The sequence below is a fragment of the Perna viridis genome, chromosome 4 (genome assembly GCF_037379345.1).
Source record: "Perna viridis isolate PV_CMFRI_1.1 ecotype Kerala chromosome 4, ASM3737934v1, whole genome shotgun sequence".
Taxonomy (NCBI): domain Eukaryota; kingdom Metazoa; phylum Mollusca; class Bivalvia; order Mytilida; family Mytilidae; genus Perna; species Perna viridis.
This window is the reverse complement of record NC_142448.1, coordinates 52,209,474-52,281,300: the sequence shown is the minus strand read 5'-3', so window position 1 is coordinate 52,281,300 and position 71,827 is coordinate 52,209,474. Positions and strand designations below refer to the sequence as shown.

The 71,827-nt window shown below is 32.7% G+C and overlaps 5 protein-coding genes across 8 annotated transcripts; 2 read left to right on the top strand and 3 right to left on the bottom strand.

Moving 5' to 3' along the window:
* Positions 1–2,270: 2,270 nt before the first annotated feature.
* LOC148620496 (uncharacterized) lies at positions 2,271–14,175 on the bottom strand. Its single transcript, XM_088581407.1, has 6 exons — positions 14,027–14,175; positions 13,279–13,455; positions 8,680–8,821; positions 5,171–5,319; positions 4,193–4,301; positions 2,271–3,516 (listed from the first exon to the last, which is right to left on the bottom strand). Exons 2-6 carry the CDS (start codon positions 13,337–13,339, stop codon positions 3,459–3,461), a joined length of 519 nt encoding a protein of 172 aa, XP_088437533.1. The 5' UTR covers positions 13,340–13,455; positions 14,027–14,175; the 3' UTR covers positions 2,271–3,458.
* Positions 14,176–18,762: 4,587 nt separating this feature from the next.
* Positions 18,763–22,887, bottom strand: LOC148620495 (uncharacterized). Its single transcript, XM_088581405.1, has 4 exons — positions 22,724–22,887; positions 22,072–22,210; positions 20,825–20,997; positions 18,763–19,980 (listed from the first exon to the last, which is right to left on the bottom strand). The coding sequence occupies exons 1-4, from the start codon at positions 22,761–22,763 to the stop codon at positions 19,841–19,843; spliced, it is 492 nt and encodes a 163-aa protein (XP_088437531.1). The 5' UTR covers positions 22,764–22,887; the 3' UTR covers positions 18,763–19,840.
* A 1,257-nt stretch (positions 22,888–24,144) lies between these two features.
* On the bottom strand, positions 24,145–26,816 carry LOC148620494 (uncharacterized). Its single transcript, XM_088581406.1, has 4 exons — positions 26,681–26,816; positions 25,840–25,984; positions 25,156–25,328; positions 24,145–24,445 (listed from the first exon to the last, which is right to left on the bottom strand). The coding sequence occupies exons 1-4, from the start codon at positions 26,718–26,720 to the stop codon at positions 24,393–24,395; spliced, it is 411 nt and encodes a 136-aa protein (XP_088437532.1). The 5' UTR covers positions 26,721–26,816; the 3' UTR covers positions 24,145–24,392.
* A 2,062-nt stretch (positions 26,817–28,878) lies between these two features.
* Positions 28,879–33,169, top strand: LOC148620493 (caspase-3-like; the record flags this gene model as incomplete). The annotated part of the gene is made up of 6 exons (XM_088577110.1): positions 28,879–28,913; positions 30,204–30,394; positions 30,747–30,900; positions 31,119–31,156; positions 32,275–32,510; positions 33,074–33,169. Coding segments are annotated over 6 exons (750 nt in total), but the record flags the coding sequence as incomplete, so codon positions are not given.
* Positions 33,170–54,192: 21,023 nt separating this feature from the next.
* LOC148620492 (protein PERCC1-like) lies at positions 54,193–69,314 on the top strand. 4 transcript variants are annotated; one of them, XM_088581400.1, is made up of 2 exons: positions 54,193–54,350; positions 68,197–69,314. In XM_088581400.1, exon 2 carries the CDS (start codon positions 68,230–68,232, stop codon positions 69,124–69,126), a length of 897 nt encoding a protein of 298 aa, XP_088437526.1. In that variant the 5' UTR covers positions 54,193–54,350; positions 68,197–68,229; the 3' UTR covers positions 69,127–69,314. The 4 variants fall into 4 exon arrangements, with proteins under 4 accessions (XP_088437526.1, XP_088437528.1, XP_088437529.1 ...); XM_088581402.1 differs by having other exon boundaries at positions 54,211–54,350; positions 68,201–69,314; XM_088581403.1 differs by lacking the exon at positions 54,193–54,350 and adding an exon at positions 61,037–61,231 and having other exon boundaries at positions 68,201–69,314.
* The last annotated feature ends 2,513 nt before the right edge of the window (positions 69,315–71,827 follow it).

Below are 71,827 nucleotides of genomic sequence, written 5' to 3'. Positions count from 1 at the left end.
TATTTTAAGTACGCTATAATAGTGGAATAAAGGGATGATGAATTGGGGGAGGGGGAGTCCAGGCTATTAACTGCTCATTTTTTTAGTAAATTTTGCACGTAATTAGTAAACTTTCTCATAAGGGCGGAACCATCTGATCTACATTTACATGTATATATTACAGACTATTTATACCGCATGCACTTCATCTGCCATTTTCGATTCTTCAATCTTGTCCAACCGATAACTCAATAAAAACTTAAGCATCTGTGAGTCCCCCGGTTTTTACGGTTAAAGGACAAGTAGCTTATAGTTCATTACATTAAAACTATTACAGTAATATTAGTCAATATGGTTCATCAACACGATGGTAAGGGAAAATGTGTTGAACATTTTTGGGATTTTTGAAAGATATTTTCCATTCATCGCATAATTCAATGCAAAACTGTTGAAGGGGTCTTTTTTCAACTTTGAACTACGTAAAAGTTAAGTGACAAGGCCTATATTGGATTTCTCTGGCTATGCATATTATTGAAGGGGAAAATAAGACGATCGGGTAGTGTATACTGAAGTCTCTGGTGAATTCTGAATGGATATACATATTCGTTATGCATAGTAGACAATGTTTTTGCTACATCGGTGTCTTTGAAAATTGATGTGGCTTTGGCACTCATTGACCTACTTAAAACTTTCAGCCTCATATCTTGACCTACACTTAGAAGTCGATGGTAAAGGAAAACTATTGACCAAACTTTAAGATTGAAGTCATCACTACAGAAGTTTTATGGTCATCATCATGACTTGTGGATCGTTATGGTGTATCCATCTGCACCATGAAAACTGATTTATTCAACGGATCATAGTTTTCCTTTCCTCGTTTCTCTACCCCAGACTTGACTTTTTATGAGCAACTCGGCCGGTGTTTCTAGGAAACCAGAGGACGCTTACCCTACCGGTGCACCTGGTGCATGCTCCCAGTTTTTAGTGGAGTCCGAATTGCTCATTTACTTTTGTTACTTTGTATGTATGATTTTATTTACTTTATGTTCTTTGTTGTGTATGTCTGTTTTCCATGTCGGGTATGTGGCCCTGGATTACATTCTTTTGATTACCCTGTGGCCTTGGTTCCCTTGATTACTCTTTCATTCCTTTCAAAGTTAAAGACCTCACGGCCTTTAGCCACTCTGACAGAGAACCAATGTCTTCTTGTTCTCGTTTTATCCATTTTCTTGCATAGTCCTCGACGGCATCCATAAGAACTTTAAAGTTATAATTCCATTTTATGGAGCGTGGTTCAGGGTACTTGGGTTGGATTTTTAGACCCTTTTAATATGAATTTAACAAATCATGATGTGCTTAATTAATCGATAACGAGTTCTTCGGTCGGGTATCCCAAAGGCTAGGCTCTGCTACCTCCAACTACTAACAGAATCCCCGTAAGGGTCGGCCGTGCGAGATCCGTAAGGATAATCAAGACCGTAAAAAAACCCAATCATCAACAATCGTTGTGGCTATATTCGATACAAAGTGATGCCTTGTAGTTATGATACAGGGGACAGTGAATTATAGAATTTTCGTCTTAAAAAAAATATTCTGACATTTCAGATGACTGTGAAATAAAACCTGTCATTTTTCTCTCGGACTTTCTCCTGTTAAAAATTTAAAATTCATTTGAAAGTTGCTACATTGTATGAAATGTAGAAAATTTGTATAATAAAAAAAGGATAATCAATTGGTCATTAACTTATGAACTAAAATATACTGATCTACTATATAGTTTCAAAAAGTTTCAAAACTAAATGAAAACTTAAGTAACAGCTGCCTAATTTGCAATATTGAGTAAATTTTCAAGGGGTTTTGGGTTTTTTTACATTTTGCTCGGCTCCAAAGTTTAATTTCATATAATGATAACAAAGAAAAATCAAACGCAGAACAATGTTTAATGAATTAAAACCTGAATGCATCATCGACTGTTATTAACAACCTGTTGAAACCAACGAGTCATAGTCACGGTCAGGTACTAACGTGATTGCCGACACGTGCCGGGAAGTCCTTGCACGAAAGACTTAATAACTGACCGTTTTATGTCATTTTTGAAAATTATTTTAGTGCATTAGAAGCATTTTTAAAAGCATTTTCTACTAGGATTGGACGTAGGAGTGTTTCAAAATTAACTAAAATCATTCGAATGCTAAATCTAGAATTGAAATTGTGGAAAATTGTGTGTAACTTATTAGACGGGTCAAGGAGTAAAATATAGATTACTATAAAAATGAATAGAAGAAAAATCAGTCAGTACAATTATATATATTACAAATAAGCCTTGCACAGTATAAAAATTTGGTGGTGTGTTCATGAGTATTCTAGATGCCTTGATATACAAACGTTCATGTGATAATGGAACACAGCGCCTATCAATTTGAGAAAATTTCTCAAATTTGATGAATATGAATATATCAAATAAAAACAAATATTTATTCTACTCCATCGCCTACATCTCTCTGTAAATTTGATGGTACTCCGACGAATTCGTAATGTTTATTTTAAACTGATGACGTGTATTTTTTCCCTTTTTCACGATTTGGTTTTACATATGGATCTATTGTTAGTTCCGAATGCATACAGACTTGACGTGCGTGGTGAAAGTATTATCAAACTGTAAATACACAGCAATTTATGCAGCTTTACAAGATATTCCGACAACTAGTGTTTAATTACGTAATATTCACATCCAAATATCATTTAATATATTTTACTATAATTATTTTACTTATTTCAAAAAGGAAAGGTTTAAGTAGTGAACTTTGACCTGCTAACTTAAGGGAGATAGCTCTTTTTATTTTGAAAAGTAAAAAATCTTTTTAAAAAATAACATAGTAATTTGACCATAGTAGAGACTAAAACAATCTTACCACAGCCTGACACCGTATAAACAACATTTTCGGCGCAAGTCTGAAATAGTCTGAACGTGAATGAACAGATACTGAATACGAAAGACTGAACCGGCTAAAATAGACTGAGCAAGACTTAAATTGTTACGGCCGATAACAGTCTTAACAGCTACTGAACGACTGAATTAGTCATAACAAATTTTTATGTTTTATCACACGAATACTGTGATAGTACTTTAATTCTTGGATCTGAATTTTGGTGGATTAGGGATGAAATAGTTCATGGATTCTAGAATTCGGGGTTCGGAGGTTTTCAGTATACATATGAATAAAAATCTCCTTTTCGATGGGAACCAAAATTTGTTGATTGGCCTTCCAAGAAAAAACACGAAAAATTGGTGCCCCACGAAAAATAGTACTTTCACACTAGTAATTCAACCAATTTTTATTACATATGAGATATACACCATTTTATTTGTTCAATTTTAAACTTCTGAAAGTAATTAAAACGTGTTAAACACAAAATGTTAGCACACCCTTTACATCACTGCATTTAAAGTTATCAATAACATAAACGGCTGTTCAACTCTAACAGATAAGAAGTAAACCTCCAGTTAATGCAGAAACAGCTAGTTTTGTACCAACCCTACAAAAAGTAAGAAAAAGGTATTTCTTATAATTACAAAAGGACTTTATCTTATTATTACATGCTTAACTCACTATTGTTTCCTTAAAAAAGAAGTTAAAAGTTCCCGCAATAAAAAAAAGTAAACAAGACGATCGCAATCTATGCTCTGTGCACTCTGTGTACTCTTTTTCTTAGTTGGTGAAAAATGAAAGAATAAAAAACGGATATAGTGAAATGCAATACAAGCACAACCGCATGAACTAAATCAAAATAGTTACTTCCTCCAGAGATCTAAAACAAAAAAAGTCGTCAACAAGCGCAAACAAGCCTTTAAGCAAGCAATAAAATGATCCAAAAACAAAAGGTTACAAATGTCAGTGTCCATCTTAGAATCATGCGTTTATTGTTGCATTTCCTGACGTTCTTTGCAACATTGACAAATGAAAACAGGTTATCCGATTCTAGACAAATATATCCAGTTCGTTGCAAAGTATTTGATGAAGAAAAGGAAAAAATATATGTATATAAATTCAAGATAAAGAGATACAAAAAAATCAATGGTATTGTATATTAAGTTAACAAAAGCACTTTAATGAAAAACAAATGATTAAAAACCAAAATAGTTGCTTTCATTATCAAACCAAAATATTTAAAATACTTTATAAAACTTAGTAAATTGTTAAAAGCTACATACTTTTTAGCTATGTCTTTTGACGTCGAATCTTTCTTTTTCTGTTGTGCGGCGACTACCGGTGCAGCCATAGGATTGTTATATGCATATGGATTTGCACCCCATGGCGCACCTAAGGCATAAAAACATCGTACATATGAAGGTAGTATAAATAATGAAAGTAACTTTTATATCAACAATGGAAACGATAATTTTCTTTTTTTTTTTTTTTTGGATTTACTTCAAAATCAGTCTGGTATGACTCATGTGGACTACTGAGTGAATGTGCTCGAGTTATAAAACATGATTTTCCAAACGATATCAACTTAACTTAGGTGCTAACAGTGTCCTATGAAACAACACAATTCTTTGTTCCCTTAATGAGTCTTTCAATAATTAGGTTAAAAGGTCCATTAACTAAATATTTAAGTTTAAATTGTCAGAGACAATTTAAAACTAATCAACGAACGGCCAATTGTATATGTTGTATTCTGATGTTAAATAAGTTTTTTTCTTTTATCATTTACTACATATTTTATATGTACCTACTCGCGCTGGTCTTACTATTAACATTTCATTGCAAATACAAGTACATGACCTTCATCGATGTTTTGGTTTATTGCCACTTACAGATTTAAATAGGTAGACTTATGGTAAGGGACACAACTCTTGAAATATGTGATATGTTTGTATCATATTCAAATCACCAAAGCCTATCAAGCTTTCAATTGAATCAGAATGAAATCAATCCATGTTTCTTTGATGCTTACATGAGATTAATGTAAATTGCTGAATACAAACGTTCTAATTATTTTTAAGAGTTGTATCTTTTATCCTACGTCTACCTCCTTTAGCAAATATATATCAATTTAACTTTGTAGAAGCTAACTAAATCGGTTTAGAAGAATCGTAAATTTAAAGATGCACCAAAGTAGATTGGACATCACAGAAAAAGTACAAACTAGATAGCGCACCTTCTTTTTACGGTGTTGTAATACTCACCTATCGCTGGATTTTGGGGGACAGGACTAATTACTTGACCTGCAGTCTCTGAACCTTTGTTACATCGTTTAACACAATAATACACAGCCACAATACTACCAATTAAAAGAAGACCACTCACTCCAATCCCAACATATCCACCTGTAGATCTGGAAAAAAAACTCCTGTGTATGTTCAAACGAACACCAACTACTTTCTGGTATTTTACCATACAATAAATTATTTCACTCGTCTTTGCATTTGTTATAGTGTCTTTGTTTTTTAAATCAATGCAACTGACTGACAGCACTTTCGGAAAAAATAGCACATGCTTACTTAACTTTTCAGTCACACGTCTGTTCGATTACATTCTTTTGTTCATTTCCTGAATTTTTATGATTGCGTACCAATCTCGTGAATTTACGGCAAAATATCAAAGAATCAAAGCAGAAGAGATCGCAAATACAAATACAATATGTGAAAACTGAATACAAAATGATCTACATACATATTGACGAAAACAGGCATAGTAAAGGCAAGTACATGTATAACTAAAACAATAAAATAACAATGACAAGCACAATAAAACCTAAAATATAATACATATATTCTCTGACAAAAAATCGCGAAAAAATCAGGTGCAAGCGGCAACAGTCCAATTTCATATCAGTAAAATGCAGCAAGCGTCAACTTTGTTTGAAAACAATTATCTTTCTACGGACCTTTATTTCTTTTTGCGTCTGCTTACAGCTACACATGTGTGATTGAATGACCATGCACAGTCAAATGTACAAGTAATTGATAGCAATAAATTATGTCTATTTACGGGCCCGTTTTGTTCACTTCAGTCAAATTTGACCATATCCACGCTTAAAGTGCTCATTTAAAAGGACATTTCTTTTTTCTTACTAAACACTAAAAATAGCGCTGTTGTAGTTTGAAAATATCAAAGCAAACCCAGTGTTAAATGTCTAATCCATCATTTTCTGCACTGATGTGAAATAGAATATGTCTACTAAAATGTTTTGAATACACATTCTTTGTCAATTTTATGGTATCACCCGTGTTTTTTAAGAAGATTTATTTAGTCTTCACTGAAAATTAATAATTTTATCAACAAGAATGTTTAATAGGAAAGAAAAATGCAAATTTAACTTATTATTTTAGTAAAATGTTGATATGATCAGTAAATATTTTAATTTAAAATGTATTTGATTTTTATTCCGCAATCTTTGGATGTATGTGACTTCAATTTAGTTTAATTACAATATTCGTAGGTATTCGTTCCAATATAAAAAAAACAATCAAAAATATGTGATTTTGCCAGACAAATCACAACCTATATAGCATAATAACAGCAAGAACGATTTCCTTTAAGATGTACAGGTAATTAAAAACAATCGATTATGTCTATTCCAGCCAGCGCCCATTTTGTTTAATTCATTCAGAATTTGACCACCTCAAAGACTAAGATTGCTCGTTAAAAAGATCATTTGTTTCTAACTAAACACAAAAAATCACTGCTGTAGACAGTATTAAAACAACAAAGCAAATCTAATGTTAACTGTGTTTTGAATGTACATGTGTAATCAAACATTTTCTGTTTATGAGTGGAAAAAATATGCTTACAAAAGTGTGTTAAGTTTGCATTTGTTGTTAATCTTAAAGATAGATGTGTTGACGAACTCAATTTTTGCCCGATATAATACAAAAATCGATGATATAGTTGAAATTTAACTAACGCAACCAAACAAAGTGTTGACAAAATAATGTTTTATCAGATTGACAAAACGTAGACTGACATGAAATGTTCGCTATCTGTTTCAGTCACAAAGCGACAGTGAATGGTCTTATTTCTAGGCGCGTTTGTTAATCACAGGCGAAAGGAGTCGAACCATGTTTCTATCGAAAATGTAATCATTTCACATAATCAAGGGAACCAAGGCCACAGCGGTAATCAAAAGAATGCAGTCCAGGGACAAAGACCCGACATGGAAAACAGACATACACAACAAAGAACATACAGTAACTAAAATCATACATACAAAGTAACAAAAGCAAATCAGCAACTCGGACTCCACTAAAAACTGGGAGCATGGACCAGGTGCACCGGTAGGGTAAGCATCCTCTGCTTTTCTAGAAACACCCGCCGAGTGGCTCATAAAAAGTCAAGCCCGGGGTAGACAAACGAGGAAAGGAAAATTATGACCCTTTGAATAAATCAGTTTTCATGGTGCAGATGGATACACCATAACGATCCTCGAGTTCATGATTACGACCGTGGAACTTCTGTAGTGATGACTTCAATCTTGTAGCAACATAACCCTGTTCCAGAAGTCTATTTGATAGAGTTCAAGTGCGATATAAAAAGTCTGCGTATTTTCGGAAAGCTCTAGCATAACGTATGAGTTGTGATATGAACACTCCATACGCAGGTGCTGAAAGGATGTTGCCACAGATGAAAGGAAAGTTGAGAATTCTGAAGAAAAGTCATCACGTTTGTCATAAAGTTTGGTCAATAGTTTTCCTTTACCATCGTGACCAAGTGTAGGTCAAGATATGAGGCTGACTTCACAGTGTCTGTAGTATCCTTAATCTCAAGTTCTTTTGGGTAGATGCGATGTATCGAATCCCCGAAGTTAGGATTGTTTAAAGATAATACGTCATCTATATAGCGGAAACTGTGATTGAAGGATCTAGCCAAACGATATTCTTTCTTTCTGATCAGATCAGCTATAAAGTCAGCCTCATAAGAGTGAAGGAATAGGTCAGCAAGTAAAGGAGCACAATTTGTTCCCATTGGAATGCCGACCGTTTGTTAATTTCTATTCCTAATCGCTACACTACTACACTGATCAAATTGATCAAATTGATACAGGAAAGATAATGTAAGCATAGCAGGGACGAAAAATTCCAAACAATGTTAGAACTGTCAAATTTGCGAAGCAAAATTTTGTCGTTTTCTCCGCGGACCTCGAAGTGACATCTATGGCAACACTACCTGCACTAAGTTTCGGGCCCTAGACCACTTGGCCAGCGGGGCTATACAAAAGTAAAGCTTTCGCTGTCCGGGTCATTTCTTCTCGTAGGATTAATCTAGAGATGTAACTTAGTACACAATGTATGGTAGCATACGACAGCTCATCTAGGTGTTGAGATGATCTGTCCCGTACATGATAATTACCTTACACCTAACCGAACTGTTCCGTACTTCATGTACCGCACATCGTGTACAAAGTTGAAGCCCTAGACTAACCCTAGGAAGAGGCATGATCCGGCTAGCGGATATAACATACATGGCCGAGTGGTCTAGGGTGCTGGACGTTGTGTAGGCGATGTTGCCATAGATGTCACAGCGGTACGAGTTCGAGTCCCGCGGAGGGAACTACAAAAATTTGCTCCGTATATTTGATAATTCTAACATTGTTGAGAATTTTTCATACACTGCTACATATATATAAGTCCATTTCCATTCCACCAAGCATCAAATTGTATTGCTTAAATCTTTGATCAAATTCTCCACTACTTACACAGATGCCTTGTAAGTGTTATAATAAATAGAGCAGCAGGGGCTGTAAGAATCGATCCTACAACAACCATTTGAACAATATTTTTTCTTATATGTGAGATATCCCACCTTCTGTTCACAAATATAGGCGGCTGATACGAAGTCTGAAAGAAAAAAAACAAATACAAATAAGAGTAAAATAAAGTAATAGAAAAATTAAGGGAACAATATTGTATTATTTAAAACAGCATAAAGAATACAAACGCATTTAGGAGTAAAATGGTGGTAATCAAAATAATATATCCCAAGGATAAGACTCTCATTAAAAACAGTTTGTTTGTTTGTCTGTCTGTTGGGGTTTAACACCCGAGCAGCGATGTTTCAGCTATATTCAGGCAATAAACATGAAGTGGATGATAAAATGAACATGAAATGATGATGAAATGAAAAATGGGATGGGACACAAGGATAATGGGGTAGAAAAAATTTGATTGCCACTGGAAATAGGGAGAGGTGGGTAGGGTCGAGCAATTTAGCTTCCTGTGGCGGAGCCCTATGGTTCCTACTTCGGGAGAATACCACAGTAGGGTTCTTTAACGTGCGAGGAACGTGGCATCTTTCCCAACACGGTGCATCACTATGGTTTGTGGTCAGGTTTTCTGTACTATAGCCTAACAACCCCAGCATGTAACACGCCAGGGGTACCCCATACCACCTCCTGGGGTACACAACCCAGTTGCTCTGTGGGCAGAGCGTCCTAGTCCCCGGCTAGGGTTCTGAGCACTATTTAGTCGCCTTTTACGACAAGCTTAGCGCTGCTACAGGCCTATTCTTTTGACACCAGGACCTGCACGGGGTCATTGAAAACCGAAATACATTACAAAAAACATGAAATAACCACACATGAAAGGTACAAAGAAACATAAGTCAATGAACAAACCGGACTGCGTTAAAACACCGGAGCATGGACCAGGTACATAATGCAGTATAGTAAACGCCATCTGTTTTACGCTCGGAGTAGACAAAAGAGGAAAGGAAAATTACGACATGGTGAACAAAGCGGTTCGCATTGTGCAGATTTGTAAAAAAAAAAGATACATATACCATGGAAAAGTAAAAGCTTGGGGATATGTAAACATAATAACTACCCAAACAATAACATAGAAATAAAAGGCAACAGGATTGCAGTATGTAGACTTCATCAATTATTATAACATTAAATAACAGTATGTTTTATCGACCCATATTGTGAAAAAAAATGACAATACACAAGCAACATAAATAAAGTAAAAATGAATTCACCGAACATATAATATGAGGGAAACGACAGTTCTGTATATGTAGAATGTAAGACCGGAACCATGAATGACTAAAAAATATTCTGTTTGGAGTGAAGAACTTTATCGACACGAAATAGACGATTGTGCATTTGCAGAGACGCTGATTTGACTTTAAATACGTCGATGGATAATATTTCACATTAATTTATTTTTTAAATAATATTTTGGAAACGATTTGCTGTGCAGTTTATCAAGCTTTCCTAGAAGAAAGTTCCACAAATTTTCTTTTCCGAATGAGACTTTGCCAATAGCAACATTACGAAGCACTATAAACAAAATGTAGCAGGCTGTCCACGACAGGAAAGTTACGTGTTAACAAAATAATTTGAGGGAACTCATTATGCTCCGTCCATTATAGTGAAAATATTATATTAAGAAATTGGAAAGAAATATGATACAATGCATAAATTGACAAAAAAGTCAAGGACAAATCGGTTAAATTGAATTGACCACTATATTCTTGATTTGTTACTTTCATTTCAATTAAAATGTTGGGTAAAACTAGGTGTTATATCTAACCTTCCACTTCCAAAGTGGCCACAATTGTTTCAGTGCAGTGTACAATTAAGTCAAAAATTATAAAAGAGTAAATTCAATCCAGTGTAAGACTAAACTGCTGCTGTGGTAGACTACATATCTATTATTATTTCAGTCATCACGAAAAAAGGGGAAATCTAAAGAACATCTAAAGATATCTCTTTGATAACAAAATGCATGCTTCGATGCAATCTCAGATGTGATTTATGATCAAAGGAAGTAATTGTATATCTCATTAAACTTATAAGATGGTTAGAGTTATATTATTTTTTGAAAAGTTAAAAGATTGCATGTCTATTGTAAATTATGGGAGTTGTTTCAGTGTGTATTCTCTGAAGGATGTAATGTGCGCATATCATTCGATGAAGATAAATGTTCTCGGCGGTGGTGTACAGCCCGTGGAAGAGTTAAGAGTAATCAAGCAAACCAAGATTCTTGTGGAATTCAAAAGAACGTAATGTAAGAACAAAGATCAGATATGGAAAACAGATATACACAATAAAAAAAAGAAATAAAATAACCAAAATAATACGTGCAAAGCAACAAAAGTAAATGAGCAACTCGGGATCCACCAAACTTATCAGTTCATAAAGTCAAGTAGTGATGACTTCAATCTTGTAGCAACATAACCCTGTTTCAGAAGCCTAATTGTAAAAAGTCCCATTCTTTGATATGGTAGGAAAGATTGTACGTTGGTATTAGGATGATGATTTAGAATGAAGGAATAGAGACGTCGGTTAATAAGCATTTAGTTATTTATCCATGAAAAGCAATGGGTATTTTGAATGGCGGAATGCGTAATCATAATGTGAATGGGGGTTGTGAATTGAGAAATACATGAATCGATTAAAAAAGCTTTATTTGGTTTAAAATTGTATCTAACTTATATAACAATAGATGTTGACACGCTGAAGCATTCAATGACATAAATTACAGTTGATAATAATAATTCTATGATAAATATGAAGTAAGCATTCTAAATCCGAAATTAAAAAATCGCTGTAACAAATGAGTAATATAAGAGATTGTTTATGATGTAAAGTGTCTGCCTTTTTATGCTTTTGATTGAAACCATCGATGTGTTTTTTTCGGCGGGGGGAGGGGTGGGGGGGCTTTGCCATGATAAAAAAAACTAAACACTAATTACAGCAAATTATAGCAGGATCATCTTTGTGGCGGGACGTTTGTGATTGTGTTTGTCCATTGCAGATAGCTGGAGTGTTTTTTCTTCTAAATTTGATGAGTCAACTTTTGTCATTTAGTGAAAGTTAGGACAGTCTCAGTATCTCATTATTAAAAAAAATTACCAAACATCCTAATTCATTTTTTATATAAAATAGCAGTACATTAGAATCAAAGCGAAAAGTTATACATGTATTCCTACGTTTTAAGGATAAATGTTAATACATTGTATCAAACACGACGCGCATCACCGCGTACAAGGGCCGTAGCTAACCATTGTCACTGATGATAAAGCGGAAATACGATACAAAACATCTAATATTAGTTAACTATTTTTTAGAACAAAAAGTTAAAAGGTGCAAAGCTTCTTTCAAATATCAAATTGTATAAAATTGCAAGATGTTTGTCATTGCTGCACACACATTATCTGTTTATGGTTGACCAATTATATTACTCTGCTTATAGCTAGTTATTACACAGAATTGTGTATTGAGAAGATTTCAATGAACTTAAAATGGGTAAACGTAAATTTCATTGTTCAGCATTATGTTAATGTACAAGTGCAACTAATTTTATTTGAGCATAGCAATAAGGACTTTCTCCCGTTCCAGAAGACTAATTGTAAGAAGTCTAGCACAATACAAAAAGTTTGCGTAGTTACGGCAAGCTCTGGCATAACGCATGAGTTGTGATATGAAAACTCCATACGCAGTTGCCACATATGAAAGGAAAGTTGATAATTCTAAATGAAAAGTCATCACGGTTGTCATAAAGTTTTGTTAATAAGTTTCCTTAACACTGATCGCTATGTGTAGGTCTAGATATGACCCTGACATATGGACATGTAATCAGGGGAACCAGTATTCCAGCGGAAATCAAAAGAATGTAATCCAAGCCCAAAAACGAGACATGGAAAACAGACAATTACGACAAAGAACATAAAGTAACTAAAATAATACATACAAAGTAACAAAGGTAACTTAGCAACTCGGACCCCAGTAAAATCGGGGAGCATGGACCAGGTGCACCGGTAGTGTAAGCGCCTCTGCTTCTTTAACACCACCGAGTTACTCATAAAAATTCATGCCCGGGGTAAACATGGAAGCATGTTAGTAGCTGCGCAGGTTTATACACGTGTTAACGCATGCTAATTATTTCTATAAATCATAAACATCATTACGTATACATTGTGTTAAAGGTCTTGCCTACAATTCCTGTAGACAAAACTCATGAATAAGGACTGCAATTACTGATTATCTTCAAAATATGGGCGTGTAATTTTTACCAAATTGCATATAAAAAAATTTAAATATTAGTCTTAGATCAGAAATTCAAACGAAGGGTATGCTGTACACATATTTCAAGGAGTAACATTTCATATGACGCCTTAGAACTAAGCATAAAGTGAGTTTGAGGGAAAAAAACAACAAATTGCGTATACATGTATCTTCGCTTCGATGATTATTCCAAATTTTGTCATAGCTTCCTCATATCAAATACAGATCAGACATGTTACTGTATTCCGTCAATGAAAAAGTAAAGAAGAATTGAAAAGCACTTACCAATTAATAACAAACACAAAGATGTAACAAAGAAGCAAAAATTGATGCTCATGTTGAACATTTCTCTGTCCTATGTAATGTAAAGCATTCAAGGTTGAATTGCAGAGATAAACGCGGTTTTACTTCAGTTCCCATGCATTATGACGATAAGAGTAACCTATAGGTTTGTTCGTTCATCTGAAATAATAAAATGTCATGAAAACTATACCTAATATTTTATGTCGAATTCTTTATATAGTTAAACTTAAGTAAAGAGGTAGGTTCGGCTTAAGTCAAGGTCGGCCCCCGAAATTCAACTTTGTCAAATGCATATAGGTATAGCTTAACATAAGTAAAATGTGAGCAATTTAATTTGACAACAAAACCGTTTTCTTTTCTGATGTATGTTAATGTAACATAAAAACCTAACTGCAAATATGTGAGTTCTGTCCAAATTTTAGAAAAGATATGATTTAATTACATTTCTCTCTGAATGAAATATAAGCCAAGTGCAAATGACTTTGTCAAAAACCTTATATGTCTTCCATTCCATTGAAACATTTCTGAACGAATCCAGTGATGCAGAAATCAAAGAAGGGTCTTTTCAAATAAGGTAAGCATCCTTGCATGAAATCATATTGTCAGATCGGTGGAGGTTTGACGCATGTTTCTGATGTTTCAAAGTTTGCCTGATTCTTACAAACACTTACAGTTATATCATATACAGAATGTAACTTATCCAGAAGTAAATAAATAAGTATAAATTCACCTTTTATCCAACCGTTTAAACGCAAGTATTTCACTGCTGTATCCCAAATCTCTAATTATTACGTCAATGTACTATGCTTTAACAGAACCTTATTATGAATGACCATTTATTACGCCGCATATCCTAAATGGAATAAAAATTAGATCATTTAAAAGGAAATTTAAACAAAAAACACAACTCATACTCATACATATGCGTCTATATACTAATGTAGTGGAAAAAACAAATATACACCTCATGTTTTCAACGTTTTGCTTGGGTCACCTTAAGGTATAACATGCCTTATAATTTCTAGAATATAAATTTTCAAAACAAACTTTTTTCTGGCGATATTAATAAAACTAAAATTACCTATAACTTTCAATGAAACTAATTTCCCCAACATAGGCTCCTTTAAAAAGCAATTAAGACCAATTAACTCCCCTTTAAAGATATTTTAATGATGTTGTCTAATTTCCATGCCAAAAAAAAATTGATAAATAATTTTAACAAATATTTTTACATCATTTCAAACAAAGTTGATTTATAAAAAATATAATTGTCTTTGTTTTGCAAGATGACTGAAAAGAAATGCATGGTTTTTTAACTATTTTTACGTAATTTGCCGAAATGGTAAAAATCAAACATGCATGTCAAAACTCCACCGATCTGACAGTATAATTTCACCCAAGGATGCTTTCATTATATGAAAAAAAACTATTATTTGATCTCTGCATCACTATATTTGTTCAGAAATTTTTTGATAGAATGTTAGAAAAATAAAGTTTTTTTTACAGTTATCTACCATAAAATGTTAATTTTCGTTGTATTATAATGCAGTTTACCAACATCAAATGAAACACATTATATTTGGTCCTTGATTCTGATTGTATAAATAGTAAATAAAACAAACTTTCAAAATGGTGTTGTTTTAGTTACCATGTTTTAGCTACTGTCTGATTCTTACAGCCATTGACACTTAACTACTTAACAATACAATGATACGTTGAAACAAAGAAAAAAACGACGAGATGAGTTGGCATCTGAACATTATGTTAAAGGCGTTGTAAGCATATCATACAGAAACTTTCACTGATAAAACAATTATGGAAGAGAATTATGTGTGAGTGCATATAAGTATTTCCAAATAACAAAGTGAATATTAATCTTTACAAAAATTAAACGTTCTGTATAGTAAACATGTGTTAGCAATCTATCATGAATACTATACAGAAGACGATTTAGATTCTTATCAAATATTTACATTATCAAATTAAATCTAATATTTCTAAATTCTTCAGCATTTAAGCTGTTCTTTTTATTTAAATCATATACTTCATTTTAATAAATATATTAAAACTAATATCCCCATTCAATTTTCCTATACTTCCATACACCATCCTAATCATCGATCCCCATTCCCCATCCCCATTCGAATATGCACCAAGAACTACATATTTGTATTCATGTGTACCGTCTTTTTTAAGTCATCGATGTATGGTATTTTTGAGTCGGAATTTATACTGAGTATGGGGAATCGAGGTATAAAGAGTTGAAAAATCTTACGTTTTTAAGCTATTGTATTCTAATAATTACATTGAATTGAGAGTTTCCAGAAGATCTTCCGAATTTGCAGGATCCACATTGAATTAATACCACTACTGGAGTTACAAGTGGCGTGATAGGACTTGAGACCCTCTTCTACAGCTGTTAGTATAGAAGTTAATAGTTTTAAAAGGTGTTTGGTGGTACAGTGTTCAAATGCACCTATGTAGCGTAGTTTGCATGAATCAATGAAAAGCATAATCATTCAATCAAATCTGACGGTTTTTAAAAGATAATTCACATAAAAAATTAAATAGTTTGTATGTTTTTCAGTGTCATTCATGCATTTATCTAACTTAATTTTGAATTCTGTTATAAATTCTATATAATTCAATTTTTTACAGAAGGGTAACATAAAGAGCCACACGTTAATTTTTGTTTACTATATCGTTTTAAATAAAACATCAAAAATTAAAATATGTGGTCTTTTCAAACATGTTTCTCATATTTTGCACGATTTTTAGCTGAAGAGCAAACTTAACATTTCTCGGTTAAATTGCTGGACTTAACACCTTTTATTTCAGTTCATCTCTTTGGACGATACTAGTAACCCATAGGTAAAGCAGGTTTGTTAATTCATCCGAAATAATTATGGATCCTAAAACGATATCTGATATTTCTTTTCAAATTCATTGTTACATTCGATTGAAGTAATTTCTGTTCTTATCGACTTACGTAAAGTCTCAAAATTATGTCTACTAGATTAAGCCCTAATGAAATGAACTGCATTGCAATTATATACTTAATATGCATATGGTTGGGAGAAATATTCGTGTTTTATATATTTATTGATTTGACTTTTATGAAAATGAATTGTCAACCTGCAAATGTTTCAATACTGTTTCAATGAATTAATGGATTAATAAGTTTGGACTTTTTTGCAAACTACATGTATTGATGTTAGTTGTAACTTTCTGGACGGTACGACTATTACTATAAACAACCCCTATCTCTATCCTTGAACAGTATGTGACGGGGTCATACATTTATATTTACTCGGCAGAATATGATGAATTATGCAGTACTACTCTCAAGAATATATAGTCACTTTACAGACAAATTTGGTATATATGGGATTATTGAGCACTGATTTTTTTATTATTATTTTATTCAGTAATCTGACAGTACACTTATTGATTTAGGTACTTATAATTGATGCTTTAACTTTTAAAGGGAACACAGATTCGAATTATACTTAACCTCAAAGTTCAGACCAAAGTAATGATCATGGAAAAAGATAATATGTACACTATTCATCCTTGTATAATCTATTTTGAACACACTAGCAAATTAAAACAACTTTGAGTTCGAGTTGCTCATTTACTTTTGTTAATTTGTATGCATCATTTGGGTATTTCTTTGTTCTTTGTCTGGTCTTTCTTCCTGGATTACATTCTATTGATTTCCGCTAGAATCTTAGTTCACCTGATTGCGCTTTAAATTACTAGCATAACGAATTTTGAGTGTTGTTTAATCACAACAGTTCTCTATATGTCACAAAAACACATATTTCATTATTTTAATCCGGTTTACATGTAACTTACTCATTCAATACCCATTGTATTCAACCATATCTTGTGGACTGGAAGTGATTTCGTAAATGATTTAATTAATTTTCTACATTTGTTGCACTGCTCGATTCAGCAGACTATATCATTTTATAGCCCATCATCAGCTCTAATATCCGATCTTTTACATGTAGACAATATGAAGAGAGCACGATCATGACTTTTTTATAAGAATACATGAGCACTCACAACCGATTTATTTATTTAGACAAACCCCTCCCCAGCAAAAGACACCCAGGTCCATCCACTACCGCTAGACACAATATATCAAAATAAAGCTTCAAAAATAGGGGGCACCATTATAGGCTACTCCTATAAACAAAGGAACAAATTTCAAATAATGATGAAAAATTTTATGTGCAATGCTTGTATTTAATATAAAGGGTAATAACAAAATTACATGACTGATAAGATCTTGGCAGCAGTAAAAAAATAGTTTAAAAGGAAAGTTATAATATGTCTTTGTGTTGGTATATTACTTTTTACTTAAATTTTGAAGAAATTCATCGTCCTGGTTCCGTAAATGTATTAGTTTTGTTGGCGGAACCTTTTTGAGCTTACTATACGGTTTTGAATACCATTTTGGTGATCTGTAACAAAACATTTACTATATGGTTTTAGGTAATACGCTGGTGAATTTGTTTATTTCACCATGTCCCTTCATTTTTCTATCGTCCTTTTTCCACGGAGGAAATATTGTCCAATTATGGACATGTAGTTCGCTACATCCATGTTATTTGAAATAGTGCATAGATATGCTTTTATTCATTTTGTTTTTTGTTTTTTTTTTTGTCTTTGTGTTTAAGCCTTACTATATAAACGAACAGTATCTTGTAGAATACGAAAAAGGTACATACTTTCTTTACTTCACAATGCTATGTGGTGAGAAACATTAAACCTATTCATCCTAATACCTCTAATGAACTTTGACCTGAGTCAGACGAAAATGAAGTACTGGACAGACACTAAATGCCAACCGATACTTGGGTGTCGTGCGATAATACCATCTCCATTTATTACTCAGAATGAAGTGTACTAGAGGCATTAATATCTTTGGAATGTTAAAAAGAAGATGCATAATACAAAATATTTACTCAAGGGAACTATTTTAGATGCAAACCAAGTGCCTTGTTTTAAGGATTTTTTTCTTTGATTTTCCGTAATACATTTAGGCATAACCTCGGGGTTTGTGCATTGGCGGGGAAAAATACACTTAGTTCAACGATATTTCAAGTGGAGTATCTGAGGCGTATTTCCGTTGATTTGAGTGGTCCCAAGTATTAGCCATTAATGGCGATGAAAAAAAATGTATAGAACCCAATGAAAGAGTAATCAAAGGAACCAAGATGCTAATATAAATCAAAAGAATGTTTTCCATTGACAAAGACCAGACTGGAAAAACAGACACATACAACAAAGAACATAAAATATCCAAAATAATACGTAAAATTAAATAATGAGCAACTCGGGCTCCACTAAAAACTGTCTTTGTATTTTCTAAGTCTGGGCTAGACAAATGAGGGATCAATGATTGGATGTCTGTGGCCATTTCAGAATAGCTCTTTAGAGTCAAGAACACTTGCAACAAATGCAATACAGTATATTTCTAAGCAAACTTGATTTAACAAGAGTGTGAAAACTGAAAATCAAAGTAAAATATATACATTCATTAATTGTATATCCTTAGGTAAATACACAAAAGGCGGACTAAATCAATATAAAAGTATGATTATTAACGGTGCTAACAAAAAAACTTACATGATTACATGCCAATTTCTATCGTAGGCTTTCTTGATTAAGAATATGTATAGAGGATGTGATCATGGCCCGGTGAAATGAGAGTTTCAAATTGAGATTTACATTAAAGTCTTCCTCAACACAAATTTGAACCAGTCAAATGGCTTGAAATCAAGAAGGTCTCAATTTAAGAAATCCAATTGTCATGCAAGAATTATGTACATTGACAGTGTTTTATCAAAAGAGTTCTATTCAGCCATCGTTGAGAAATAGATGATATTATCACTGAGAATTGTTGATAGGAAACAATAAGTAACCTGGAACTAATCATTTCTGTAGAAAGTTGATTAGTAAATGTCTTAATTAAAAAATATATACATGATTTTTCTTCTGCTATCTTTTGATGTATGTAACTGCAATAACGTACATCAGTTTAATACCCATAAGCCTTGGTTGAATTACAATATTGTTATGCATTCTTTATGATATATAAAACAAAATTTATGTGATACTTGCCATAACTACAACAGTTTTAGGCTAATAACAGCAAAAACGTTTTTCCTTACAACATAGTACTTGTATTTGGTAAGGTTCTCATCGTATTTATTATGGGATGATTGGGAATGGGGTGACCGGGAATGAAAAATATGATGCATATAATTATAAGTTCCAGTTGAAATGTTAAATAATATAGAAATTGTATATTCAATTCAATAAAACATTTGAAAAAAGGAAAGGTAATTTTGACCCTATAGGGAGGGGAGATTTTTTTCTGTGAGATAGGGATGATGAATGGTGGTGTAAATGGGACGTTCATGCCATTGGTGAGCTGTAATTAACTACTCGATTCAATTATAGACAGTTATTCGTTGGAATAAACATTGTTACACACTGGTATGTTCATACAACGTTTCCTATCTCGTTGTTAATATGTCTTAAGCTGCGGAAGATATGCCTGTCCTGTTACTTGGTTATAAACTGGTGGTTGTGCCGCAGTTCCTTGGCTGAAGCCACTATTTGCGTATGCATGGCCATACTGTCCATGTTGTGCAAGTCCTTGAGCAACTATAGAAAACAATCCATACTTATAAATGCAAAACAACTCAAGTTACATGAGTTCCAACATTTGTTATATTCCTAAAGTTCTTTTTCGAGAATGTTACAAACGGGGCACAATACATCGAAACAGCAACCTTGACTTGCCATGATGCAGTCAGCTTAAGGAGGTAGACCTAGGGTAAGGGACGTAACATGAAATCAGTGATATGTTTGTATTATATTCAATTTCACCAAATCATCTCAAACTTTCGTTTGAAACAGAATAAAATGAATCCAAATTAATTAGATGCGTATATAAGATTGATGTAAAATGCTGACTACAAACGTTCCAATATTCTTAAGAGTTGTGTCCCTTAACCTAGGTCTACCACCTTAAGTCAAATAAATGTTTGTCTATCTTAGGTATTTTTATCTTTCGTTTTTACCTAGGTAGAGTGTATATGTAACATAAATTTTTATTCACTTTTTGTATTTATTTGTGCTCTCAAATACTGTTTTTCTCCATATAGTGAAAAAGCACCAAGAAAACAAAAACATCTTTATATTTACAATACATTTTTATATCTAACTTATGATAAAATGTTGAAAAGAGAAGTTTCAAATCATTGATAACTGATAAATGATCACTCTTACCTTAACCAGTATATTGGTCAAAATCAGTATTTGAATTTAGATTTGGTGACCATTGGATCTTCATAACACAACACGTATAGTAAATACCATAAATTATAATTTAACCGTTCATTCAATGAATCAAAATTCTGTTTTTGTTTTTACTTATTTTGTACTGAAACTAAAGAAAATAAGACGCCTGAATCAAATATAGGGAAAGCCGTTTTATCAGACTTACTTGCCGACTGAGTTTGAGTGACAAATGCAACAGACGGCTGGTTCGACGTAATGACTTGTCCAGCACTGGCTTGTCGACGTCGAGAGGCACATACACAACAGACAATAACAGACACGACAATAGCAATGAGAGATATAACTCCAATTACAATACCTACAATTGCTCCAATAGATCTGTTAAAAACGAAACAAATGTCAGAATAAGTCTTGATTAGCAATATTTGTGTCACTACTACTATTCAACGCAGATTTTATCAATTACCTTAAAATATGTATCTGGATTAAAAACAGAACATGCATCTTTATGATCAATTAGAAGTTGATGAAAAAGGATTTCACTTATGGATTGTTTTTTTTTCGTACATTAAGTTCACAAAAATTTGATTGGTTTGACAGTTGTGCTTCTTATTCGTCGAGAGTCTTATCTTTTAACAATCATGAAGGTACTACAAACACTGTAAAGACAGTCTCATATCTTGACATACACTTAGAGATCGATGGCATAGGAAAACTCATAACAAAACTGTCAGACAAACGCAATGTCTTCCTATTTTCTTTCATCTGTGACATCCTCCCTTTAGTACCTCCTCATAGAGTTTTCATATAACTATAACTCAAACATCGTGCCTGAGCTTGCCGCAACTACACGGACTTCTTGTATCTTGCTTGATCTCTGACAGTTAAGCTTCTGAAACAGTTCATCGTGAACTCATATATTGTTACGGCGTATCCATCTGCACCATGAGAGCCGATTTGTTTACCCTGTCATAGTTTTCCTTTTCTCGTTTGTCTACCCCGGGGTTGACATTTTATTAGCGGGGGTGTTTTTTTTTTCGCCATGTTCTTTGTTGCGTATGTCCGTTTTCCCTGTCTGCTTTTTTATTCTTGAATTATATTCTTTCAGCTCGAGTCTTTGTTTCCTCGATCACTTTTTGACCACCTATGTTTCTATTCTCTTTTTTTGAATTGGTAGAATAAAAATAAAAGGTTTATAATTCGGTGCTTTCAAATCATCTGACAAATTTCACAATGTTAAGATAAATGTTGCTTGGATATAAATACCTCCCTCTCCTTTTGTACTTGCATTTCATTTATGAATACTAAAATGCTAATGAGTCTTATGTACGTTACTGCTCTAATGTGTTTATCTTGTTTTGATAATAAGTGAGTGCTCTCGATAAAATGTTTCTCATTGCAAGGAATCTCGTTTCGACTGTTTTCGGTTATTTTTTACTACACAATACTTACAATACTCCTTCATATATGTAAATGTCACTGTAACAGCAAGGATCACTGTATGTGTCATAACAACACCCACCAGAGCAGTATGTATAGTAAGCGGTACCAAGAGTGTAATGTGTCTTGCACCTGTATGCATAGGTTTTACCTGTAATTGAATAATTCAGAACACTTTTAGGGCATAATTTAATCCATAAAAACTCTCATAAGTTTCTGTAAAAAGTATGTAAACATTAATTATGTTATAAGTTTGTTACCAAAGAAATTTTAGCTGATTTTAAGTGATGTGGGTATTTTAGAAAACAATTGGTAACAGTCGCTATTCGAAATCTGAAATCCTCTCTAAAACCTGTAATTATGTCATGTTGAACCTTGTGGTAAGTTTTGCGTTCTTTGATAAGTCTAACTGGTAGGTACGTTATGAAAATGAAAGTAAGAAACATCAACCTTGCGAAAAAAAAAATAATTCACTAACTAATGTCATAATAGTCAGTTTAAAATCTTTATCTGCTTTTATGCAAAAGTTAATGGCCTTACATCCCATCCAAGGGGAGGGCTGGAAACGGTTTTGACAAAATATGTGATTCATGATTTGTTTTAATGGTACACATGTAATTTTAAAAGAGTGTCTTACATTTATATATTTTAAAGTATACTCTACCTGCTAAAGCAGCTATTATGATTGATATAAAGCTGATCATCTCAAAGAAGCCTAAACAGGAAGTGAACTTTCAGAAAACAACAAAATATATATGTGTATTTTGTCAAACTCGGCGAATTTGTCTGTTGATAATACGTTCTGATCAGTAAATTGTGTTATCAGTTGTGGTGTTTACACAACGAATGTTTATTTATACCCGACAAAATTGATTAAGCTTAATGGTAGGGGTCGCTTTATCATTTTAAGTTGATTTTATATTTTATTTTATATGAATTCGGCAAATTGTCTGATGGATCGTTTTATCTAATTGTTGGACGCTTTAGTATGTTTTGCCGATATTTGCATGAATAAAGCAGTGCATATGATAGGAAATCTTACAAATAATTGTTTATCTACCCCGAACTTGACTTTTTATGAGCAATTCGGCGAGTGTTTCTAAAAAGCGGAGAACGCTTACCCAACTGGTGCACCTGATCCATGCTCCCAGTTTTAGTGGATTACGATTTGCTCATTTGCTTTTGTTACTTTGTATGTATGATTTTAGTTACTTCATGTTCTTTGTTGTGTATGTCTGTTTTCCATGTCTGGTCTTTGTCCCGGGCTTACTTTCTTTTGAATACCGGTATAACTTTGGTTCCATTGATTATTCTAATAAAAAAGACTTATGTATTGTATGCTTAATTCAGTTTCATCACATATGTGATCTTAAAAGATCGATGATTAATCATTCGCATTTGATTTGTGTACTTCACTCACAAAAAAATATGTTAAACACCATAAAATGATAAAAGTAAACAAACCTCCCTGTTTGGTTTCTTTAACAATATTGCATTGAACAATTTCAGTTGAATTAATGAAACTGAAAATGGTGGATATATGTTGCGGTTAACACATCTACAAGTAAATGTCGCGAGCGGAATGTCATCAGTTTGCTATATGCGTATGTGTTTCGAAACACGAATGACTCAAAAAAGTTTGGGCGGAAATAACTTTATCCGGAAATGATGTTTGGAATAAGGAAGTGATTATTTGAACTTTTAACACAGGCACACAGTTTCTGCTTTAGGAATTCTTGCACTTTCCCGCTGCGCGGGACATCATTGATAGATACAAACATGGCGGTACATTATCAACACAGTTGAATAATATGTATGTGCATATAGCTCCGTCAATAATAGGCAAAGTTTAAAACCATATTATTCTAACGGTAAACTAATTCACAGGTGTTTACAAGAATGAAGACTTGTAAAAGACTCTTTTGTGTTATTTTGATATAACCATTGTTCTTAGGAAATCAAAATTATGTATAATGCAGTGTACAATTCTAAAAAAGGGAGATAACTCTGTAAATGACAATAGAATACAATAAAAACTGTTGAATTTTCAATGTGGATTATTTACCATGAGCAAGCAGATTGGACTAAATGATAATATTATATTTCATCATATAGACCTATAGAACAACATAATAACAAAAATATTAATGTGTAGCCTTTTTGGGGTGTAGCATATTTTACATATATAATTTGCATGATTCTTACAAAGACTGCTACTTAAACTGTCATTTTCTTTAGTATACGTCAATTTACACAGTATTGTAAAACGTTTAAACAGACATTTTATTTATTGCTTTTTCTGGTCCTGTAGGAAAACGACTGACCAATGTGTTTTAAGAATCAAATCCACCATTGCTTTGTCCATAATTCATTTTTTCACAATTTCCTACAATGATAAGATAACTTGAATCATTAGTCAATATAGTAGTATTTTTGAAGGAGTCTTAATGACAAACTATGAAATTGAGTTTTTACATTTAACAATTATGATTTAGATGAAAACAATGACATTATATGCGATATAAAATTGAAGAAAACACAAACAAAAAACAAAAAAAAGAAAAAAAAATCAATAAAAAATTTAAGCACTGCTCGCTTAAGGTAACCACAATAACAACATTCTTTGTTACTTTTTCTAGATATACTATTATATTTTGCTTGTTTTCAGTATGTCTAGGCTAAATTTACTGCCTGGGGTTTGAATGGTTTGAAGGTTATCTTGCCTCTGCCACTTTTGTAACTCATACTTTATATCGTACTTGACTATGAAGGTACTTCCAAAGTAAATAGTGTTTAAACCAAACTTTCCATCATGACAATAATTGACCGTAGTACTAAGTTTATAGTTGCAGAATAAAAAATACAAAAAAGGTGGGAACAGCTTAACAACTATACTCCCTCCGCTACAAAAGTAGGTGTATAAAATGAGTAAGTGAACTATTATTTTATATTTCAATATGCAAAATACACATTTACCATTGCAGTATATATATCTTAGCACTTATTATGAGAGAATTTTTTCGGTTTCCAAAATACACATCGTCATAATCATTTGTATTTGAAGGTTTCAATGCCTATAATTCTACCCTATTGTACCTGTAACACCCGTAGTTGTCACCATAGATGACATTGGTTGTAAAGGTGTGAATATTTTCTCCTTGGAACTGTGTGCCCGATTATCACCACATACACAGAAAACGATGACGGAAATGACGATCAACATAAGAACTATCACACTTATAACGATCCCAAAAACAGCACCCAGAGATCTAAAAATTAAAGGCTGCATTTAAGGTGTGACCTCTTTAAATGTCTAAAGCTGGCCTAGGATTTAGTTGTTAAGTCTCATACGTCAGTTCAAAAGTCATCTATCTTGACAGTTCTAGCAGAACCGATGAAAGTAAAGGAGACAAATATGATGTGATCGAATTTGGAACACGGTGACAATTAATGTCTGACTGTGTTCGCTTTTAAAATGATTTTTGTTGTAAAATCGAGAAAAAAAGTACCAAATTGATTTGTTACTTCCATTTGTCTAAGCTGGGGACAAAAACAGCTCCTCTGGGTATCTCCCTTTTACTGATGAGGAGGGTTCAAATTTATGTATTTTTTTCTGATTTAAAGGTTATCCTGCTTTATATAATATTGTTATAGACTGATTTGCATTGCTTTTGAATTAGGCAATATACCTGATAAATAAATGGAAGATAATACTACGAAGGTCTTAAATATTTACATTATCTAAAGTATCTCAGCACAGTATACATTTCCACAACTTACAATGAGCTGTGGAACTCGTGTATGTCATAATAGTAACAACATGGGTCATACGAATGATAGTGACAGCATCCTTGGGAACAGTACTTGTAGAAATAGCCATGGATGTTTTCATGTGAAGATTTGCATAATGCCGCTGACGCAAGCCCTGGAATATACAACAATTGTAGTGACAAAACCGAGCAAATAATTGAGGACAAACTATCTTAGGGATACTTAATACGAATTTAATTTTTGACCTTAAAAGCACTGAGAGCCCGAATTAAATCTGACGGGAAGTTAACTTGTTATACGATGTGCTGATCTAAACTACATGTAGTTTCATATCTTTAACAAAAACACATTTTTATCTCATTATGGCTCACGTCTCACAAAAATGTAAATTTATGACGTAAAATTAATCCTAGTTGATGTAAAATTGTAAAAGGCGAAATTACTTACTATGAAAGTATTTTAATTCTTGGATACCAATTTTCGTGGTTTAGGGAAGAAACACTAGTTCGTGGATTCTTTAATTCGTGGTTTTAAAATTTTCAGTATAAACATCAGTGGGATTCTCCCTTGTGATGAGAACTAACTTTCGTGGTTTGACCTACCCACGACAAGCAATAAAATCACGGAAATTGGTACCCCATGAACAATAGTACTTTCACAGCATAACAAAATATCAATAAACTCAACTTTGTCTTATTGGAAATGTTCAACCATTGAACATTAAAAATAATATATATATATATATAGTAAAGTTTATTTTTCTTTTACATGTAACAATGGAAAAAGTTCTCTAATGACGATTATCATAGAAGCATTTTATTTTTTTTATATCAAAAAAGGTATACATTACCTGCTACAGAAACTAGAAAAAGGATTATAATCTCAATCATTTCACAACAATCAAAACTTACTCGGAGGGGCAACTTCCTAATATTGTGTTTATTGTTAGTCAGTACGGTAGTTATCAATTTAAGATAATAATATGATTGTGTTTGAAACAGTCACAATAAAATTACAACTGTAACAGATTTCAGACAATTACACAGCGCATCTATTTAAAACGTAAGATAAAATTCATCCCTGCATACAGCATCTGTGCATATTTCAAAATGATAAAACATACGAGACAATACGAGACAATACGAGGTTTTGATCAGCCATTTAATGGTACATTTAAATATCGGTAATAACAAAACATTTTTAAAGATAATATTTTAATCATGAAATAATGACCATTAGGACAATAATTCAACATGTGTCAATACGATTGATATCGGTAGATTTTGAGATATATTCCTTGTCCTTCGGAAGGGTAATACATTCTAAACTAGTTTAAGTATAAAGATTTTGGTCGATGTTTCAACTACCTCAATAATAAATTAATTTACAAAAGAATGCATCTATACACCGTAGAATAGCAACTAAAAAATGTTAAAAGGGTAATTGCCTTTGACTTTGTGACGTTTCAATGGAGTGAAGAATATTGCATGAAGATACGATACATTTTGTTACTGCTTAGAAGTTCAGCTTGTGTACATGTATCTAGTCAGGCAAATAATTTTTTGGTGTACCGTTTCAACAAGGTTTAGAATAAAGCTAGTGTGTCTGGTGTAACAATGGAGACATAGGTATACTCTTTATGTATATAGCTATTGTATCGAGTCTGATATAATATACTTTTAGTAAATTTTTTGGTAGAAAGCTAGTGTATATGATGTGACATACGATACATCTGGAAAACTGTTTTCACATTTAGCTGATTTATCTAGTGTGACATAGGGGACTTTTTGTAAACTGTATAGATATAAATCTAGTGTATATGGTGTGACATTTGGTAAACTGTTTAATTGTACAGCTACTTTATTTAATGTGACATTTGATATGTTTGGTAAACTGTTAAGATATAAATCTAGTGTATGTGGTGTTACATAGGAGACATTTGGTAAACTGTTTACAAATAAAGCTAGTGCATTAGTGATGTAGGGGACATTTGGAAAACTGCATAAATATTAAGCTAATGTATCTGGTGTGGCATAAGAGACTTATGTAAACATTTCAAAATGCATAGCTATTTTATCTAGTTTGACATAGGAGTTTTTTTGTAAACTGTATAGATATAAATCTAGTGTATATGGTGTGACACAGGAGAAATTTGGTAAACTTTTTGATTAAATAGCTAGTTTATCTAGTGTGACATTGGATACATTTGGTAAACTGTTTACATATAAAGCTAGTGTATCTGTTATGACATAGGTGATATTTGGAAAACTTTTTAGAAATAAAGTTAGTGTGTCTAGTGTGATTTTGTTGGCTTTTCAATTACAATGAAATTATGTTTTATCAATATAAACCAGCGTTAAAATTCAATGACCTATTTCTGAAACTATATAAAAAAAACATGTTTCTGGTTTCTTAATATTCAATACAGAAAATCTGTGTATTTGTGTGAAGTTGTACAATAAGGTTCTATATTTTAAAAGAATGAAGTGGCAGTGTGTTTTGTTTTGTTTTGTTTTGTTTTATTTTTGTTTTGTTTTGTTTTTTGTTTTTGTTTCTTGTTTTTTTGCTTTTTGTTTTTTTGTTTTTGTTTTGTTTTTTGTTTTTTGTTTTTGTTTTTTTTTTAATTTGCACCAAACAGGGCTAAAGCAAACATACAAAGCATTTGCAGTTTATATAAATTTCTATATTTTTACCAATTTTAAAGGAGTTTAACTTAAAGTCTATTAATTATTTTTGTTCTGTGTATTGCTAAATTGCCCTATTATGTTGTTGGTTTTTTTTTTATTTTAGGCTCTGTTTTATTATTTGCCACGGACAATATTCAACAATTTATATGCAATTACTGAATATACGTAATATTCTAGAGGATTAAAATTATCGATACAAAAATATTGATAGTTATATTGTATTTTGAAAGATATAAGGTACAGGAATTACTATTAGACAATTGCAATGCCTATTTCGCTATTTTTTCTATACATCTATGATTACAAAATGTTGCTTTTGAAAATACCATGACGTTAAGAGTAGTGCTTGTATTTCAGGTGAACCACAACTATTTGGAAGTCATCACACAGACCAACGTATGTATTTACATATTTCATTCTTTTTTTCTTACTCCAACGCGTGAGTTTTACGTCGCCGTTTGATTAATTTGACTACCGACGGTTCTCAATTTGATCAAAAGTGGGATTCAAATTAAATCTCTGAACAAAAATCGAAATCTATTGATTTAAAACTATGAATTTCTGCTTTAAATTTCTGGCAAATATGGAATGAAAGATTTATATATTTGACAAAATCAGAAAAGATTATGTTCCGAAATCACGAACTTAGATATATGTATGTCTTTCCAGTTTTTGTCACTTTTCAAATTCCTGTAAAGTCAAAAGTACTAATGTTGTCCTGTATTGCAATTTGTAGACTCCGCAAAACGTTACGTGTTTAAACGGAAATATAGTAATCAAGAGAACCAACATCCGGACGGAAATAAAAAGCATATATTCAAAAGATAAAGACTATACAGAGAAAGACCAGACAAGGAAAACAGACATACACAACAAAGGACATAAAGTAACTAAAATCATACATACAAAGTAACAAAAGCAAATGAGCAACTCGGACTAAAACTGGGAGCATGGACCAGGTACACCGGTAGGGTAAGCGTCCTCTGCTTTTCTAGAAAACCCGCCGAATTGCTCATAAAAAGTCAAGTTCGGGGTAGACAAACGAGGAAAGGAAAACTATGACCCGTTGAATAAATCAGTTTTCATGGTTAAGATGGGTACACCATAACGATCAACGAGTTCACGAATATAGAAAACAACACAGACAATGAAATAAACAAATTATTACATACAAAGAAACAGAAATAAATATGGAAAAAGGTCTGCTTTAAATAATCGGGAGAATGGACTAGGTGTAGAGTAAATGTACTCTGTTTTAAAAAAAAGAAAACACCCTTTACGTTGTTCATGAAATGTCACGTACCGGGTAAATTACCCATCTTTTTTGTACCTACAAATGACATGACATATTTAGTTCATGTTGCAACCCATTATAAGAAACTGGGAACATCAGAGGTATATTTGAAAAAGCACTTCACATTAAAAGACAAAAACTCAGAAAATGAGCACATTATTCAATAAAACCAAAATTTCAACTTTAACAGAGCAATAACTGATATATTTCTTAGAACCCCGTGTTATAATCCATCGTCATTTGTTTTAAAATCGTATCTTCATTTATCATTCTCATGAATTTATTTTCAACAGTAAATTTTTACAGTTAAGAAATTTGAAAGATTCGATAAAAGCAGCTGCGCAACCGTACCATATGAATAATTTAAAGAGAGGAGAATGTATTATTTTCAGTGTGTCTGTTATTGGAAACAACGGAAGGCATGGGTTAGATGTAGATGTACATTACCTTAAAAATGCATTTAGCCATTTGGGTTTTTATCCAAAAGTGGTCAACAATCCGACAAAAGAAGTGGTATACCAAACAATTCACAACTGCAAGTTCATTATGGTATTTGCAACGGGACATGTTCTATTCTTTTATTGTATATGACAGTACTATGTAAATCTTTAAATGACATTGTAGTTGCAATGAAAACTGTAAAGAAAACGTTGCGGAGAGGAAGACGGACACCAGAACCATAATATAATTACGGCTTACAAACGGGAGGAAAAAAACGTTATCAAAGTGTATGATTAGAGGCAATAAATTAGCTAATTAGTCAAAATGAACATTTTCATTCCGTAGACATGATTCTACATTTCCATCATTCTTTACAATTTATTTATCTCAAGCTTCCATTCCTAGTTAAAATTGCCCAATGTTTAGCTTTCTATTTTTGAAATCTATCTTCTGATATGGCAATGATATTGTGTCTTGGTACATTAAATGACCACTCAATGATGATTGTTTTGCCTGTATATTACTGAGCCATAGTAAAGAGGGACATATTCATTCGGCTGATGATCAAAAAGTCTCTTTAGAACTAATTATTGACGTAATTAAAATCTGTCGGTCTCTTGCTGGGAAAACAAAACTATTTTTGTACAGGTAAACCAAAGAGTAAAAAAGTATATGGAGTTTCTTTAGGTAGAAGAAAAGACAATACGTTATACACAATATACAAATGACGGGCATCGTGCAGATCCCATATTTGAAGATTCTTATTATATCGTGTGATCATTGGCATGGGTAAAAAATAATTAATATGTGAGTATTAAACCACACATTGCTGAATGAAAAAACCTTTTTTTAAAATACATTATCAGTTGCGGATTTCTGTTCAAATTTGTGACATTTGACAACCGTAAATATCTACGTTTCATAAACGACTGCCTAATGTCCAAGTCACATGGAACTATAACATGAAATTAAACATAAAGGATGATTTATACATTATGATATAAGTCCTTTTAATTTCTATAGTACATGCATAATAGAACAATTCTTTATTTTTTATCAGAGCATACACATGCAATAAATTTGTAACAAGCATATTTAAAATGTTCTACGAACTCTGAAATCATTTTTCGTACACAATAATCATAAAATTGTAGAAAGTATCCCATTACCCCTAAAATAACTACCTTTATTGTTGAAATACCGATTTGTCCATCGTGTTATAGTTTTCCTTTCCTCTTTTTTTTCTATCCCGTCATGACATTTTTATGAGCAACTCGGTGGGTTTATTTCTAGAATTCCCTACCGGTACATCTTGTCCATACTCCCAGTTTTTAGTTTTATCCGGGCTGCTCATGTAATCTTTTGTTTTTCTTGTTAATTTGTTTTTTGTTTTTTTTTTTGGTTTTTTTTCATGTTTTAAATAGGGTTATGTTTCTACAAGACTGAAGTCATCACTACAGAAGTTTTATGTTCGCCATCATGAACTCGTGGATTGTTACGGTGCAATCAATGAAAACTGATTTGATCAAAGTGTCATAGTTGTCCTTTTCTCTTTCGTCTACCCCGGACTTGACTTTTTATGAGCAACTCGGCGGATGTTTAGCAGAGGACGATTACTCTACCGGTGCACCCGGTCCATGCTCCTAGTTTTTAGTGGAGTCCATGTTGCTTATTTGCTTTTGTTACATGTACTTTGTATGTATTATTTTAGTTACTATATGTTCTTTGTTGTGTATGTCTGCTTTCCATGTCTGGTCTTTATCCCTCGATAACATTCTTTTAATTAACGTTAGAACCTTCGTTCCCTTGATTACTCTTTGGTTATGTGTGTCTATTTTCCCTGTCTAGTCTTTGTACTTGGTTTACATATTTTTGGTTAACATTGATCCCTTGGTTACTTTCTCTTGTAAATGTAAACCAAAAAAAACATAAATATTGTTTTTGATTGCAAATGTTCAAGTTAGTATTGACAATTCGTATTTGAAATACTTTTAATATGGTCATACAATAATCTGCATCGAGTTTATCTATTTCCAAATTATGTTGCGTACAGAAATATCATTGATGGATCTGTTTATATACGGATTTTATGCAAACTAATAGAGGAAGATGGTCTAAAAATAAAGTTTACCGACCTTTTGCAGAAAGTCAACTATTTAGCATCTCGCATTCTAGGGGGAAACTATGAAGATGTTTATCAAGTACCCATACTTACCTCCACGCTTAGAAAACCTCTTGTGTTTTCTGAAAAGAAAAGGGTAAAAAAACCATCTAAATATGCAATAAAATTACCATGTTTAAAATTCAGAATATCACACTAAACAATTTCTTGTGATATGCCCAGGTTTCTACTGTGTAGTTTTATAACGAAGAAAATAAGGGCGAATGAAAACTAATTAAAGAAACGGTTTCAGTTGCATTTGATTGGTCTGGTCATGTATTCGATGCCACTTTTCCTTTCATCTTATCGGTTTATCCATGTATAATGTCACTTTCTTTAATCCAATACCTGTTCATTTTAGATAAAAATCGAAATAAATTCCAAAAAAGTTGTTTCAAATGGTATTATTACTGTCTTTGCCGGCAGATGCATCGTCGTCATCTTTTGCTAACATTAGGATCCGTACCAAAATATTAAGTATAGATCCGAAAATCTTTTGAACTCATACAGCAAGTTTCCATACAAAAACTGGAATTGATTTTGGTGTTGAGATTTAAGGACCATTGCGTTTTTTAATTAAGGACCAAACAGACAAAACACATTTTCATAATGGCCGGGCTACTTAAGTGGAAATAATAATCTATGTGATTACATCACAAGATGCAATACCATACAGCAAAGGATGGGTTGATTTATGTCTTGAACCGTTTAAGAGATAGTGACCAGAAAGTTATACGATTTCTGGACAATAACTAGTGTTAAATTATATGGATTTCTTTAATGGTACCATAATATGATATTCAACAAAAGAAAGGCTGGAATTGACTTTTGAGTTAAGATGTTATGACTTGAACCCTTTAGGAATTATTGTGACAAACCATGCAACATCGTGTTGTTCGGACAATACCTATACAGAAATCAGGTATGCGAAATGCTTGATTTCCTCATTTATAACATATTTGTCCCCTTTGGAGGAGCTTTTTTCAACAATTATGGGCACTAATTGTGCTCCTCTTCTAGCTGGATTGTTTATATTCATACGAGACTGATTTTCTTCAGAATCTGGTAAAGATTATAAATTAGTACATGGGCTGAGATAACCCCCCGTTGCATCCACCTACTCATCAACCAAAATTGTAGCCAAAAAAATTCACTGAAGCATTTTTGTATTTTTTTGCTACTCTTTCTACGAACTTCTTTTTTCAAAACGAAGTTAACTTTCATATGTATATAACATGTAGCCCAATTTCTCAGCTTTACAATGGCACCAAATACCGTTGCAGTAACACATAGAATTTTGGGGGAAAATGAATCAATGGACCCATACCCCGCAGAAAAATTGCTTAAATTGACATATTTTTCAATTTCAAAACCCCTAGAGTATTTATTCGTCAGTAAAAAACGGTTTATTTTGTATTTTCAGTGTAGTATTATCACAATTTATAATTCCGGGGTTATTTTGATTAATTTTGCCCATTTTCGTAGTCAGAATTTATCCAAGAATGCAAAAAATGGGATTTTCGAATTTTCCGTAAAAGTCGGATAAATTCTACTCTACAAGTTATTGCTCGACTGACACGTCTAAAATTTGGTACCATTCGATAGATACTTTTATTTTCTACATAAATGAACCACAAAAAAAACTATTTTAAAGAAAAACGGTAAAAAAAAATTACCCCTACCCCTAGAAACTGGTCACAGTATCAAATAAATTCTCATTCACATCATACCAACAGTGTAAAACTCATATTTTAAGCATTCATAATTAAGTGTATTAGGTAATTTTTTTATCATGTTTTGAAAAATCTTTCTGGAAAATTAGTTTTTTTTTGTGGTTTATTTACGTAGAAAATATAATTATCTAAAATTAATCCAAAGAACCCCGGAATTATAAATTGTGATAATACTAAACAGAAAAGACCAAATAAGCCATTTTTACGGAAGCATAAATACGCTGGAGGTTTTGACATTGATAAATACTCTAGAGGTTTTGACATTGATAAATACTCTAGAGGTTTTGATATTGAAAACTTATTTAAGTGATTTTTCGGCGGGGTAGGGTTACATTATTTTCATTTTACCAATAACTAAGTTTTACCGCAACTGTGTTGGTAGCATTGGAAAGCTGAGACTTTTGGCCACATGATATATATGTTAACTTTGTTTGCACATGCTATCCTAAGAAGACTTAGACGGTCAAACATTTGAGTCACACGAATCTTGGCTTTTTGACCAAATGGGGTACAATTGTAGGCTTAGACTGAAAAGAAGACAAGAATCCGAGAATATTCTTCGGCGACAAATTTATTCGGTAATGGGAGGTATAAAGGTATCTAAAAATCACCATGAAGTTGATGAGTGGGGGTTGCACGGTGGACCCTCCCAGTCAATGGACTAAATATAAAAGATACTGAATCCTTTACATACAGATAAATTGATGATGTATTGTCCATGAATAATCCTTTTTTTTTTTTGGTAAATGATAGCCTTTAATATATCCATAAGCGTTCGAAATACAAAAACACTACAGAAACAACTTGGACGTTGTGACTTGAATCTTTTCAGTATTAAATAGCCAGAAACAAGAAGCTACCTTATACCTGGACAATTACTTGGGTAAAATGAGGAGAATAGGTGTGGTGAATCTGTCAATTAGACAATAATCCCATCAGGATAAAGATGTCAAGCCAAAGTCACTTGTTGGTCTTCAATGAATGACGAGGAAACCCTCATATCATAGGCCTGGAAACAACTATCCCAAGACATCATGATACACAGGTACTGCAAGTGTTGCCCCTGTATACTTAAGTAACATATAAACAAACTAAAGGTGAAAACGAAACAAGTCAAACAGAGGCCAAAAATGGGACGGGTTGGCGTGATCACAACTCTCCCCCTTTAAAAGAGTAATTAGGAAAACCAAGGTTATAGCGGAAATCAAACGAATGTTCTCCAGGGACAAAAACCAGACATGGAAACATACAAACACAACAGAGAACAAAAAGTAACTAATATATTTCATACAAAGTAGCAAAAGTAAATGAGCAACTCGGATTCCACTAAAACTGGAAGCATGGATCAGATGTACTGGTAAGGTAAGTGTCCTTTGTTTTTCTAGAAACACCCACCGAGTTGCTCTTAAAGGTCAAGTTCGGGGTAGACGAAAGAGCAAGGAAAAATATGACACGTTGAACAAATCAGTTTCCATGGTGCAGATGGATACACCATAACGATCCACGAGTTCATGATGACGACCATAAAACTTCTGTAGTGATGACTTCAATCTTGTAGCAACATAACCCTGTTCCAGCAGCCTAGATATAAGAATTCTAGCGCGATACAAAAAGTCTGCGTAGTTACGGCAAGCTCGGGCAAGCTAGGGCATAACGTATGAGTTGTGATATGAAACTCCATACGCACGTGCTGAAGGGATGTTACCACACTGGACAAATATGTTGTCGATTAAACGTTCCAGCATTTTGTAAACATCTTCTGTATATTTGGAAGATGATTTGGAAGTATTTCTTACAAAGTACAAAACTTTCTTACAAAATTTTGGCATCCTCACCAGGTTATAGCGGTAATCAAAAGAATGTAATCCAGGGACAAAAACCAGACATGGAAAACAGACATACACAACAAAAAACATAAAGTAACTAAAATCATACATACAAAGTAACAAAAGTAAATGAGCAACTCGGACTCCCCTAAAAATAATGAAACGTTGTTTGACGCAGTAAAAGGTATACAATGTTAGGGACTTCAGGAAAAAAAATCAATCTACTCGGAAATCCTCTTTCTCTGTTTAATTCAATTTATATGACCTTCACCTACAACTTCTCCTGCACAGGTAACCATTGGACAGTATAAATAAAAAGAAACTCTAATGTCTAAATATAGGTCCATAGTAGCGAATTCAGAAATGTCAACTTGGAAATATTGTCAAAGAGGCATAACTCCAGTTAAAAATTCAAGTTAAAATACAGTTCAGCAAATTATAGTCCATTTCAAATTCAGGCTCTGAAAATACACAAAAAATATTAAATGGAAATGTAAATGAACTTTTATAAATTAATGCGCAAATTAATTTAGTATTCAACAAGGGTCTTATAGTCTGTATTTAACTCCCGTCATGATAAGATATACACATACATAAATATGTGTGTGTGTTTGTTGGTGTGTGATTGCATTTATTTATCTTTTTGCAATAATTTTTATTTTTGTTCTATAATTTTGCCATAAAAATATATCTACATCAAATAAAAAATATAAACCAATATTCAAATATGTACCCTACATGCAGCTAATAAGATAAACATTTTCTATTCTGATTTACAGCAAACACACTAATCAATTATGAATTAATTAACAAATTCATACTTACAGTAATTTTAAGGTTCCTTCTTCCAAATCTTCCTTCAACTCTTCAATAGTCATATCATATTTTTCTAATTTGCTATGTTCTTTTTCATTTTTTATTTGGTATTCCAGTAGACAACCTGCAATTGATAATATGATTAAATGTTTTGGTAGCATAACATTTTCAAAGCAAGTAACATCAAATATAATTATACCACAACAACAGGAAAATATGAAATAATCATTAGATGCATAAAAAGCATTCAAAGCATATAACATTTACATCACAAGACAACAAAGCATAAGCAATTCTGTGTTAAAAAGCAACACAGAGATAAAGAGTTAATATTAGTAAACAGTATGAAAATAAAGGCAATTTTAAAGCACAACGACCAAGCTGATATTTTTTTTATAATTATAATAAATGTATGTAATAAAGAAGCAAATAACCTAAATGCACAACACTACAACCACACTAGTATTTTGTTTTGGATTTCCAATTAATGATGACACTTTATAGACGTGTTATTCTTCATTGGTTCTTACATAATACCATACAATACGAAAGAGACTTTATGTTCAAATAAAAAATAAAATTTACACTATACTTCTTATTACAGTAATTGCTATATACATATGGAGACATAAACATACATGTACATGTAACATATTGAATAAAAATCCATTTCAATTATAGCTGGCTTTAAAAAAAAAATAGAATAATCAAAAGTTTGATGTGAAATTCTTATTCCTCACTAGAATCAGACTGTTAATATATAACCAAAATTTTTTTTATTAAGTTATTGTAAGAAAGAGAGATAATAAAACTCTTTTTCTCAAAATAGTAAGAAAGGGAGATAATAAAACTTATTCTCAATATAGTAAGCATTAATATTTGAAGATGAATTTACTGGTTTCGCTTTCTACGCTTGATATAGCTGAAGATATTATGAGGTGAAGAATCTCTACCACTTTGCTCATTACTATCTTCAGGAATAAACAATGGAGGAAGGTTAAATTCTAATTCATCACTGGAATCAGATTGTAAATTTAGAGCAGTGCCTCTGCAACTAACCTCATAGCCAATAGGAGGCTGAGTTTCATCATCACTGCCAAATGTACATTCTGATTCAGGTGAAGGCAAAGGAGAATCAGTCTGTGTAAGAATCAATGAGTCATAAAAACTGGTTCGAAAACAAATTGGAGGTTGTGTTTCATCTGATTCAATGAAACTTGCACTGACTGATTCACCTGCATGGTCATTGGCGTACTCTGACTCTGACAACAGTTGACTTTCAAAATCATTTTCAGAATGTTTTAAAAGTAACTTTGTATCAGACTCAGATAGGGTATCATCACCAGATGAAAACCCTATGACGTCAATCAGCTGACTGTTTTCTGATTAAGACTCATTTGATGATGTCTCTACAAAATTTAAATAAAAAAAAATCATCATCATCAACAGCAGCAATTATGCTTGCCTTCTCCCCACATGTACGGCAATTGCAGTCTCCTGGATATGTGCAGGCATCATGAAGTTCCTCAGCTATATTTTTATCTTGGAGAACATCAAAATATTCACCAAAGATAAATCTGTACATTAATGCTGCATTAGCATCATCACCTTTTGGAAATTCCATCCAAAATCTTTTAAAAAGACCACTTCTAGCCATTTACTGTAAAATCACAGAATATGAACGTTTCATTCTTACGATCCTGCTGAATTAATAAAATACAACCCTTTCCTTATAGTTAGATTACTACAACAAAGTACATCTTAACAAGCATCCAAATAAGATTTTGTTTTCAATATGCATTTAAATATATATCAATCCAAATTAATAGAGTTAACTAATTCAGTGGCGGTCCTGGGGTGTGCAAGGGGTTAGTACCCCTCTTTTTTAATATACAAATTAAATCATGTCATAATATCATCCCTTTTTCTGAGGAACCAAAGCTTGCTTCCAACATTTTCAAATTGTATAGATCCGCCCCATGCTAATGTCAAAATGTAAAATAGAAGCTTCCATACATGCCATTAAATGAGATGAAAAAGTTACCTTTGTATTCCTATGCAGCAGGTAGGTCTAACTGTTCTTTCTAACAGAAAGTACAAATATGCTGCAAAAGATAAATCATATTAATGAAATGTGTATTACATGAACACGGTATAGGTTTGTATTATAAAATAGTATCTTAGTTCTCATTTTAGGGGGAAGACAACATCCAGAATAAACTGCTTATTTTTTCCTAATAATTTACTTTTATGTGCATTCAATAATTGTTTATTATATTTTTTTTTTTTGGCAAATTATTTGAAAAATTATCTCCCTAAGCTTGGTCACACTGTAATTGGCATTTATTGTAATGGTGTTTTGCATTATCCACAAACTTTCATATGATAAAGGATGGACAGATAATTAAAACTTAGCTTTGGTTACCACCCCCTTCTTTAATGATGAGTTTGAAAATCTACATAAAATACTAACACACAAATAGTAAAATGTTTGTATTGAATATTCAGTACAAATTTATATATATATATCTTACATTGCAATTTAAAATAAGCTGAGTTATGTGTATTATATGAACAGGACTTTATCAAAGGGAGACAACTGATATCACGAATAATTGTAAAAATGACAAATTTATGTAAATTGCAATAAAATAACGCTTAAACTAAATCATTATTAACTGTAAAACTCAATTTCATCGCTTCAGAAAAAGTGCCAATGGGTGCCGTTCACTACTTCATTTTTCATTTGCTAAGAAGCATGATGAATGCGGCAAACACTTTTACCACAATTGGCACAAAATCATAATTTTAAAATATTTAAAGTTGTCAACCGTTAACAATTATAAGTAATATGTATAAACTATGTAACAATGTAATGAATTATTATGAAATGACACATCGCCACACTTTGACAGCAGATTGAAGATGCTATTTTGGATATCTGGTCAGAGAGCAAGAATTAATTGATGCAATATGATAATGTTATAAAAAAAATTCTGACTTTTACTTGATCTACAGAACTATTTGAGTCCAATCTTATTTGTATCCCATTTTATTTGCGAAACGTTTGTAGAGCCCCCCATCACAGTTTTTGAGTTTATTCCCCTAATTCAAAGGTTTGCACACTTTTGTCTAAAATGCTGCTTCCGACGAATTAGCCTTTTTGATATTTGGCTATGTGATTTGTGTATACGTACCATATATTCAAGCTTATTGAAAACCACTCCTTTTTTGCCGACATTTTAATTTTGTGAACTTGTTTCTTGCACAAATGTCACCAAAACATTAATTTGAGAAGGTATATTAATTGAAAGAATAGTCAAGGGAACAAGTTTATAGCCGTAATCAAAAGAATGTAATCCAGGAAAAATAGCTTTGTATTGTCAATACCTTTACGCAGGATTCTTTAAATTCGAAAACAGTTAAGAATATGCATGGCCATTCTTATATTGAATATGAATATACCCATGAAGAACTACTAAGAAAATCAGGTAAAAGAGTACACATGGAATACTATGTGCATATATAGAAAAACTATACAAAGAGTATGTGCATATAGCGGAAAAGCATGTGAATATGTAGAAAAGTATGTGCATATATAGAAAAACAAATATGAGGATATGTAGAAAAGAACATGGTTGAGCATACATAGAAAAAGTTTGTGCATTATAGAAAAAGTATATGCATAAAAAGAAGAAGTATTTGCATATATAGAAAAGTGTGTGCATTATAGAAAATATGTCCATTATACAAAAAGTATGTGTATTATAGAAAAAGAATGTTATATATAGACAAGTATGTTCATATATACAAAAAGTACACATAAGGTAGCTACGGCGTTCCATGGTTGTGTACCTATGTTCTCGTTGCAATTGCTTTATAGTATCATAGGCATATTTCTATTTCATGTATTTCTTGTCTTAGATAACTGTATACATTTTCCTCTTTTGCTCAAGTTATACAAATGTGCAAATATGTTTTATTTTGTATAAAGGTACGCGTTTTATTTCCCTATACAAGTGATCAACATACTAAAGACAGCGCAATATTATATCCTATCATGTACATAAGAATAAGAAAAAATGCAATGTTTTTAATGCACTTTGTACATTTAGTACCACCATGAAAAACATATGAAAAAATAACATTTGTTTTCAACCAAAAAAATAAATATATATTATAACATTTCATATAAATATAAATAGGAATACAAATGTTTCCTAAAAGATTTCAATCACTAAACGCATATCTTTACATTTGGATTGGATTAAAAAAAATATTCAATACACGAGTTTTGATGTGCAAAAGTAAGTATAATTCCAAACTGGTACCAAACATACGTTTCATATGTTTGGAACATATGAAAACATATGTCGCAATTTTTTTTATAGATTTTCATATATTTTTGCAGAATATTATTTATATATTACATGTACGAAATACATTTTGTATTGTTCTATATTCCGTAAGTCCTTATTTTGGCAAACCAACTACTCTCAAACTTCTGAATAAAACTACACGAACCTGCTTTGTAACAACTACTCTCAAACTTATATGTAGAATTGTATTAAACATTAAATGTAGTAAAGAAATGATATGTGGTTGTGAATTTTTACCGGGAAATTTGTATTTCTCAAATTTTGTGTTATACCCTTTGAACTTTGTACAGAAGTACAACATAGAAGTATCTTGTCGTCGCTACGAAGTACTTAAAAGAATTTCACAAAATTTGGTAAGTACTAAAGAAACAAAACGAAGTTGAGCTTATTACCAGGTAATGCTGATCTGCTAGATTTTGTTGTAGTTTTGCCCCTTTTTAAAAAGTATAATGAAATCAATTTTAAAATATCTTTCCAGTGTAACTCCTCCAATCATACGACCGAAGGTGTATGTATGTCAATCTTCAACCTAAATCCACCTCCTTTTTTTCTGTTCTGCAACGTATTTAAGAAATATATGAGAATTATAACTGAAAGAACGACTAAATTATCTGATTTCACAAATGTTATTGAACTGTTTTTTTTTTCTCTTACTTTGTTGTGTATGTGTTTGTGTGTAGAATCTAGATTAGGGCAGTCTCATGCTTTGAGAAGAAAGTAATAACATGACTAGATTTCTTTTTTTTTCTTTCGAAATATGTAACAATCCACTTTGGTGTTTATTTTTATATGTTACCATATGTTTTTGGCTTAACGAATGCATAATAAGTTTAAAGAAAGGATATAAAATGAATGTGTTCAAGTTTTATCTTATTATTTTCGTCATCAAGATATTTTGTTTTTGTTCAAGACAAGTATAGCCGAATGAGCACATATTTCAACTTAATTCGACTGTATTAATACGAATTTAACCTTTGACCTTAAAAGTACTGAAAATCGGAAGCATGCTTAACAAAGGTGTTTGAGGACTAAGACATGTCAGGATGGTCTTAAGATATATATTGTCCTAAGTTTGTATTCGAAAATGTTGTAAGTTAAGACATCTCTTTATTTTGGTCCTATGTTAAGGACATCTTATTATTAGTCTAATGATCATCTTTTTATAAGACGTAGACTTAAGGAAATTATTAGAAGAAAAGAATATTGAGTTTAATGCAAATGCCTTCCAAAATTTTAGTGGCTTTTGTGGTGGTGTTTTATATTTTGATGATCAATGTTTTTTTTTTCTCGACCTTATCTAAAGGAATCTGAAATCTCGTCGAAATTTAGACTCATATTTCTACCCATCTCATATGTGTTGAAAAATAATATGAATATAACTAGAACAGGTATGGGGCATATGTCAAAGAGACAAAAAAAAACCCACTGGGATGAAAATGTCAGCCAAAGGCCATACATTGGTCTCCAATGAACGACGAGGAAACTCTCATACCAAAGGGCAGGCTACAGCTGGCCACAAAACATCATTATGCACAGGTACAGCGAAAGAGTTGCCCTACATACTGTCTTAAAATATTTAATGGCATGTCATAGATAATCTTCGGGTCCCTGATGTAAGTCTGATTGAGAGAGAAGTTAAATCGACCTGAGTATGTAACCTGGTAACCTAAATGAAGAACATCAATATGTAAAGTAAAAGTCGGGTCGGCAACAAGTAATAAACAGTTTATTTTTTTCTAATTTCATATCGTAGGTTATAAGAGAGTGGGACACTGCTGTACTGCTTTATTTTGACTTGTTTTTGTTTTTGTTTTGTTTTCTTTTGTTTTGTTTTCTGTGGCTTTGTTTTTTGTTTTTTTTTAAGTAAATTGATTGCTCTGTAATGTATCGAACATTTGTTTCATGTTATATTAACGTGTTATCATTGTAAAACTTTTTTTTTCTTTTTTGCTCTTTTATCTATGGTGCTTTCGAGTTGAGAAAGAACACAAATTTCATTTTAATTTGCTCTCTTTGGTCGGGGAGGATTACAATGAAAACGTCTGATTGATGCATGTATGAATAGTTTTAGTCATATTAGTGAATATTATTAGATAAAAGGGGTCGAAATTCCAACGAGACAAAATTAGACTACAGATTATGTTATACAAGGTCAGGAAAAAAGAATCCTCCTTGTTCTGAAAGCTAACCACAAAGTTGTATATAATGTAAAACCGTAGAAGGCATAGTTGTTCAACTCTGTCCCCACACAGGTTTCACCAACATCATATTATAAACGAATTTAACCTATGACCTTTGATTTACTAAACTTCTGATTTCATTATGGAATGAAACTTAAAAAGGTCATCTGAGCATATGCAGAAATGAAGGGACTTGTCTAGGAATTTGAAAACTCGTGAGATTAAATTGGACACAAGGTTTAAATTGTTCATTAGCTAAAATAAAAGAAGACAAAGGTCCAATTACCTGGACACTGCATCATACGACCACTTATATAACCAATGAAATGAACGAATTCCGGGCAGTAAAAAAATTTTTATATCAAAAATGGCGTGCCTTTTGCTGGTTTATGAGGTCGTACACTTTTAAAAACACGTGTTCCATATCAGTAAAACCGAGATACAAGAAACTACATGTATACTGAAGACAACGTCCATAATTACAATTGCCTGGTCAAATATACAAGAAGTCGCCGTTTTGTATTTAATTTTAATTGAACTACTGCTAAATGACAACACCTAAACATCCCATATCAAAGTGTAGAATATGGTTTAAAATGCACGTCTTCTGTAGCAAAAAAACACTGTCTACTATATATGACAGATATGTTTTCTACCAACAGACAGACTACTACATCATTGTTTTTGTCTGCAAAACACATTTCATCCAATATTTATAATCATAAGTAGTCTTAGACAATAGTAATAATACCTATACTGCTAGCCCACTCTACAAAGATAGTGGAAAACCATGAATATTTTTACTATACTATTTCAGTCTCTCTACCAAATCTATCGTCTTTGTACTGGATTCCTAAACTCCACAAGAATCTATACATAGCTGGTGCTGCAAAATGTACCACAAAACCGCTTTCAAAACTTTTAACGTCTATACTCACAGCTGAAACAAGATGAAACCAACAAGATGGTTTTTATTCCTACTACGTAACTTGTTACTCCAGTAGTAGTATTAATTCAATGTGGATTCTGAAAATTTCGAAAGATATTCTGGAGACCCTCAATTCAAGATTATTATCAGAATACAATAGCATTATAACCTATGATTTTTCATCTCTTTATACTTAAAATCCTCAAAAAAAACATTATATATCGTTTTTCTCCAAACAAAGACAGTACACCTGGATACAGAAATGTAGTACTTGGTAGAAATTCTTCATACTTTGTGAAAAAACGATTCCAAACCATCTTTCAAATCTATCGAATGCTGAAATTTTTTATCGACAACATATTTGTCGGGTGTGATGGACGCGTTTTTCAATAAAACGTCGGTATTCCAATGAGAACAAATTGTGCTCCTCTACTCGCTGACCTATTCCGTCACTCTTTGTTAGGCTGACTTTGTAGATAAACCTTTTTCAGAGGAAGGAACATGGTTTAGCCAGATCCTTTGCTCCCAGTTTCCGTCATATAGTTGGCATGTTATAGTTAAATAATCATAGTTTCAAGGATTATATTCATCTCATCTTCCTCAAAGAACTTGAGATAAAAGACACTACAGACACTGTGAAGTCTCATATTTTGACCTACACTTAGAGATAGGTGGTAAAGAAAAACTGCTGACCAAACTATACGACAAAGCAAATGCGTATGGAGTTTTCATATCAAAACTTACAGTAAATACACAGACTTTTTGTACCGCGCTAATCAATGGAACCAAGATTCTAGAGGACATCAAAAGACCGGATATGGAAAACAGACGCTTTCAACAAAGAACACCAAATAACCAAAATAATACATACAAAGCAACTGAAGTTAATGAGCAATTCGGACACTCATAAAAGATGGGAGCATAGACCAGGTGCACCGATAAGGTAAGCGTCCTCTGCTTTTCTAGAAACGCCCGCCGAGTTGCTAATAAAAAGTCAAGTCCGGGGTAGACGAAATACGAAAGAAAAGCTATGACGCGATGAACAAATTAGTTTTCATGGTGCAGATGGATAAACCGTAACGATCCACGAATACTCCAAATCCAGTACAACAGTAGAACAGTTCTCATAGATCTGATTCTACGAGAACAGTTTAAGAGTCGGCTCTGGTGGAACTATCATAAGAGCTGGCTCTTACACTGTTCTATGACACTTTTTGAACTGTCCTAGATCCGGCACTTCTGACAGTTTGGCTGAACATTATTATGACGCACTGGTAATTAAAAAATGAGTTTTTCCTTATTAAATAACGGTGGCCAAAATATATGGCTTTTTGAAATTAACTTTTAAAATTTACGAAAAAAATAAAATATGCAAATTGTGTCAATCCGTAACTGTCAAACGTTTCGAGTCATATTTTAGTGATTCATGTCCCTCGTTTGTCGTCAAATTGTGCATCCGCCAACTTGTTCATCACATATCTTGTAGATGTTGACTGTAATAAGCATGGTCTTACCATATAGATATGTTGACTAATAAAGTTTCAAATTTCCATATTCAAATTATTTCATATTCCTGATTATTTCATATATTGAAAAGCTATATCATCTTTTAATCAAATAGATTTTTGTAAAACATGAATACTTAAATTCACAACTATTGTTTTAAATTTGTTCATCAAATAAAATGTAGAAAGTAAAATTTTATTTGTTCCAAGAACCCAAACAGAATATTTCAAATGATCATTTATTATATCAGGTAGTTTATTATGGAACAATATGCGAACAAATATTGGAAATTGTACAACAACTGAGAGTTTTAAAAAAATCCTATCTTCAAAATTATTTTACATTTTATGTTTATATAATTTTGATTTAATATGACGTGCTTCAAAGCGCATTAGACCCGGCTATGGGAAAAAAAATGATAAACACATGACCAGCATTTCGTGCAACAAATAGACTGTGTCTTATAAAACAATATAAAGAAACTAGTCCTATTAGAATCGAAATAAATCACGGAAACTAAATCTTATCATTGTTATACGACGGACTATCTAACCCCTCCATATCGCACGGGGTATATATAAAATAATGCGACATAAATGGCCAGCCCGTGTTAAACAATGTTAAATGGAGTTTCCATGATTTATTTCTGAATTATGTGTGACAGTAGCTGATATTTTTATCATTTAATTGTGTTATTTATGTTGGCATTTTATTCCTTATGTGTAAACTATGTACATATACAATGCATACAGAACCATATTGTAAACTACGGACTAAAATGTTATTTTATTTTGATTAAAGATATTATTTTTATTATTATTATTATTATTATTATTATTATTATTACTTTCGGTAATCGAATTTGATGATGAAGATTACATGGTTGTTTTAATGTTATTAAGTAAGGATAACAACAAAATTACCGAACACTAATCCAATCAAAAATCAAGTCAAGTCCAATATAAATCTGGCAAAATAGATATTACACCATCAGAGCAGCTGGTACCGAAATGGTCCTGACTTCGTACAGGCACTTCAAACGAAATGAAGGGTTAAATCTAGGTTTTACAGCTTGCCAAACCTCCCTCTTCCATTGGTCATGAAGCATTTGCATGCTATTGTCATAATAGGTAAATCAGTGGTCACAACAGCACAAAGAACATTATACAAAATAAAACAATCATAACTCATTGTGTTAGATGAAACAGAGTATTTTTCAACCAAGGACTGCTATATAAAAACGAATTTGGTAAGAGGCCTTTTAAGACGCATTTCTTCATATCCTTGATTCAAGAGTCTGTTACGCAGATATTTATGGCTTTCAACGAAATCAGAGTAGTTAGTACTTGCTCTAGTGTAGCGGATCAATTGTGAAATATTAACACCATATGCAGGAGATGAAGGGAGATTGCTGCACAGGTAAGGAAAATTTATAATATTAAAACTATAGTCGTCTCTTTTATCATAAATCTAAGTGCTGAGATGACCGCTGTTGTCAAATTCGAGATACATGTCCAAAAAAGATGCAGAACATGCTGTTTCTGTAGTCTCTTTTATCTTGAACTCTGGTGGATATATTGACGGTAACCATTTTCCAAAAAAGGGTTGTTGATGGACAATATATCATCAATGTATATAAGTATGTATAAGTAAAGGATTTAGCATTATTTATATTTTTTTTCATTCTCTACAAGGTTCTGAAAAAAATTAGTCTCGTATGAATATGAAAACAAATCGGCTAGGAGAGGAGCACAGTTTGTGCCCATTGGAATGTCAACTTGTTGAAAAATAGGTCTTCCAAATGTAACAAATAGCACAATTTACCCTCCTACGATGTTTTAGAAAACTATGTGGATTTGTAACCGAGAACAACATATTTTTTTAAACATCAAAAGATTTACGTATAAGGCTTTTCAAACGATTACGGTTTTGAAATTAAGTTTCCAACTGAAGCGCTGTGGTTCTCTGAATTTTGGACCATGAAAAACAACCATATGTAGGAGTTCATTCTTAATGATATTCAATATTCAATTATCCAGTGTGACATGACCTGAAGGATTATAATTAAAGAGAGGCGGGAGTTTAAGTATTCCTCAATGTTTAGATTCTACATTGTCTTTTTATGGTTGAAAATTTTACTACTTATTGTCATAGTGTAGCTGTAAGGGACAATAGGAACAGATTATTTTTTTAAATATGATGGAATTTTGGAAACTACCTATTTACAATGAAGAATATTACGTATTTTAATAGCATCTATTTCCTTATTCTCATCGTGAAGAGGTTCAGGTCTAACAGGTTTAAAAAGGCGGAATTTGGCCACGCCAGATATAGTGCTGGACAATCTGTATTTTATCAAAAAGGGGTCGACACCTCCTTCTTCGAGTCCGAAATCTCTAAGATCTTTTAGAAGGGTGACCGGTAGTGGAAAAAAGTTTCGTTCTAATGTAATGAACAGCTAAGGATTGTTGTAAACTAGACAAATGGTTAGTATATCTGTCTGAAAGTGAATATGATGCGATAGGATCGAGTGCATCTTTTTCCTTAGGCTTTCGACGTCTTTGGTCAAGGCTCCGTTTGCTTCTTGGATAGGTGTTAAATAACGTCATTACATTGATTTCACTGTTACCAGCTCTAGATAAATTCCCGATACCTATTATATTATCATTACAACCGTAAGGCATTGCAGTACCTTACTCTTTAATCCAAAATAACCCTCTTTCGGTGCAGTACGGTCTACTAAGTTTAGGGCTGTTAGTGTGGTGGTAAATTATCACGACGAAACGAACCTAATTCATGTTCAAACGTTGTTCATGACCTGGCTGATTGAAATGATTGTAAAGAGTCCTATATTGGGTTCTTGGCATGGTAACGATGTGTATTCATAAAATTAATTAATTTAAACTTTAAAATATGGTTAGAAGTAGGGATTTTGAATTAAAAAAAAACCCTTCTGGCTGAACATAAGTCTATTCTGGCGTTTCCCGTAGGATACTCCTTAGAACAGTAAATTCGTTTACCCCTTTGTTCTTGAGTGCGGCAAACGAGGACCTTATTAACCCAGATGACTTTCTAGCCTAGTATTGATATTATCTATTTATCAAAAGTATACGGGAATAATAGGGATACACGCCTTATTATCATTGCAAACGAATAGCAAACCTTTTTCAGCTTTTTGTGTGATTTTGTATCATTTTTCAAAGCCTCAATGAAAAATAATGATGTATAACCGCTATATTGATATTATTGATAATAGAGTAAATCATTTTTTGAAATATACTCCATCTCGGGTAATAGTAATACATTAAATCGACAATATTTCGCATCCATAATTTGCGGTTTACATATTTGAAATAATTTCTTAAATGTGTATAGGATATAATTATTTTTTTCCCTATTTTCCAACGGAGAAGAAAGGAGAAACACATCAAAATGCCTTCGGGCAAATCGGAGCGCAAAAAATTTATTTCTTAATGTACTACACGTAAGAGTATATTATGTATAAGGCATTTCGACATGCTGCCAACAGTTTAACTGTCGGTAGATTGTTTAAGCCTTCAGGTGTTTATTTGTTTGTTTTGTTGTTTGTCTTGTTTCTGTTTTTTTTTTTTTTGTTTTTTTTTTGTTATTTTTATTTTTTTAATTTCTAACTTGTTTCCTGCCATGACTTATTGATTTTACTATAATGTTTGGTGTTACATTGTAGTTTTGATTCTCTAACCTGCGTGCTACTTTATTGGTTCCCTTTTTTTTGTGTTAATTGTTTCCACACAACAACCCAACGGTGGTCTTTCCCAATTCATTAAGTTCTTATGACACAACACTTTAACTACAAGAGTAACGGGTGTTTATTAATCATACAATAATATTGCCAACCTAATATCCACTAAATAATGCTGATAATTTGGGAGGGATCCCTGATAGCGGAACAAAGACATTGATTCAGTGACCAAATATCTCCATGTAAACTCAAATTCTACGAATATTTCTGATAGTTAAGTTATTTTGGCAATCTCCGTATCTGGGTAAACCCGTTGTTTTGATTATAAAGGAGCAAAAATAATATAGTGATCATATTTTTTGTATTTTTTTCTAAAAATGTTTCAACGTTTTTCAACATTCATGAATTTTGTAGTGAACAAGTAATTAATTTATTATGTTCATGTCTAAAATCGCTTTTGTTATGAACCGTTCATACTTTGTTTTGATGTGCAATTATTGAACAAAATATTTGTAGTACATTTGCAAGCGGTCAATGACTATCAAACTACGCGCCATTGAAAATTAATTGTTTAGAGAACAAGAGAATAATCCTATCAAATAAGTATATTATTTTCCCAGCCAAAATATGCAAACAAATATGATATGTAATATCTTAAAAATTCTTTTTGTTGCCGATCTTATGTTGACATTTCGATAAACCATGTTGAGGTGATTCGAAATATGTTCTGCATTACTCATACATTCTCCTGGCCACGAATTTTAAACAAAATAGTTTTTTGAAGGTTACACAGCGTATTTAAGTCTTGAACGAAAAGGAACAAGTACAGAGACGAATAAAAAAATAATACATGCATAGAAATCAGCATAAAACTGAAATAATACGAGTCCAAAAATAACGACAGATCACTCATGTTCTACAAGGTGTATTGACAAATTCCGATACCTACCTGCAGTCGAGCAATTGACTTATTCAGACGATACAGTGGCTATCTAAAGGTAGATGAGATTGTGCTAAAAATTCCATTCAGTCATAATATTTTGGACAAAATTTTCGTTTTTGTACAGAAAGTCCGAGAGTAGCGATGCAAGAAAATTGTTGGAGTAGATTTTATGCTCATAAAAAATGTTCCCACTGGGGGGTGGGGGGGCGTATGCAGTGTCTGCTCCAACGAACCCGCTCCTGCTAAGACAGACACTGACAAATAGAAAAAACAAAATGTAGAGATGGGTGTTCTTGAGTCCTTTGTGTAATGATTTACTAGAATAATTAGTAGGTCTAATTTTATCAAATTTTATCGAATTATCTAAAATACAAAAAATACCAATCATATATATTGCAAATTTTGATATGCTGTACACGTGTTTCGAGGAGTAAGCTCTCATCAGCAACATTAGAATAAAATTCACTAATAGATACAATTTAATGTAGTCTATAGATTTTAAACGAAACTAAAGGCGTTCCAACAACGGACACCAAATATCCACCAATTGGTGTCCTCTTGTTGTGTTATTTATTTTCCCATTAGAACAGTACGTTCTCTCGTGGATAATATCTATATGCTGTCCAAGTTTCCATAGGAAAAGAATGACTCTGCAGGCGCGTGATCTCCTGTTGAGTACTGTACCGTAAATTATAGGTATATTTCTAGAGCACAACTTTCTCTGTAGGGTGCAAATGTTAAAAGCATGCCACCATTTAACGGCTTGTACCGTTAGACTAAACAATTAATGAGGTAAAAGAAATAACACGTGTACATGTATATATAAGTCATGTAATATAGCACTTGCTTTAGACTTTAATTATACAATGTGTTTAGTATAACGGAGTAATTCGGGTTCACTTTCGAAATTTTTACGATAAAATTTCAAGGCCCGGCATTTTAATATTTTTTAGCTTGTTATTAAAATCAAATTCTTTCTGGAAATGTCTACAGTTATGTTCGAATTCGCAAGAGTTTTGTTTTCGCCTGTCCCATTTGCGACGAAAGTAGCAACCATAACACAAGGTCATGTGCTCAGGCCTGCTAGCCAAAACTACAATTTATAATAACATAAATATTGAATATATGCTACTTATCAAGTACTAGACTTTATCTGAAATATTTGTAAATTTTAAAAACCTCCCAGATAGGGACAAACGAATTCCAGTTAATTAAAATGGGATATGCTTGGTTCTTATCAAATATTCAGTCAGTATTTCTCCTATTTAATCTCTGTGTAAACTTTGTCTTAAAACAACAGATGTGAAAATGACACTAGAATGGCATTCAGCCTTCACAATGGACGCTGCTTCCTTTGACGGAATTTTCGCGAATTCTTTAGATCAATATTTGCAATGAATATCGTGTATATAACTAATCTCTCATAATCCGTACTTGTGCAATATAAATCAATATTTAAGTTTTTTTTTATAGATATTTGATTAACATACTAGTTTCTTTGTAGAAAAACTATATACCCAAAGAGCGCCACGCTTTCGAACTCCCTCTAGGAAGTAAGGAAGAAGTTTGTTGCTACGCGGAGCTTGAGATAATACCATTTAATTTGTTTTCAAATACATATAGCACATTTTTTCATTACATGTATTACAATTTCAGCAAATGCAAACAAATAAAATTACCTATTTTGTCAAGCCTCTTTTTTGTTCCTTTTGGTTTTTTTCTGTTGTTGTTTGTTTTGTTTTTGTTTTGTGTGTGTGTGTGTGTGTGTGTGTTTTTGTTTTGTTTTTTTTGTTTTGTTTTTTTTTTTTTGGGGGGGGGGGGTATTTTCCATCTTCATTTGGCTTTTTCCTTTTTTTAAATGCCTTAATTATCGATAGTCTATGTGGAATTGTTCTTTCTAATCAATTATCAAAGTCTTAATGATGTGTTGTATTTTTTGTCTTGATCATAATTGCATGCTCATAGACCTTAAAATGGATCATAAAAATGAAAGATAACAACGTCGAATGCTGTTTTATTGCTCAAAACAACCTCAAATACTGGGCACACAGCACCGTATTGCTACACACAACCTCAAATGCTGGGCACACAGCATCGTATTGCTCAATTCAACCTTAAATGCTGGGCACACAGCACCGTATTGCTCAAAACAACCTCAAATTCTGGGCACACAAACCGTATTGCTCCACACAACCACAAATGCTGGGCACACAGCACCGTATTGCTCCACAACTTCAAATGCTGGACACACAACACCGTACTGCTTCAAATGTTGTAATGCTAAAAACAAAGATTCACTGAGGTAAAGCTGATGACCATAACGGAAATAATAGTCGATTATGGCGGAGGAAACTTCGGGTACAATTTTTTTTTTCTTTATTAATTTGTTTATTCAAGATATTGAATAATATTGATATGATAAATTGTTTGTAATTCTTCCTAGCTTTAAATTTGAAGCGAGAAGAATGTGTACATGTGAAGAGACATATCGGCAAGATGACCGTAACGAAGATTGTGGGATGCCCTTAACTGAACTAGAGACTTACGAACGGAATGAACGTATTAAGCGGTTTTTTTAAGTATTGATATTTGAATCGAAATACCAAATAATGTGATTACGTCGTATCATTTTATCAATGCCCAGAACAGTATATTTAGATGAAATACATACAATGTACATCTTGTTCAGTATTTTTTACTATTGAAGTAATGAGTGGTTACATTTTTTTTCACCAATCGAGATGGGAAAATTTAAACCATATATAGCATAGAGGTTTAAAGGTTTAAATCAACAATATAGTCTCCCCTACGTGAAATCTGTAAAATTCTTGTAAAATGGCGGGAAACCTCCCACAGAAATTTCCATCACTTCCCAGATTTTAAAGTTACATGGTTTTTAAAATTTTTACCATTCTTCATATTATTCTATTTATTTATTCACTTTCAAAAAGGGTATGTTTCCTATTTCGTAATTAATTTATCATATTAAAACCCAAGTCGAGTCAAACCAAATTGTATAAAACATGGCACAAAGAGAAAGACTAGGCTAAGCTATGAAATAATACTCTGATGTCGTTTACAATATACAGATGTTGTGGTACATTGGGGCTTGCTCACACTATTGAATATGCAAAAGCACTAACTAGACTAAATCCAACTGCATATATCCTGTGTGCAGTAGCAGTATATACCGTGGATCTTTCTATTCATGTTTCCACTTCAAAATGAACTTCACCGGAATCGATCTGGCTATTCCCCAAAGCCAAAGCGTACTGTTCAAAGCCTTCTCAAACAATTATACATAGAATATGGTGTTCAAAATGACCGATAGGGGTAGCATTTAATGATTGCTTAAGCCATCTTATTCGAGGTATTCCATCTTTTTTATATGTAGTATTTAATAACTTTATTAAAAGGAACAAGAAAAGTAAAGCTCGTGTGGATTGTGAATAGAAATGGTGTTCTCTGTAAATATGTCTTATCTTCTTTGTTTCCACTCCTATTTTTTTCATTTGTTTTTGTTATTTTTTTTTTTATGATGAATTGTTGTTCAATTCATAGTTACTCCGCTTTTACAATTGGCCCAAACGATAGCAAAAAGGGCATACAGCTATGTATTCCCCAAACTCTAAAACAATGCAAAGCCAACCTTCAAATACGTCACTCAATTATCTTCATGCCAAATATGGTCAAAAATGACTCCTCCTTGGGAGGTCAATGTGTTATCAGTTAAAAGAACTGACAAATCGTCACTCTTAGCAAATACGTGTAGATTTCATATATCATTGAAGATAATTTAATAGACCACGATTTCTCAAGAGTGCCAGCAATCTTTCTCACAAGTGTTTGTTCTATGCTATAGTTTTGGAAAATATTTCTGTCTATCGTGTCAACATATAGAACATGTAAGTATCTTCAATTTTAATGGATTTAATTTTGTATGAATTATACTCATATTTGTGCATTTTGAGAAACATCTGTTTGCAAATTCATGTAATAGCAGTGTGCCTAACTTATATTGTATATCATCAATTCTTTTTTATTCTTAGTTTTTTTTTAATTCATTTTCTGTTTATATTTCTGTTTATTTTCTCCTCAATTTTCTTTCCTGCCACCATTTCGGACTAAGAACATTCAAACATTGGAATTTGCTCTACATTTTTGCTTCACATATTTCGCCACTTTACAGTTAATCCATGTACTGTATTGTCCGCAATTCTTATTATTGCAACATATCATTGTAATATTTATACACAGGCAAAATTATTTCACAGGATTTTCACAAGAATTTCACATTATTTTTACCCGTATTGAGCAAACTCTCTGACAGGGTTTACGTGAAATTCGAATGAATCGAGTCTCCTTGAAAAATTCGCGTGAATTGTTCACATGCAATTCAAGTTACTATCACTTGAAAACCACTTTAATTTCATCTGAATTTCACGTGAAAAATATTTGCTGATGTATGCTTTAGAAATACCTCTATACTTTTCTAACAGAAATATGTTCCGTTTCATACATAAAATATGTGTTCAATATGATGGTTCCACATAAATTGTCTTTAAAATATTCTGCAAAACGTAGAGTATTAAATAAAACAAAATCTTCAAACTAATCAACTCTAGGCAATAATCAACAGGAAAAATCAAAAAGGAAAGTCTATAAAACAAATGTCAATATCAAGGTTAACCCCGGAAAGTTTGGAACAAACTACTTAATATGACGAAACCACATTCCTTCACTTGTCGATTATTCTTATAAAAAATACATTTTCTTGTCGTGATGGATTCTTCAATGCTTAGAAATGCACTAAATCCGATATTTTCATTAGTTTTATATCATAAATGAACATGTGGAATTTGACAATGTAGTTCCAAAAATTAAGCTTAAAAAGAAGCCTTATTATTGTTTAGAGTCCTTTATGAAAAAAAATCACTCATTGTTGAACTGTTGTCTAATACACGTATATCGTGTGTATGTGTGTGTGTGTGTGTGGTATGTATACACTAAAATAACAATTACTTTAAAACTATTGATTTTCTAGTATTTTTAATAAGAGTAAACAATGTACTTTAACCTTTATCAATCATCTTATTGTACATGGAATAAAATTTGGAGGAAAATCGTCTATTTATCTTATTTTTAATTTATATCTATCTTTTTATCATTTTTATATTATGTTTATTTCTTTAATTTCCTTGTCCTTTATTATAATTTATTCATTAAAAATAACAAAATCGATGCTAATATTTTATGAGTATGAATATGAATATATTGTTGCCAGTTTCTGAAACACAAAAATTCTGAAGGCGCCGAGGATTTGCTTCTCCGTGGTTTAGGTCGAACTTCCGTTTTTTAATCCTGCTTTATATATATATATATATATATATATATATATATATATTCTGGATCGTTTGTTGGGTACCAAATGCGAATTACAAACATGTACGTCCGAAAGAAAAATACACTTAGTCTAATTCTCCGAAAAATTCGCATTTGTTGTAAACTTTAATAGATTTTTTTACGTAATAGGGTTGCACTTACAAATTACAGTACCTCGTAGAAGTATTACGAATAGCATCCTCGCATGAGAGTTTGGCTGCTTGAGTATGTATGGTACTGGATTGCTTATAGCATTACAGGAGCGGTTCCAGAATATTTTAAAGGGGTGGGGAGACCCTTCCAAGAAATTGTGCTCGAAATTGACAAAATTCATCCCCTCCCAGACCCTCTCCTTAATTAAGTAGGTTCTCAAAAACAGTATATAATTATTTTCAAAACAGTTGTTCTTTTGTATTTTAAAGTGTTTCTTTTACATTAAAATATAAAATCAATAAATAACCTCTGTTTAGAATAGACCACCGACCTCGATTCTGAACTTCTGAATGAGTACTGGAAGGGAAATGATTTTTTTTAATTTAAATTATTGTGGTTTTCTATAGGACTGTTCATAATTTTATAAACTTAAAGTAAACAGCTACATATAGAATTCAATTTAGAGAGATAAACGGCATTTGTGATTGATTTATGATTCGAAGTGCTGTCTTTTATTTCTGCAAGCCAATAATGTAACTACAATTCATAGTTTCAACCTTCACCACATCCAATTTAGATTCTCATTCCCACGTACTTTCACAACCTCTAATAATGCTGTATCATCCCGCCTTATTTCAATTGTCAAAATCATGCAATGATGATAACCAAAAACCCAAACAAAAAGTGTCAAAAATTGACTGACATCGACCTGATTATTCTTATAGAAATTTATCACCGTAGGATGAAGTCAAATATTATTAGAAAGTGTCTGTTTATCAATAAGATGTGGCTAATAGAGCTTAGCGCCAAACATTTTAGATAAAATATCTAAGATATTAACTTCGTTTTCTATACAAAGCATTAATTTTAGGACTTTTGATGGATTGGTACAAGATAAGTGTCATCAGATTTTTGTGAAAATGGATTTTTATGTAGAAATAATATCGGAAGAATAACTTGATAATGTAATGATGGTCAGCTTATTTTTTCTTGATTATTTGGATATTTTAGTGATAAAATCATTTGAGAATACTGATGAAACAAATCGAAATTTGAGTATTTAATTTGTTCTGAAATTTATATTTTATTTAGGTGTAAATACGAATAAAACTAGAATTTTGTTTTCAAATAATTCTGTTGTTTGTCATGGAATTTCTGTTTTTATTCAATTAATAAAGTTTATAGTTTTCATCGTCATAAAGAAACATTATATATGGAATGGATTTTTCTGAAAAAAATATTTGTTGGGCCATTTTCTTTTAAAATAATTTATTATTTTAACCCTATTCATATCATATATTCATTTTTTTAAATTAATATTTAATTTATACAATTTTAGTTTTAAAATTCAAAATTCAAAAGATATGTTTCACTGCCATTAAACTTTAAATATAATTATGTTAAATGTTTAATTCTAAAATTTAACAATTTTGTCATTTGATTTTTGCTATTGTTACAGAAAATTAATGCCACAATGAACTTGTCTCACAAAGTTCGATATTTATTTCTTAAAGAAAGAAGCAAAATAGATTGTATAAAATAAAATTAACTGCATGTATAATAAAAAATGATTAAATCACTTGAATACAGATAGTATTATTATTATTTTTTATTATTTTTTTTTGACAATTCCGAAATCTGCAATTGAGTATTTTAAAATAAAATCACTAAAAAATACAGGTCTTTCTCTGGTGTTTTTATGATAAGTTAGTTTGTTTCCGGAACAAAGGAGAAAGAGCTTGCCAGTCATTCTCTATCAATGCTGGAGTAGGACAGCCATCAGGGTCCAAGGATGGGGGCGCTGGGCGTACTACCACTTCTAAAATTGAGAAAAAATCATTTTATTTAGCATGAAAGTTTTTTTTGCAAATTCTACATCAAAATATTCTCTTGTTTCGCTTTGTTTGGCATTTACTAACTTGAAATCCTGGATCGGCCCCTTGCCATAGTGAAACGCTTATTCCCGCTATAACAAAACAAAAAGCATAACGTCAACTAAAGACAAAATAAAGAAATAAACTCTAACTGTTTTGAAAGGGAAATGGAATAATCTGAGGTCAACAAAACTAAGTATACCCTGAGCTTAAAGGAAGCCAAATAATTCGGTAACACAATATGTATAGGAAAAACAATAAAGAAATATTATTCCATTCACGTCTTTTGACTGTAGATCACTACGAGTAAAAACATAATTTCGCCCGCAATGACAAGACAAGACAAATTTATTGGAAAAACCTTCGGCACATGTTTGTGTAACAAGAGCAATATCATCATACAAATAAAAATTTAAAAAATAATAAAAAATTATACTTTCTTCGAAATTCAAGTTGCAACCATCTGTAAAGAAGTTTGCAATTTATGTAAAAAAAAGTTTCAGATAGTTCTGGTTTCGACTTAGATTCGAAATGTAGTTAATATGTTATTGTAATGGATTTTACATTGAAGATGATTTGGTCAAGAAAGAAGACATGAACCGTAGAATCAGTATTTTTTCATGTTAAATCGGGTTTATCAAAATCAAATCTTTGTCTTTATTTTTTGCAGATCTAAATTTCTTGGTTATAGTATGGGTTTTGAAAGAAAACTTATAGACTTCTGTTCAAAATTGTCACCTTGGTAACGTTCTGTGGTTTTGTTCATTATTTCTGATACTTAATGTATACAAAAAAATACAGAATATCGGGGGAAAAACAATATTGAAGCGTAAGCAGTGGGATGAAATCTAAATACATGGCCTAAACGTGAAAACATGAAACAGAGACGATCTACACAATGTAGCGAACCGAATAAAAACAGATTTCACATAAAAACAAAACGAACGTTTATAAAATTTGTCAGGTTTAGTTTTTTCCTCCATATATTGTGCATTTTATTCGCGCTAAAGCTTGATTCATTAATATGTATATACATGTACATGTATGTAACGCTTTTTATACTTTAATTCAAAACGTGGACTTACAATTGTATTACAATCTATATATATACAAGTCTATACTGCTGCTTTATGTAAATATTAAAGTTCAGCAGGATAAAGTAAAGTCGAAATAAGTTAAGTAGAAAACGATAAATTTAGAAAATAATGTCATAAAATCATTGTTAAAAAACATTGGACTTTCATAACTTAATTCTTGCAAAATATCGCTACCATATACTGTTTCTCTAATAAACATGTATGTGCAGTAACTTTCTGCGCACGTGTTGTCTATGTCAAAAAAATATAGCATAAAATAAGTGAGGTGCTACCATATATGACGGTAACAATGAAGCCTTTGACACAGCGTAGTAGTTAACACGGGATGTCTACTGTTAACACGTGATTTTAATTGAAGCAAATATTTTCCAAAGCGCGTGATCGACCTCTGCAATTGACTTACTCTTACAGCATACCAGGTTAGAATTTCGTTTCTGTTACTCTTACAGAATAAGAGGTTGGAATTCCATTCGTCAATACTCCAATGTTAAGAAATCACCAAGTAAGAAATAAATGTACGTAGATCGCCCGCAAAACTATAACATGACGTACTTCTGACTACGGAAAAGATGTTACAGTATTTAATTGATTAAAAATGACAATTAAGTTAACGACCACACGGGGTCGGGAGGTGGTATTTTCATTTAAATTGAATCCTACTTGTAAACTTTTCAGAACGATTTCCCACTAATGGCTCGTCTAATCGAAACGAAATGTCGAGACGCAACTGGTCTTACGGGTTTGAAAGTTCAAAAAATGTTCGGAATCATATACATGGCCGCTTTTTCGAGAAAACGATAAATTTAGTCAAATTTCAGCGAAAATTGAAAGTCAGGGACTTAAGACCAATCAATCAATCAATTAATCATCAATGTACCTTTGAGATGATGACCCTGTTCCGCAAGCATAATCTTTCGTTAAATGAAGGAGCTTTGTTATAAACAAGAACTCCAAGCATGTAACACCCGATCTATGCAGCATTTTGATAATAATGATGTGCATGATTACCTGTTGTCTTTCATTGTGTTTTCATTCAAAATCTAAAGTAATTTCCAACTTAAGTTCTAGATACTGCATACATGTACAGAAAGCACAAATTTGACATGGTAATTATGAAAGGTTTTTAATGGCGTTTAAACGTTAATTCCATGTTGAACATGTTTCTAAAATACACGATTTTCAACAGCTTATATGTTATATACAAGTACATGTTAATTTGCTATATGATTGCTAGAGAGTGATTTCTGGACAACACTTAATTTTTATGTGATCGCTTAATGGTGGTTTAATTACAAGGCGTTTTCAAGAATCATAAGTTTCCATAATTATGAATTTACAAATAAATGGAGTGTGCTTTTCTGCTACAAATGTTTAGGTTTACTATTGCAGATTTAATATGCACATTTTTCACAGCGTTCTTACTCAGGCGCACTATATTGTGTAGGACTGATTTTTCATACGTTCTTTAAGTTCCCCGACTGAATAAATGGTGTGTAACCAAATAAAAACGTTGAATGACGCAGTACATGACTTCTTTTTTTTAAAATTATTCACAGTCGTAAAGATCGGAGCAATATAGGCGTATGCTTATATATAAAGCGTTGATTTTTTTTTACATTTTCATATATGTTCAAATGGGCAATTCATTGGTCAATCAATGGGCCGTCCCTATCGAAACCGATATGTTCAATACCTGACGCAGGGCGCTAAACACTGCAACAACAGTTTTGTAATAAAATCCAAATTAATTATCTATTGTATAACAGAAAATCTGTTTAGTCATCTGAAAAAAATTTCTCCCACGACCAATTTCAATATTTAAATCGACAATGAAAATTCAATATCTTTGAGATTAGCCTGTCAATTCCAATCAATTTGTTCTGACTAAATTGTCAAAAACGATAACGGTACGGAAACAAAAACTATCCGGAACAGTCGTAATGAGAAGGTGTTCGAAAAGGCCAAAAATATACATATGCAAATATTGAGAGATCTCGATATGATTTGTCGCTTTGTACGCAGGTGAAAACGCCTCATTGTTTACAAACCAATGTTATCGTAAATCAAACTGAGAGACTTTAACAGATAAGAACAACTAAATATGGTTTCCTAGCGAGTCTTAAGCTAGTGTTATCGATACACAACTCATGGCGAGATAAATGCACTAGTTAGGGTTTTAAACAGGGTTTATATCCGAATTCATGTTGCGTACTCCATTCGATGATTTTATAGGACTATGAATGTGTAAACTAATCAAATGTTTGATTCTGGTACTTCAAGGTAAGCAACGGGATGTATACATGTAGTTGTACCTAAGTTGGATTTATATCCTGCTACTTTGCCGTCTTGAAACAGGTTCACGTTCTTCTTTTTTAGATGAAATACGGAACTTATTTAAATATAAGGATGCATTTTAACATAAATGATATACAATCGAAACCTTCAGTATACAAGCGATTAACCAGGACACGTTTTTACTTTATTTTAAAAAAAATCAATTCTTTTCCTGATCTTTGAAATTGAACTACTAGTACTTCTCCGACAAATGGGGGTTCTGTCGCAACAAAACTAGCACACTGTACTACTGTGTATGACCTGCAAAATGAAATTACTTCTGATTCGAGTATTCAATAGATCGCCTTTCACGTTGTAAAGATTTGAAATCGGCACCCACTTCTGAGGTATTGGAATGGTTATCCTCGGTCGTGTCCGCTGGCATGATTTGGGTCTACCCTTTTTAAAGTGTTTTTTGAACTTCTATGTCCAAATGAGCTTCAACCGGACGGGTCCGGGAAAACTAAGTTACCACAGGAAAAGCTAAAAACTGACAGTCAATGGGAAATCTATACTATATACAACTGAAATCACGAATGATTCGAATACATATACATGTACAAAAACTCTGTGTTCATCAACGCCCAAATCATCAGAGTACAATCTTGGTAAAAAGAATTGATATCATGAAGGCAAGTCTTGATTATTTGTTTGAATTTTACAAAAAAAACTCGGGGAGAAAACTTCGTAACGTCCATCCCATGTTTTGCGTGTCTATTACTGTATTTGTCTGTTTTTTTTTATTCCATCCCTCATCCCTCCCAGATCCCACCCTCCTCAAATCTGCATTATGACATGCACCGTCACAAACAAGAATGAATTTTCGTGAGTAATAAAGTTTGACTGAAGTTTTTGTTGACCGTACAAAACCCTTGATATGAAAAATAAATTTGTTTTGTAATATTGCACTTGACTGAGTCAATGCGATTAAGTGTGATTAAAATGAAATTTGAGATAAAAAGACTTTTAAAAGCAGAAAATAAAAATGCTCTTTTATATTTTTAATGCATACAAGGATCAGTTTGTATAAGTGTTAATTGACGCAAATTCATCTCTTATTGTATATATGTTTGTATAGACTACCTCTCCTCTACAGTTCCTTTTTCAGGGGTCGTCGGAAAGGTTTGGAGAGCGGGTGGTTGTTGGAGGGATACTTTCCAACAGTTTAGAATTTTTGGTGGGTTGATGTAATTTAGCATGTGAAATACATGTATTTCTGTTAAAGGAGGGGGACATTTTGCACGTATGTCAACAAAGCTTTGTTGTTGTGTGAGTAATGGGTGGGGGGAGGTACATATAGTGTGAATGCCGCTTCTTTTAGTTTTCAGTAATCATACTTTTAGTTAGTTAATAATTGCAATAGTATACATTGTAAATAAACAATTTAAGTAGCAATGACAACTCGAAGCGTCACATTCCATCTCATGTACAATGTGTATATATCAATCAATCAATCAAATGATTCCGATACAAAGCCCTATGCCTAATAAATGAAATTTAAAAAGATTTGAAGACAAAAGTCAACAATGTCATTATGTACCATTTCTTAAAAGATTTTCCGCATTTCTTCCTGGGGGCTCACTGCGGTTAAACTAATTCAGTCACTAGATAAAGTACTCTTTAAATGCAAGACAAGTTCCACAATGTGGCTGTACTGCCCAGTATCGTCTGCTATTTACCTAGTATACTGTAGTTTCCAAATTTAAACTTCAGGGACACCTCTTTACTCCCTCCTTTTTTTCAAATGTAGGTGTTTTGAGGGTCAATGAAACAACTGTTTCTCTCTCTCTCTTTCTCATATTCTCTCCTCTACTGTTGTACTTGACTTTGAAAGACTTTTTTAATAAATGCATGTATATTAAGAGTGTCCTACTATGTCCTATGTCCATTTGTTTAGATTTTAAAACAATACCATACCCCATGTAAGGTCGGATAAATCTGGGGTGTAAATTATTTCCAGTCCCGTCAATTCAGGCAATATTTCATTGACAACATGGATAAAGTTCTGAATGAACACGGAGTATTTTCTATGAGGATTTGGAGTGTTCACTGATTATTGAATGTGATATACTATGTGTAAATATTTATATTATTTTGTAAAGGTATTTTGGGGGGGTATAACCTTACGTTGAAGACTTACGACAGGTAATCCCTACTGCAATTTGAGGGGAGACAATGCAATCAGTTTAAAATTACCGCATTAATTTTGAGAAAACGACTTAGGTACGTGATAGCAGTTACTCATGGTAGATAAGTTTCTCATATGTCGGCACCTGGAGACAATATGAGGGAGAATTAGCACATTCATGGTGACTTGGGTAATTTATAGTATTGTCCCTGCCAAAGCTGAGATTAATTGAGAAAGGAGCAACAACGAAATACAATTGCACGTGATATTGTAAGGACTTCTGCCAGATCGAAATTAATTGTGAAAATGGCAATGATAGGAATGTATTGAAAATTTTAAGTCACTTGGAGATTAATTGTGATAGGAACAAAATCAAACACGCTGTTGAACCAGATGCTCTGATATAAAAAAAAAAGTTAAAGGGATTTGCAAAAGCGGAAACAGTGTGCCTCAGGTGCTTTGTAAACTGCAATCTGTCATTGATAGATTTACAGGGTTTGTGCAAAAGCAAGGACTGGTTGCATCGGGTGCTCTGTTGTAAATAATTTGTCATTGTGATATCAATAAAGGCAAAACCGACAGGGGGTGTACCACGTGTTACACCATAAAAACCCCCAACGGTTTGAAATAAATGATGCAAGGCCAAAGATCAAAATTGGTATATCTACTCCTTTTGTGAAAGTGATAACCTTTAAATTAAAAGTTTAGTCAGCTTATACAAAACATGGGGGAAACAATTGCAGAAAAAAGTATAACTGTTTGGAGAAAAAAAAACACTAATTTTACAGTTTACACTGCCTTATGCGATTGTGAGAAAGACAAAACAAGAAAATATTTATTTGTATGTAATTCAAAATGTACATCTTTTGATAAACTGGGAAAAAGGGTGAGTAGTGACGGAAATTGTTTGACATTTTAAGTCATGGTAAACAAATGAAGACATCGATGATTTAAAAGGAAAACATATATACTTTCAAATTGTTTTCCTTACTAAATGTTTCGTTTTTGTAAATTACTTTACATTCAGAACTTCTAGTGATGTTTTGTTATTGACTTACATGTATGTTCGTGCCGGATATTTCTCGATAAAACTGCGAAAAAACAAAATCATTGAATTTTCGGCTTGAATTATATAAGTTCATGTGCAGGAATTTTTGAGTTTACAGTATCGTTTCGTTGTCGAATTTGAACTAACTTTTCGTTGGTTTCTATAGTTATATCCCTGCTTGAAAAGTAGAAGGTATAGGAGGTCATGCTGTCAAACTGGTCGTCCGTCCGTTCTCAGTTCTAATCCGCAACTCCCTTTAAACCGTCAAATGGACTTTGATGAAACTTTATCACATATGCCATTGTACATCTCCAACCTTGTTTTCCCTACGGAATGATCGACTTTCGGGGTTTCATTTTGCAAGACATGGGCTTTGTCACTGGTCGACCAGGGGTGGAGCTATTTTATAATCAGCATCTCCTCTAAAACCACTGAATGGTATTTGACGAAACTTTTATATTTTCTTTATCACAAAAGGCCATTACGCACCGTCTATTTTGTTTTCCCATCTGAATGACTTTTCGGTTTCTTGATGCAGAATATGGACTTTGTTCGACCAAGAGGCCCATCTTCGTATCTTTAATTCCTCTAAAACGCAGAATGGAAAAGAAACTTTCACTTATATTTCTATGTCACATAATGCCATCGTGCTCCTGATATTTAGTTTTTACATCTGTATATAACTTTTGGAGCTTCCTATATGGTTTCTAGGGAGGGGAGCGGGGTATCACTAAGTGAGCTTTGCTAAAAAATTTTCTATTTTCTTTTGTGTTGAACCATTTTTATCTGAAAAAAAGTTATTCTCATCATTAAACTGTCATGCTAACATGAATATTTATATAATTTATTTATCTCATACGGATTTCAGTCAGACATATTTTGGCCAATGCCCCGTTATAAATAATGAGTACCTCGGACGACTCTGTTCTGTTTGATTCGTATTAGTTTTATCAGAATCCGAATTTATTTAATTTGCGATATTTTCCTTTTTCTGTCAAACTTAAACCTAGGATCAATTAAGTTATTTCTTCTATTGAGGTGTCAAAAACTTGGGGAGACCATTTCATTTTAACCAATAACCCGGAGAAATTTATCATTCTCACAGAGTAAAATTCTTCGTAAAGAAATTATTTACAACTTAAGCTTACCGTGCCTAGAGCAGTGACCAAAATTATGTTGCTATCAAGCGCATATCTAGTTTTTATTTGTTTCCATCTTAAGCGACAAAAGCACATGGAATAACGTGTCAGTTTCAAAAATCCTTGTATATTTCACTGGATAAAGAAACGTTGTCGGAGGTTCTAAATAATTATTTATTTGGATTTAATAATAAGTTTGATTGGTTTTGAGAGTTAGATAGTGAAAAGCCAAGCCATAAATCTTTCACAGAGTATAGTACACTAACTTAGCTTACCAACGATCGATTAGAAATTATGTACAATTTGTGTTTTGATGGATATACTTGGAAGCTTAACCCAAGGCTGTTATATTTCGTATTGACTTGTGTTCATGTTTTTGTTCAATTTTTTATCATGATAAAATGTAAATGGGTGTCGTAGTGTTGTTTGGTCTAATTGTACAATGGCTGCAGTTTCATGTACAACGTCTTTAGAAATGTACAAAAAAGCAAGCCAAATCTTGGATAGAACGCAGGTTGGTTTCTTCATAAGAAAACTACTTAAAGTTTGTTTGTGATTTAAAATGTACACGTAAAACCTTAAACATTTTGATACTTAAACAAAAGTTTAAAATTAACGGTAACGTTGGTTGAGAAGTCTCTTCATTTTCACACAGCCCAAAGTATAAGGTCTGTGTCGCTTTATTTTTGTGTAAGAGTATGGGCCCAGCCAATTTAGATTTTTCCTTGAAAAAGCAGGGTTTAGTGCGTGTGGCACACACTCCTGTGCAGAGGATATAAAACTAGTGAGTACTAAGCCCCATCTCTTTATGCAAATTAATGTCAGAACGATATTTTATCATGGAAAGTCTCATAGTCAATCAAATAATTTGCGGGAAATAATCTTTTTTTCATTATATATGTACTTACCGTGCTTGTTAAAAAACGAGCACAAAATAATACTGTGTTGACTAATTTAATACTGTATCAACACACATCTGTGCGCGTTTTTTTTTTTAACTTTATTTACCTGATATTCTATCTGGTCCTTACCCCGTTGTACATTTGAGAACTATGGTTCTCTTAAGTCAAATCGTTTTACACGTTTCAACAGAATTATTCTTATGAGTATACAGTACACCCAAATAGTGTTACATATGACAGGAGCTCCATTTGTTGTTGTCGATGTTCCAGAAATGCTTAATTGGTAATCACAGAAAAGCAACATGAAAAAAAACACAAATCTGTTCAATTTTCTATTGAATTGTTATTTGTTTTTTGCAGCCTGGCTATAGAAAAATATCGGGGTACGTTTTACCCTTGTCCGTCTGTCCGTTCATTCATTATCTAATTAAAGCTTTTCCTGTTAAACGCAATACTTCGGACTATGGAATTACCCTTGATAGTGTCACAAATCAGGCGTTATAGTCCTTTCTTTAAAAAAAAATGGAATGGATAATATCTTTGATCTTTAGTTTAATTACTAGAAATGCTTCATCAAATACGGACATATTGTACGAGATGTAGGTGCTGGTCCAAGAAAAGACGTGGTGTATGCTCCCGTCCCTAACAGCGAGAAAATTTTCTTTCTCTTTTTTCATGTGATTTTGATTTTTCACAAATTTTACCACGCCTCGCTTTCATCCTTACTATTTTTACGTTTCCTGTAACCTGAAAGATGTGCTACTTTCAAGATAATAAGCCTTTAGAAGTGAATTTTTAATTGATTACAAAGTGCCGTTGATTTTAATTGACTCAAAGTGCAATTGATTTTAATGAATTACAAAGTGCAGTTGATTTTAATTGAATACAAGGTGCAGTCGATTTGACCCGAAGGTTACGTAACACGTACATGTAACAGCATATGAGCTCGTGTTGTAAAAACGAGGGATATTCCCTGTACAATGTTAAAATATTAAAAGTTATATTTCGCAGTTAGCTATCACGTTCAGATTTCATGACATAAATTCTTCAACAAATCTAAATCGATACCTGTAAAGTCTTGTAGCAGATAGGTTCGTGTTGAAATATGGGTTATCAAAGAGACAGCAAGATATTAGTGGGCTCTTCTGATAACACGAAACACGAATTTATCTTGGTTTCATAACTTTGTGTTTGTTTTTTCCCCCAAGTACAATAACTGCACCTGTGCTGCACATGTCGAAGTTTATTCAAACCGCTATGTCATCTAATTTGTTTGTTTTTGACATTTGTGTAAAAAGAATCATAACTTGCCTTCTGTAATTTGTAAATGTATATAATTTCTTCTCAGACAGAAATCAGGCTCTCAGTGCTTCTATGGTTAAAGGTTCAATCGTATCAATTGCCATTATGAGGACTTCGTCCTCTATCTAACGATAATTGTTCCCTTACTTAAGTAAAAAGGTTGTCTCAAATTGAAAACCCAATATGCCATTTGTTTTTGTTTTGAAGCTTTGCACTTCAAAATAAAGTAGTTTTCTGTTTAATGTTAAGATACATGTACATGTATATCAAAACTTCAGAAGGGGTGTGTCATAATGTGTTTCGAATTTATTTTTAAGTCTGCAAAGTTTTTTAAAATACTGTATTTAAATGTTCGCTGTGCTATGTTTCAGTAATAAATCTTTTTATTTCAGACAGTTATTTGTCATCAATAATGTGAAAAGGTAATGTTATTGCCACACATGCTGATTGAAGATTTACCGACAATGCATGACAACGAACCGATGGCCGCCATTCACGGAACCCGAATGTCGCCTCCTCAGCAGCCAAATGATGTTCGGAACACTATTATTAAGCGGCCCTTCGAACCTCTCGCAAAACCAAATGTAGATTCAATTCAGGACAATTTTAAGTACCCCCAGTACGAGAATAAAATAGATGACGATGATGATTTTAGTGATCACGATTCGCACTACTCCGCGGATTTTGAGGACTGTGATTTTGATATGGGAGAACCGGAGCAGGAAAAATCTCCGGATATAACGCAGCGTCTTCTAAATTTCGCTGACATGGTCAATCAGGATATAAAAAAGTTCTTTGGTAGAAAGAAAGACGAAGAATCTTGTGATATTTACGAAGACAAATGGGTCACGACTAAATCGGGCAGGGAACTATATTATGCGGACTTATTGCGAATCGCCCATGGTGATTCTGTAGAATTGAACAAACATTTAAAGGAAATGACCTCACCGATCTCGCCAAACAATAATAATGACTCAAAATATCGATATACTGGTAAAATGGATACAAAAGCTGGTCTTGGTCCGTTAAACGAGTTATTTGATTTTGGACTAAGAAAATTAAAGAAAATGAAACGACCACCTAAATTCGACAAGAAAATTGAAGACACTGTACCCATGCAACACAGAAAATTGCCAGATTCTTTCTGGAAAGAACCAGGGACAAATATTGACTCGCGGATGAATTCCCTAAACGCTCTTAATTCTTCGCGGGCTCCTGACTTCAGTGATCTTTTGCAATCGTGGGCTCGAGGTGAAGAAGAGGAATTCAGTTCAAGTGAAATGAGCATGGGATCTTCTGAGTCGGCCATGGAACAAATGTGACAAAAATAATTCAGATCAAAATATGTCACTTTTTACAGGGTACAAAATAATCTATGTGCAATTTTAGATGTAGACGTTAGAAATATCATTAATGTTTCCATGGATTCCATTAAAATACATATATACATATACACCAACAGCAACATCTTAATACTGAAAATAAAATGACTTCTGTATTTCATAAGAAATATGTTTGCTATTGTTTTGATAACGAAGAATGGATCGAAAAGCGCTGTTATGGACAAATGTTTACCAAATGTTGATTGGAATACGTTCCAAACCAAAACGAAATTGTCTCTCGTTTCTTTATCTTGACCTTTACAACTCTGAAAATGATGTCTAACATAATTCTTGTTTAATTGGTTATTGTCATGAAGGTGTAAACAAGTATACCAGACATGCAGGGAGTTCTCCGTCTATTCAGGTACGATGTTGAGAACGCCTATCACTGGCGGATTAATATTCTGTTACTATGTCATTCCGTTGAATAACGTTTAGACATTGAACCCTTTCGAACACCAGTACGTACATTTCGGTAACCTGTATAATAAAAAACATGTATGAAGTACCGTTGTTAATATTGTAATGATCGGGCATCATTTCCGATTGAAGGTCATGTAATTAGTTTTCTTTTGCTGAAGATTTTTTTTTCTAGTTTACATGAGTGTGTGTTATGGTGTTGTTTACTGTAGCAGTAGACCGTTACAAGGACAATTTCTTCAGTTTTTTAAGAAAGTTCGCTTGCTCATTTCCAATTTTTTTGTTGTTGTTGTTCGACGTATTCTTCCCGTGTCTTCTCATGTTTATTCCGTTTTGCCCCTAGATTGACGAGTTTTAGATTTTGCCATAAGGTATCGTGTTTTAAGGTATTAGATCATATGTTATTTTGTCTTAACTTTTCTCAAACATGACCTTGAGTATTTACTATTTTGTAATTAGGTTATACGTATGGCATTTGTTACGATTCACCATACCCGTTTTCTCCTAAATCAATATACTTATTACTTTAAAATTTAATTGACTGATATAGGTTACCGAACTTGATTTCGAGAAAATAGATCCTCAGTGTAGGCAGTTTTTCTTGGTTTTATATAGACTGTTTCCTTATTTTTCAAACTTTTTGAAAATTGTTGTGTAGAATTTCTGAACAATGTGTATGCTTTTAAAGAACATTTATACGACATTTGTTCATAAAAAAAAATGGTGGTCAACACGGTGCTGGATTTGGCTTCCCATTGAGTCATCTTACATGCAATTTATTTTTGAATTTAGATCTTTCTACTTTATAGCTGATTTGATCCTAAAGAAAGCATATCGTTTGGCTAGATCCTTTAATCTCAGTTTCCACTATTTAGATGATGTATTATCTATAAGCAATCCTAATTTCGTGTATTTGATACATCGCATCTACCCCAAAGAACTTAAGATAAATGATACTGCAGACATTCAGAAGTCAGTCTCATATCTTGACTTAAACTTAAAAATCGATTGTAAAGGAAAACTATTGACCAAACTTTACGACAAACCTGACGACTTTTCATTCAGAATTGTCAACTTTCCTTTCATCTGTGGCAACATTCCTTCAGCACCTGCATATGGAGTGTTCATATCACAACTCATATGTTATGCCAGAGCTTGCCGAAAATACGCAGACTTTTTGTATCGCGATAGAACTCTAATAAATAGGCTTCTGGGACAGAGTTATGTTGCTACAAGATTGAAGTCATCACTACAGAAGTTTTATGGTCGTCATCATGACTCGTGGATCGTTATGGTGTATCCATCTGCACTGTGAAAACTGATTTATTCAACGGTTCATAGTTGTCCTTTCTTCGTTTGTCTACCCCGGACTTGACTTTTATGAGCAACTCGGCGGGTGTTTCTAGAAGAGCAGAGGACGCTTACCCTACCGGTGCACCTGGTCCATGCTCCCAGTTTTTAGTGGAGTCCGAGTTGCTCATTTGCTTTTGTTACTTTGTATATATGATTTTAGTTACTTTATGTTTTTGTTGTTTATATCTGTTTTCCATGTCTGGTCTTTGTCCCTGGATTGCATTCTTTTTATTACCGCTATAACATTGGTTCCCTTGATTACTCTTTCTATACAGTAGACTCTAATGTTACTGATTGCAGGTTAATTACTCCTTGCAACACGCGTACAACATACCTGACTTTCCAATAAAGCGGTATTTTTGTATTCTTAGTACTAAATTTATTTAAAATGGACTACTTAACTACTAGTAGTCCTTAGTTTGTACATAATTGTAAATTATATTCAGTTTCTTTAATTCCGTTGTAACAAGGGACTCAAACCTTTTTGGACTGATTTTTTGGTGTGTTTAATTGTGTAATATTTTTATCCATAGTGGCCAGATTTTAAAGGGGGAGCGTTGTGATAACAACAAAGTACTTTAACCCAGCCCCATATTTGCGCCTGTCCCAAGTCAGGAATTCCTGGTCTCCGTCTTGTTTCGTTTTCAATTTAGTTTATTTTTTATGTTGCATGTTTTTGAGCATATAGGGGCAACTCTTCGCTGTACCTGTTTATATTTATGTTTTGGGGTCAGCTACAGCCTGCCTTGCGGATCATGTATGAGGGTTTCCTCGTCGTTCATTGAATAACAATAGGTGGCCTTAGGTTGACATTTTCATTCTGGTGGGGTTGTTTTCTCTTTGATATTTACACCATACCTTTTCTTGT

Bases quoted from the DNA above. Each gene is read 5' to 3' on its own strand.
- LOC148620495 (XM_088581405.1), bottom strand. From the start codon at position 22,763: ATGATCAGCTTTATATCAATCATAATAGCTGCTTTAGCAG. The intron at 22,211-22,723 runs GTAGAGTATACT...ATTCAATTACAG, and splicing joins CATAATAGCTGCTTTAGCAG to GTAAAACCTATGCATACAGG. The intron at 19,981-20,824 runs GTAAGTCTGATA...TGTTTTCTATAG, and splicing joins CACTCAAACTCAGTCGGCAA to TTGCTCAAGGACTTGCACAA.
- LOC148620492 (XM_088581400.1), top strand. From the start codon at position 68,230: ATGTTATTGCCACACATGCTGATTGAAGATTTACCGACAATGCATGAC.
- LOC148620494 (XM_088581406.1), bottom strand. From the start codon at position 26,720: ATGATTGAGATTATAATCCTTTTTCTAGTTTCTGTAGCAG. The intron at 25,985-26,680 runs GTAATGTATACC...TGTATATTCCAG, and splicing joins TTTTCTAGTTTCTGTAGCAG to GGCTTGCGTCAGCGGCATTA. The intron at 24,446-25,155 runs GTACAATAGGGT...TTATCATTGTAG, and splicing joins GACAACTACGGGTGTTACAG to GAAATTGTGAAAAAATGAAT.
- LOC148620496 (XM_088581407.1), bottom strand. From the start codon at position 13,339: ATGTTCAACATGAGCATCAATTTTTGCTTCTTTGTTACATCTTTGTGT. The intron at 8,822-13,278 runs GTAAGTGCTTTT...TTTTTCTTTCAG, and splicing joins TTTGTGTTTGTTATTAATTG to ACTTCGTATCAGCCGCCTAT. The intron at 5,320-8,679 runs GTAAGTAGTGGA...TTTTTTTTCCAG, and splicing joins AACACTTACAAGGCATCTGT to ATCTACAGGTGGATATGTTG.